The sequence below is a fragment of the Schistocerca gregaria genome, chromosome X (assembly GCF_023897955.1).
Source record: "Schistocerca gregaria isolate iqSchGreg1 chromosome X, iqSchGreg1.2, whole genome shotgun sequence".
NCBI classification, from domain to species: Eukaryota; Metazoa; Arthropoda; class Insecta; order Orthoptera; family Acrididae; genus Schistocerca; species Schistocerca gregaria.
Window position 1 is genome coordinate 719,306,556 of NC_064931.1, and position 54,761 is coordinate 719,361,316.

The 54,761-nt window shown below is 41.3% G+C and overlaps 1 non-coding gene across 1 annotated transcript; it reads right to left on the bottom strand.

Annotated features, from left to right (window-relative positions):
• Positions 1–27,394: 27,394 nt before the first annotated feature.
• On the bottom strand, positions 27,395–27,469 carry Trnat-ugu (transfer RNA threonine (anticodon UGU)). The gene has a single exon. It is a non-coding gene; the product is annotated as a tRNA-Thr (tRNA).
• Between the last annotated feature and the right edge of the window lie 27,292 nt (positions 27,470–54,761).

Genomic DNA, 54,761 nt, shown 5'->3' on the forward strand with positions numbered 1-54,761 from the left:
CGGCAGCAGTTGAGGCACTGGCTGTGACAGTGTTGGAACCAGGTTCCCACTGTGGCCCCTGACAGCTGAAGGGGCACCCACAGTAGAGGAGACAGTTGTGAAAATGTGGACACTGGCAGTAGAGAAGTAGGAGACAGCCGGGCAGATGGGAGGACATGAGGGTGGTGGAGGCACACCGGGTGCGCAGCCAACCACATGAGGCCATAGCTGGTCGATGTGTCATGACGGCCTCCCCTCAGCCATGAAGACGATGGAGAGGCATCGGCCATGGGTAATCTCGATTACCACTAGCACCCATTTTAGCCGGCGGCTAAACTCGTGAGCCCAAACAGTTATGCCAAGCCGGAAGGACTGTGATGCTAGTGCCAGCAGATGGCCAGGTGTCGGCCGAAGCAGATGTAACAGTGTCCACAGCTGACGACTGTGCAACAAGTCTGCCAGTCTCCTATTGCCAACAGGAGTGAACTACAAGATCTAAGGAACCAGTCGAGAGTTATTTCTGGTGACACATCCTAAACATATTTTTTCATCCGAGTCTTAAATGTTCATACTTGTCGTTCTGCTTCCCCCTTCAATTGAAGGTGGAAAGGAGGAGCTGTGACATGCTGAACACCACTTTTTTGACCAAAGTCTTCTTATTCCTGGGATACGAACTGGAGACTGTTGTCAGTAAGTAATGTAAATGGAAGACCTTCCCTTGCAAAAATTTTTGACAAAGTGGAAATTGTTGCCTACACAGAACCAGACAGACAACACATGACATATGGAAACTTAGAATAATCTTCAGGTACAGGAAGCCAATAGACATTCAAAAACATTCCTGCAAAATCTACCTGAATTTGTTCATAAGGCTGCTGTGGGTCTGACCATTATGACAAAGAAGCGCAGGGAGCTGCCTGATGTGCGGCACACTGTCGGTAGAATGCAACAACTCACGCTATTTCCCTATCAATGTCTGGCCAAAAAAACATGTCTGCATGCTAATACTTTTGTACATGACATACCCCAGTGGTTCACATGTAATAAATGCATAACCTCATGCCAAATGGCGAACGGGACTACAACCCAAGGAGCGGTGCTGTTTGTAGCTAACAGCAGCACTCTGTGCCAAACAGAAAGATGATTTTTGAGTGCAAAACTGCAAAATAATTTCTCAAAAGATGAGAAGCATGGCATGAGCAGCTGTGTTGCACAAAATAAACAACTTTATTTAAAACAGGATCCATGACTACTGCAGCTGCAATTTTAGTACTAGTAATAGAAAAGACATTAACAACATTTTGTGCTTCCACATCCAAACGAAAACATAGTTATTTCTCTTTATCAAACCCTAGATCTGGACCAACTAGCAAATACGATAAGGCATCAGCATTTACCTGTGCATCACAGGCCGAAAATGTACTTCATAATTGTACTCTGACAGGAAAAGAACCCACAGCTGTAAGCAATGTGCAGCTTTGTCTGGCAAGGACACTGAAAGGTTAAAAAAAAGACACACCAGTGGTTTGTGGTCTGTGATCAAGCAAAATTTAGACCTTTATAGAAAAGCATAAAATTTTATTAGAGCATAGATAATTACCAAAACTTCTTTCTCTATCTGAGAATAATACTGTTACACTGCATTTAAGGATTTTGAGGCATATGCAATAGGACGTTCAGAACCATCCACATACTAATGAGGAAAGATGGTGCTGAGACCAAACTGATGTGTGACTGCCACTAACACAAGTTGCTAGCCCAGCTGAAAGTGACCAAACAAGGGGCCAACGGCAGTTTAGATTTCAAATACTTGAATGGTCAGTCACAAGCTAAGGACCAGTTGAAAAGAACATTTTTGTATAATAATGAATGGAGTGGTTGTGCCACAGTGGCAGCATGTGATATGAATTTGTGGTAGTATGCAATTTTGCCTAATAATGCCTGTAATTCCTTGACAGATGTGGGGTGTGGCAACAGCATCAACATGCTGGAGCAGTGCTGTAATGCCAACACACGACACTCCAAACTCCAAGTAAATAATGGATGGTTGAAAAAACTGTGTCATGTTCAAATTTTGTTTTAACCTTACAGATTGTAAAAAAATAAAAACAAAGTGCAAGAACGTTCTGCAGATGTTCCTCTGTAGAGGCACTAGGCTCTACTATATCATCTAAATAGTTGATGCAGCCTGGAACTGATGCAATAAGTTGCTCTGAAAAATGCTGAAAAATAGCTGGTTTGCTTACCCCACCAAAAAGCAAATGCTGCTGCTGATAAAGCCCAAATTGTGTATTGATAACTAGGAGGTGTTTACACCTTTCGCTGAGTGGCAACTGCAAATATATCTCTGCCAAGTTGATTTTTGAATAATAATGACCCCTGATAATAGTGTTTGCAGCTCATCAGTGTGTGGCAAAGGATAGGTATCAATGATTGACTGTGCATTAATAGATTTTTTTTAATCACCCCAGATGTGTAATTTACCGACACGTTTTTGACTAGAACCAGTGGTGCTGACAACCCACTGGAAGAAATTGGTTGAATAACATCAAGGCATTGAAGTTGATCTGATTCTGCCTTTGGTTGATCACCAAAAGTTACCAGTACCTGTGTGCCTGGAAAAAACAGCGGCAGGCAGACTGTTTCACTGTAATATGAGGCTGAAGTACTGTTGCATGACCCAGTCCTGGAGAAAATGAGGAGGAAAATTTGAGTCAGAGAGTATCTAACTGTTGACATGGAGTTTGATCAGAAGCCAAATACACTTCTTCATCAATGGAGAATCCAAACAGTTTAAAAGTGTCCAAACCAGACAGATTTTCAGTGTAAGCATCGCCCACAACTAGGAATGTTAATGAACGAACCACAGCTATGTAAGTCACAGATGCAGAAGACTGTTCAAGAATGGGAATCTGTTTGTTATAACCCACGAGCCTATGTGACACTGGAGTCAGAGAGGGAAAACCGAAATCCACATAAGTCAACTAATTCACCAATGCTACTCCTGCACCCATGTCCACCTCCATTCTCAGTGATTTGTTAAATGCATGCACTTCAGTGTATAACTTGCTTTGAGACACAGTCACTGCTGACACTCTGTTCACATCCACATTCATTTCATCCTCAGTCAGGTTTTGGAAAGGAGCTACATACAGTAGCAATGTGTCCTTTCGTAGGGCACCTATTAGACATTGCCCAGCACTTGAGGCACACAGTCTGTTTGTGTTGAATGAAGCAGTATGGACATGAAGGCAGCAGAGCATGAGGCTGTCACTGTTTTGTTGTGGACAGTTGTTGTCACGAATGTCGATTACCTATACAATGCTGAGACATCTGCTGGACTGCTGCAATAGCATCTCTGTCCCCTCGCAAACTGACTGAAAGCTGGGAGGGATGAGAGGAGCTATCTTCTGAAACTTCAGACTAGGCTTCTATCTACCTACAGCCCACAAAACTTCAAATGACTGAGTTATGTACAATACATCTGTAAGTGTACGATTTTCACTCAGTAGAGTTCAGTCTCAAACTTCCCTATCAGGAGCAAAATCTATGATTTCATCATGAACCATCTGATCGGCATAAGAGTCCTTATGAACATTTGTCACCAAACTATGATGACGGCTAAGTCCATGTAGTTCTGCTGTCCGTGTCCTATATGACTGTTTTGGCAGCAGTAAAACTCCACATGAACAGCAACAAGATCTAAATCTACGTTACTACTCTGCTATTCACAATAAAGTGCCTGGCAGAGGGTTCAGTGCACCACCTTCATGCTGTCTCTCTACCGTTCCACTCTTGAACGGCACACGAGAAAAACGAGCACTTAAATTTTTCTGTGTGAGCCCTGATTTCTCTTATTTTATAGTGATGATCATATCTTCCTATGTAGGTGGGTGCCAACGGAATGTTTTTCCAATTGGAGGAGAAAACTGGTGATTGAAATTTCATGAGAATGTCCCGTCACAACAAAAAATGTCTTTGTTTTAATGATTGCCACTGCAATCGACCTATCATGTCTGTGACACTATCTCCCCTATTTTGCAATAATACAAAATGAGCTGCCCTTCTTTGTCCTTTTTCAATGTCATCCATCAGTCCCACTTGATGCGGATCCCACACTGCACAGCAATACTCCAGAATAGGGTATAAGCAGTCTGTTTAGTAGACCTGTTGCATCTTCTAAGTGTTCTGCCAATGAATCACAATCTTTGGTTTGCTCTACCCACAATATTATCTATGTGATCGTTCCAATTTAGGTTATTTGTAATTGTCATCCCTAAGTATTTAGTTGAATTTACAGTCTTCAGATTTGTGTGACTTATCACGTAATCGAAATTTAGCTGATTTCTTTTAGTACTCATGTGAATAACTTCACACTTTTCCTTATTAAGGGTCAATTGCCACTTTTTGCACCATACAGATGTCTTATCTAATTCATTTTGCAAGTAATTTTGATCATCTGATGACTTTCCAAGATGGTAAATGAGAGCATCATCTGCAAACAATCTAAGACGGCTACTCACATTGTCCCCTATGTCATTAATATAGATGAGGAACAATAGAGGGCCTATAACACTTCCTTGGGGAACGCTGGATATTACTTCTGTTTTACTCAATGACTTTCCATCTATTACTACAAACTGTGACCTTTCTGACAGGAAATACGAATCCAGTCCCAGTAGGCACGCAGTTTGGTTTGAAGATGTTTGTGAGGAATGGCGTTGAAAGCCTTCTGGAAGTCTAAAACTATGGAATCAATTTGACATCCCCTGTCGGTAGCACTTATTACTTCATGAGTATAAATAGCTAGTTGTGTTTCACAAGAACAATATTTTCTGAAACCGTGCTGACTAAGTGTCAATAAATTGTTTTCTTCGAGGTACTCCATAATGTTCGAATACAGTATATGTTCCAAAACCCTACTGCAAATCGACATTAGTGATATAGGCCTGTAATTCGGCAGATTACTTATACTTCCCTTTTTGGGTATTGGTGTGACTTGAGCAATTTTCCGCTCTTTAGGTACGGATATTTCTGTGAGCAAGTGGTTATATATAATTGCTAAATATGGAGCTATTTTATCAGCATACTCTGTGAGGAACCTGACTGGTATACAATCTGGACCAGAGGCCTTGCCTGTATTAAGTGATTTAAGCAGCTTCGTTACACCGAGGATTTCTCCTATGTTTCTCATCTTGGCAGTGGTTGTTGATTTCTAATTCAGGAATATTTACTTCGTCTTCTTCGGTAAAGGTGTTCTGGAAAACCGTGTTTAATAACTCTGCTTTAGTAGCACTGTCATCTGTGACTTCACCATTGTTATCATACAGTGAAGGTATTGATTGCATCTTACCACTGGTGTGCTTTATGTACAATCAGAATCTCTTTGGGTTTTCTGCCATATTTCAAGACAGAATTTCGTTGTGGAAATTATTAAAAGCATCTCACATTGAAGTACATGCCGTATTTCAAACTTCTGTAAGACTTTGCCAATCTTGAGGATTTTGCATTCTTTTAAATTTGGCATGCTTTTTTTGTTGCTTCGGCAACAACAATCTGATGTGTTTTGTGTACCATGGGGGGTCAGTACCATCACTTATTAATTTATGCTTCATGTGGGCACATGAACTAATGGTTCAAAATAATTTTCTAAGAAAACATTCAGTACAATTTTGGATGACGTTTTATGACTGCCCCCGGCTTTAAACGTATAATTTTTCCAGCATATTGAGGGTAGATTAAATTCACCACCGGCTATAATTGTATGAGTGGGGTACGTATTTGAAATGAGACTCAAGTTTTGTTTTAACTGTTCAGCAACTATATCTTATGAGTCGGGGCACCTTTTAAATTCGTCCTCTATGATATCTGTTAGCACTTTCATGACATTGCATTTTACATCTTCCACATCCGCAAAATGCTTTCGTCTCAAGTTTCTTTTCATCCTAGGGAATAGGAAGAAGTCCGAGGGTGCTAAATCGGGCAAATAGGGTGCACGTGTCAAGGTAGTCATCTTCATTGATGCCAAAAACTGGTGAACACTGAGAGCCATGGGCGCAGGAGCGTTGTTGTGTTGCAGGAACCACACACCAGAATTCCACAAAGCCGGACATTTTCATGACAAACTTCTCCGAAGCCATTTCATAACCTTCAAATAGAATTGTTGGTTTACTGTCTGGTTTTCAGGGACAAATTCAGAGTGTATGATCCCTTTGATGTCAAAAAAAAAAAAAAAAAAACAGATCAACATCGTATTCAATTTCACTTGTCGAGCTTTTTTTTGGTCGAGGTGAGCCAGGTGACTTCCATTGTGATGACTGTTGTTTACTTTCTGGATTGTATCCATAGCACCATGACTCATCACCTGTAATGATTTTGTTGAAAAAATGTGGATCATCTTTGAACGCGTCCTTCATTTTGAGACACGCTTGAACGCGATGATCCCTTTGATCTCTGGTAAGAAGCTTCAGCACAAATTTTGCTGCCACTCTTAGCATCCCCAAATCGATGATCAAGATGCAATGAATTGACCTCCAGGACAACCTGGACAAGTTCTCGAGTTGGTGAATTGTCCTGCATTGATCTTCACTGATGAGATCGAGGTTTTTGTCAATGTTGTCTTTGCTTCTAGCAGTTGAAGGTCGGCCAGAACGGGGCTGATCTTCAACAGCCATTTGTCCCTTTTTAAAACAAGGAAACCATTCATATACCTGCGTTTTACTAAGCGCTTGGTCTTTGTAGGCTGTCTGAATCATTGCAACAGTTTCTGCTGCATTCTTGCCAAGCAAGAAACAAAACTTCACTGCCGCACGTTGTTCGTAAGAACTATCCATTTCCTTGTGTCACATCTGCACTGTATGCACACTCAAAGAACTGCCAAAGAAACCACACTTCTCACTGTTGGGTGACGCCGCGTGGCAGAATGACTCAGCAGAGCTCCAACTACAGCCCTCTGGTGGCGCAACCTGCTACTACAAGTACACGATGTGCAGCATTATGATTCTGGTTACTTTTGGGTCACCCCTCGTATATATAATATATAAAAAAATATATAAAAAAAGAACCAGAGCTGGGAAATGCTGAGAAAATGTATGTTTCACAGAATATCAGTGTAGGCTCTGAAAAACAAAAGAGCATCAAAGTGTGTAGTGATTGCCAGGAACTGAACTCAAGTCGCCCTAACCGCCGTCTGCTTCACGTCTGCTGTGCAGCGAGCTACCTTAATTTAAGTATTATCTGTATTTTTCTTACTTGTCACTTCTTCTTCTGCGTGTTTTTGCTTTTAGGAAGCTTTAATAGTAGAGTGCTATTAAGTGTTCCATAGATCTCGTGTGTGTTTCGAATACAGTCAGAGAGTCCCTTTAGTCAGCCATAGTGCTCGTAGTGCTAGTGTTTGTTTTCAATACCGTCCAGAGACAGGTAGTGCTATTTTCCTTGTTTCTACAAGAAGTGGTTAGCAATCACAGTTTAGTCAATAATCAACCGCCTTTAGTAAATTAGCAGTCTAGTTAAAAGCTGATTAACACTCTATAGTAAATTGATTTCTTAGGATGGCTAGGATGTGTGGCTGCTGTGTACGGACGCAGGAGGAGCTGGCCACTCTTCGCGAACAGCTGAGCGTGTTGATGGCCGCGGTCAGCCGTCTTCAGGCTGCTGCCTCGGAGTGTAGCGGCAGTGGGGAGTCTGGTGCGTCGCATGGTGCACCCCAGGTGTTAGATGCTTCACCCACTGTCCCTGCTGTCGAGACATCTTCGCGGGTACCGGGCGCGGTTGGGCCACCCTCTCCCCAAGGGGAGTGGCGGGTTCAGCGGCGTTCGCGGCGCACGAGGCGGAGGGTCAATGTGGAGGCTGGCCGTGTGGCATCGCCCGCTCTGCCTGTGAGTGGACATGTGGCTGCTCCTTCAGCAAGGTCCGAGCAGGCACACGGGGGGAGGGGTTTATTAGTTATTGGGAGCTCCAACGTTAGGCGGGTGATGGAGCCCCTTAGGGAAATAGCGGAAAGGTCGGGGAAGAAGGCCAGTGTTCACTCTGTCTGCTTGCCGGGGGGTCTCATCCGAGATGTGGAGGAGGCCCTACCGGCGGCGATAGAGAGCACTGGGTGCACCCGACTGCAAATTGTTGCTCATGTCGGCACCAATGACTCTTGCCGTCTGGGTTCAGAGGTCATCCTCAGTTCGTACAGGCGGTTGGCGGAGTTGGTGAAGGTGGAAAGCCTCGCTCGCGGGGTGGAATCAGAGCTAACTATTTGTAGTATCGTTCCGAGAACCGATCGCGGTCCTCTGGTTTGGAGCCGAGTGGAAGGCTTAAACCAGAGGCTCAGACGATTCTGCGGAGAGCTGGGGTGCAAATTTCTCGACCTCCGCTATCGGGTGGAGAAATGTAGGGTCCCCCTGAATAGGTCAGGCGTGCACTACACGCCGGAAGCGGCTACGAGGGTAGCGGAGTACGTGTGGAGTGCACATGGGGTTTTTTTAGGTTAGAGAATTCCCTCCCTAGGCCCGACAAGACGCCTCCTGAGACGCGGCAAGGCAGGAGTAGGCAAAATGCAACAAGGAATAACAATATTAATGTGCTAATAGTAAACTGCAGAAGCGTCTATAGAAAGGTCCCAGAACTGCTCTCATTAATAAACGGTCACAACGCCCATATAGTACTAGGAACAGAAAGTTGGCTGAAACCAGACGTAAACAGTAATGAAATCCTAAACTCTGATTGGAATGTATACCGCAGAGATAGGCTGGACAGTGAAGGGGGAGGCGTGTTTATAGCGATAAGAAGTGCAATAGTATCGAAGGAAATTGACGGAGATTCGAATTGTGAAATGATTTGGGTGAAGGTCACGGTTAAAGCAGGCTCAGACATGGTAATTGGATGTCTCTATAGGCCCCCGGGCTCAGCAGCTGTTGTGGCTCAGCACCTGAAGAATAATTTGGAAAATATTTCGAGTAGATTTCCCCACAATGTTATAGTTCTGGGTGGAGATTTTAATTTGCCGGATATAGACTGGGAGACTCAAACGTTCATAACGGGTGGCAGGGACAAAGAATCCAGTGAAATATTTTTAAGTGCTTTATCTGAAAACTACCTTGAGCAGTTAAACAGAAAACCGACTCGTGGCGATAATATATTAGACCTTCTGGTGACAAACAGACCCGAACTATTTGAATCAGTTAATGCAGAACAGGGAATCAGCGATCATAAAGCGGTTACTGCGTCGATGATTTCAGCCGTAAATAGAAATATTAAAAAAGGTAGGAAGATTTTTCTGTTTAGCAAAAGTGACAAAAAGCAGATTACAGAGTACCTGACGGCTCAACACAAAAGTTTTGTCTCAAGTGCAGATAGTGTTGAGGATCAGTGGACAAAGTTCAAAACCATGGTACAATATGCGTTAGATGAGTATGTGCCAAGCAAGATCGTAAGAGATGGAAAAGAGCCACCGTGGTACAGCAACCGAGTTAGAAAACTGCTGCGGAAGCAAAGGGAACTTCACAGCAAACATAAACATAGCCAAAGCCTTGCAGACAAACAAAAATTACGCGAAGAGAAATGTAGGGTGAGGAGGGCTATGCGAGAGGCTTTCAATGAATTCGAAAGTAACGTTCTATGTACTGACTTGGCAGAAAATCCTAAGAAATTTTGGTCCTATGTCAAAGCGGTAGGTGGATCAAAACAAAATGTCCAGACACTCTGTGACCAAAATGGTACTGAAACAGAGGATGACAGACTAAAGGCCGAATTACTAAATGTCTTCTTCCAAAGCTGTTTCACAGAGGAAGACTGCACTGTGCTTCCTTCTCTAGATTGTCGCACAGTTGACAAAATGGTAGATATCGAAGTAGACGACAGAGGGATAGAGAAACAATTAAAATCGCTCAAAAGAGGAAAGGCCGCTGGTCCTGATGGGATACCAGTTCGATTTTACACAGAGTACGTGAAGGAACTTGCCCCCCTTCTTGCAGCGGTGTACCGTAGGTCTCTAGAAGAGCGAAGCGTTCCAAAGGATTGGAAAAGGGCACAGGTCATCCCCGTTCTCAAGAAGGGACGTCGAACAGATGTGCAGAACTATAGACCTATATCTCTAACGTCGATCAGTTGTAGAATTTTGGAACACGTATTATGTTCGAGTATAATGTCTTTTCTGGAGACTAGAAATCTACTCTGTAGGAATCAGCATGGGTTTCGAAAAAGACGATCGTGTGAAACCCAGCTCGCGCTATTCGTCCACGAGACTCAGAGGGCCTTAGACACGGGTTCACAGGTAGATGCCGTGTTTCTTGACTTCCGCAAGGCGTTTGACACAGTTCCCCATAGTCGTTTAATGAACAAAGTAAGAGCATACGGACTATCAGATCAATTGTGTGATTGGATTGAGGAGTTCCTAGATAACAGAACGCAGCACGTCATTCTCAATGGAGAGAAGTCTTCCGAAGTAAGAGTGATTTCAGGTGTGCCGCAGGGGAGTGTCATAGGACCGTTGCTATTCACAATATACATAAATGACCTGGTGGATGACATCGGAAGTTCACTGAGGCTTTTTGCAGATGATGCTGTGGTGTATCGAGAGGTTGCAACAATGGAAAATTGTACTGAAATGCAGGAGGATCTGCAGCGAATTGACGCATGGTGCACGGAATGGCAATTGAATCTCAATGTAGCGAAGTGTAATGTGATGCGAATACATAGAAAGATAGGTCCCTTATCATTTAGCTACAAAATAGCAGGTCAGCAACTGGAAGCAGTTAATTCCATAAATTATCTGGGAGTACGCATTAGGAGTGATTTAAAATGGAATGATCATATAAAGTTGATCGTCGGTAAAGCAGATGCCAGACTGAGATTCATTGGAAGAATCCTAAGGAAATGCAATCCGACAACAAAGGAAGTAGGTTACAGTACGCTTGTTCGCCCAATGCTTGAATACTGCTCAGCAGTGTGGGATCCGCACCAGGTAGGGTTGATAGAAGAGATAGAGAAGATCCAACGGAGAGCAGCGCGCTTCGTTACAGGATCATTTAGTAATTGCGAAAGCGTTACGGAGATGATAGATAAACTCCAGTGGAAGACTCTGCAGGAGAGACGCTCAGTAGCTCGGTACGGGCTTTTGTTGAAGTTTCGAGAACATACCTTCACCGAAGAGTCAAGCAGTATATTGCTCCCTCCTACGTATATCTCGCGAAGAGACCATGAGGATAAAATCAGAGAGATTAGAGCCCACACAGAAGCATACCGACAATCCTTCTTTCCACGTACAATACGAGACTGGAATAGAAGGGAGAACCGATAGAGGTACTCAGGGTACCCTCCGCCACACACCGTCAGGTGGCTTGCGGAGTACGGATGTAGATGTAGATGTAGATAAATAGCAGCACATGACCAACAATAGTTCACAATCTGGTTGGAGGCCAGGTGGCGAGTACACATAACAGCAAAACTTGTAACGGATGAAGAAGACAGCTGAGCCATTAACTGAAATATTTTGCATCAAATAGAAAGAACAACTCAGCAGAACAGCCAGAAGCACACCATTATTACAGTGGATAAGCCTGGGGACAAATGTAGTCTAGAACATTTGGTTTGACCATTACATCTTCTCGATGAGGAGTAGGATATAAATCAGTAATTGACTGCAGATAGATAGTTGACCAAAAAGTGCCCCAACTGGGAAACACCAGTAGGTTTCTGAATGATAACTTTAGCTATAGATTCCAACATGAAGAGTGCTGGATGAGTTTGGCATAATGTAGGAGTCAAAATTCTTTCTGTGTGATGTGGATGTTATAACCTATTGCTGGTGAGAAAATGCTTGCCAGTTGACATAAGGCTTGGAATGAGGTGGAGTTGGTGTGATATTAGCATACCTAATTGTGAAAACAAATGCAGCGATCGTAAATATATATATAGATACAGGTTAATTAAGTACCAAAAACAAAGGTTAGTTAGTTATTCACATTTTGTTTGATTCAATAATAAATTGTCTTTAAAATGTAATAGGCTGATTTGCACAGCTAATTAAAGTGCTGCCAGCAGTGGCAAATATCACAAAAATCATTGAATTTGTGATTTATGAGGGACACTGATATACATTTGTCAATCTGAAATTGAGTTGGCAGCTTTTAATATGTGATGTATTAAAAAAAACATAAGTCAAGTAAGATTTCCTTAAACTTGCTGAGATGACACATTGTCAATTTACGTCAGACTAATGCCTGTTGTTGTGAACATACAACAATATCTTCTACTTATGTAACTGGTTTTCATTTGAATTAACATTATACTTAATCTAAATTTAAACTGGCTAACAGAAGACAAAAAGTATTCTGTAAGGAATGATCAGCCTTCAGGAAAGTAACAAAGGGTAATTTGAAGCAGAGAAACTCATAGAGACATTCACTCTCTTATGAATGGCATCTGTGAGGCATATGAACAAGTAGTTGGACACTGTAATTCCCGTGTACCTGTTTCAAAACCTTATGTCTCCAGGTAGTATTGTATGTACAATGGCTGGCCACTTTTTTCTTTCAGGAGGTGAAATTCCAAGTCCCATTGAAGGACAATGGATGACAGAGATATTTGGCCATCTGAATGTAAATACAGGGTGTACCATAAAGACTCATCTGATTTAGCACACCTATATTTCTGAAACTAATAAACATATACAAAGAATTTTGTTTTTTGATGAAAAGGAAACTCAAAAAGATGCAGCTCTCCATGCTACTCTATCCTGTGCAAGCTTCTTCATCTCCCAGTACCTACTGCAACCTACATACTTTTGAATCTGCTTGGTATATTCACCTTTTGGTCTCCCTCTACGATTTTTACCCTCCACGCTGCCCTCCAATACTAAATTGGTGATCCCTTGATGCCTCAGAATATGTCCTACCAACTGATCCCTTCTTCTAGTCAAGTTGTGCCACAAACTTCTCTTCTCCCCAGTCCTGTTCAATACCTCCTCATTAGTTATGTGATCTACCCATCTAATCTTCAGCATTCTTCTGTAGCACCACATTTCGAAAGCTTCTATTCTCTTCTTGTCTAAACTATTTATCATCCATGATTCACTTTGCATACATGGCTACACTCCATACAAATACTTTCAAAAACGACTTCCTAACACTTAAATCAATACTAGATGTTAACAAAATTTCTCTTCTTCAGAAACGCTTTCCTTCCCATTGCCAGTCTACATTTTATATCCTCTCTACTTCGACCATCATCAGTTATTTTGCTCCCCAAATAGCAAAACTCCTTTACTACTTTAAGTGTCTCATTTCCTAACCTAATACCCTCAACATCACCCGACTTAATTCGACTACATTCCATTATCCTCACTTTGCTTTTGTTGATGTTCATCTTATATCCTCCCTTCAAGACACCATCCATTCCGTTCAACTGCTCTTTCAACTCCTTTGCTGTCTCTGACAGAATTACAATGTCATCGGGGAACCTCAAAGTTTTTATTTCTTCTCCCTGGATTTTAATACCTACTTTGAATTTTTCTTTTGTTTCCTTCACTGCTTGCTCAATATACAGATTGAATAGCATCGGGGAGAGGCTACAACTCTCACTCCCTTCCCAACCACTGCTTCTCTTTCATGTCCCTCAACTCTTATAACTGCCATTTGGTTTCCATACAAATTATAAATAGCCTTTCGCTCCCTATATTTTACCCCTGCCACCTTCAGAATTTGAAAGAGAGTATTCCAGTCAACATTGTCAAAAGCTTTCTCTAACTCTACCAATGCTAGAAACATAGGTTTGCCTTTCCTTAATCTAGCTTCTAAGATAAGCCGTAGGGTCAGTATTGCTTCACGTGTTCCAATATTTCTATGGAATCCAAAGTGATCTTCCCCAATGTCAGCTTCTACTAGTTTTTCCATTCATCTGTAGAGAATTCGTGTTAGTATTTTGCAGCTGTGACTTATTAAACTGATAGTTGGGTAATTTTCACATCTGTCAACACCTGCTTTCTTTGGGATTGGGATTATTATATTCTTCTTGAAGTCTGAGGGTATTTTGCTTGTCACATACATCTTGCTCACCAGATGGTAGAGTTTTGTCAGGACTGGCTTTCAGTAGTTCTAATGGAATGTTGTCTACTCCCGGGGCCTTGTTTCGACTCAGGTCTTTCAGTGCTTTGTCGAACTCTTCACGCAGTATCATATCTCCAATTTCATCTTCATCTACATCCTCTTCCATTTCCATAATATTGTCCTCAAGTACATCGCCCTTGTATAGACCCTCTGTATACTCCTTCCACCTTTCTGCTTTCCCTTCTTTGCCTAGAACTGGGTTTCCATCTGAGCACTGGATATTCTTACAAGTGGTTCTCTTTTCTCCAAAGGTCTCTTTAATTTTCCTGTAGGCAGTATCTATCTTACCCCTAGTGAGATAAGCCTCCACATCCTTACATTTATCCTCTAGCCATCCCTGCTTAGCCGTTTTGCACTTCCTGTCGATCTCATTTTTGAGTCATTTGTATTCCTTTTTGCCTGCTTCATTTACTGCATTTTTATATTTTCTCCTTTTATCAATTAAATTCAATATTTCTTCTGTTACACAAGGATTTCTACTAGCCCTCGTCTTTTTACCTACTTGATCCTCTGCTGCCTTCACTACTTCATCCCTTAAAGCTACCCATTCTTCTTCTACTGTATTTCTTTCCCCCAACCCTGCCATTTGTTCCCTTACGCTCTCCCTGAAATTCTGTATAACCTCTGGTTTAGTCAGTTTATCCACGTCCCATCTCCTTAAATTCCCAGCTTTTTGCAGTTTCTTCAGTTTGAATCTACAGTTTGTAACCAATAGATTGTAGTCAGAGTCCACATCTGCCCCTGGAAATGTCTTACAATTTAAAACCTGGTTCTTAAATCTCTGTCTTACCATTATATAATCTATCTGATACCTTTTAGTATCTCCAGGGTTCTTCCATGTATAAAACCTATTTTCATGATTCTTCAACCAAGTTTTAGCTATGATTAAGTTTTGCTCTGCACAAAATTCTACCAGGCGGCTTCCTCTTTCATTTCTTACCCCCAGTCCATATTCACCTACTACATTTCCTTCTGTCCCTTTTCCTACTACCGTATTCCAGTCACCCATGACTATTAAATTTTCATCTTCCTTCACTATCTGAATAATTTCTTTTATTTCATCATACATTTCTTCAATTTCTTCGTCATCTGCAGAGATAGTTGGCATATAAACTTCTACTAATGTAGTAGGTGTGGGCTTCGTGTCTATCTTGGCCACAATAACGTGTTCACTATGCTGTTTGTAGTAGCTTACCCCCATTCCTATTTTTTTTATTCATTATTAAACCTACTCCTGCATTACTCCTATTTGACTTTGTATTTATAACCCTGTATTCGCCTGACCAAAAGTCTTGTTCCCCCTGCCACTGAACTTCACTAATTCCCACTATATCTAACTTTAATCTATCTGTTTCCCTTTTTTAAATTTTCTAACCTACCTGCCCGATTAAGGGATCAGACATTCCACACTCCGATCCATAGAACGCCAGTTTTCTTCTCCTGATAACGACATCCTCTTGAGTAGTCGCTGCCCGGAGATCCGAATGGGGGACTGTTTTACCTCCGGAATATTTTACCCAAGAGGACGCCATCATCATTAACCATACAGTAAAGCTGCATGCCCTCGGGAAAAATTACGGCTGTAGTTTCCCCTTGCTTTCAACCGTTCGCAGGACCAGCACAGCAAAGCCGTTTTGGTTAGTGTTACAAGGCCAGATCAGTCAATCATCCAGACTGTTTCCCCTGCAACTACTGAAAAGGCTGCTGCCCCTCTTCAGGAACCACGCGTTTGTCTGGCCTCTCAACAGATACCCCTCCGTTGTGGTTGCACCTACGGTACGGCTATCTGTATCGCTGAGGCATGCAAGCCTCCCCACCAGTGGCAAGGTCCATGGTTCACAGGGGGGGGGGGGGGAGGAAGGGGGGGGTGACCTTTTCATAAGTGTTCAATATGCCCTCCTTGAGATGCATGTCATATGTCAATGCAATATTCGAATTGTTCCAACACTGCAGTGATCATGTCTTGAGTTACAGCTTCCGTAGCTGCTGTTATGTGATGTCTCAGTTCATTCATTGTTGTTGGTAACAGAGGCACATAAACAAAGTCTTTTATAAACCCCCACAAGAAATAATCACATACAGTCAGGTCCAATGAACTTGAAGGCCAGTAATGTAAGGCTGAATCATTTGGTCCAGTGTGACTGATCCATCGTTCAGGAATCCTTTGATTTAAAAATTCCCGCACTTCCAGATGCCAGTGTGCCAGTGCCCCATCCTTTTGGGGCATGTTGAGCTGTTGAGCTGCATGGTGAACAGATTTCTGCAGACTCTTTGTGAAACTATGGTGGATGCGTTTGACGTCTGTGTCACACTCGAAAACGGCCTGGCAATTTGCCATTACACAAACAACTTGTTTCTCAGATTTGTTCATGCCATCATCTAATGCTCTGTGCTGTAGGAGGATCCACACCATACCTAATACGAAAGTCATGCTGAATAGCTATTCTGACACGCAGTGTGCAGAATGTAGAACACAAAACGCTTTCTGTTGTCCCGACACCACTTTTACTAGAACTGAAGTGAGCGCACACAGCTCTACGTAGTGGGAACAAAAAAACTCACAAGGTTGCTCTTTCCAAGAGTACATTGTTCATGCACATATCTCAAATAACGTAATAGTTATAATTTTTTTTAAATTGGGTGATTCTTTTTGATACATCATGTACTGGCCAGCCACTGCCTCCTTGTAATTCAACTGCTATCTCTGTTTAATGTTCTTTTATTTATAGCCAAACTAAAAAATAATTATTTCAGTTCTGTTTCAAAATTGATGTTCTTGTGTATCAGCTTTATAATTAATCAGGAAGTCAGGTGCTTAGTTTGTAACCTCTGGGTGCCAATCATATTTAACACTTAAATAGTGGATGCCATCACATGCAGGGCAAAAGTTGCCAAATTTAAGAGTACAAGTGTTATTTTAATTACAAAATATAAATATAATTTTAATTTCAAGTTATAAATATGCGTACCCAGAAATGTTGAACATTGTTTTGCATATTAACTTTCTCAAATGCTTTTCCATAACTGCCCTAGTCATTTTCTCTCAGTCATGTGCAGAACTATATGAATGTTTTTAAAGTGATAATGCATTTACAGAAAACCAACTGATAATGTTAGTCAACATTGTATTTATCATTATACATGATGGGTTTAATTAAAATGCTTTTATTGCCAGCAAAGGGTGTCCAGCAAACCTAGGAATCTTGAAAACCTGAAAAAAGCTGGGAATTTACCAAATCAGGGTATTTAATCTATATTGTTATCTTTATGTGAATGATAACAGCCAAACAGTTGCAGATTAAAGATTTGTTGAAATCCTTGACCACAGATTCGCTAAATCTAAATATACCATCATCAGAAGAAAAAAATACACCTGAACAGGAAGACACCTTCATTAGCAAAAAATTTAGCAACATAACTGAGACAGAAAAAAACACTGATAGCTTTAAGTAACCATGAAAATTACCAAAGTATTACAAGTGCAAAAACATTTAGTCACTTACTAAAATCAGATCCTGCAGTGAAGTTGCATAAAACAATCATGCCAAAGGCATCATCTGTAGTTAAAAGTAAAATATCACCTCCATCTGTACAGCATAATTATAAAGAGACAGTCAATGCAAACACGGCATACTATCAGTACTTAGCCTGTGAACTAGCGTAAAGAGGGTGTGGGAGCACTAGGGCAGACAATTTCACCGAGAAACAGCACTTGTGGCATGGATGAGACACTCGCACCCACTGAAACACTGGGTTACATACTCATGCACATCAAAATTTTAAAGGTTGTGCTAATTTAAACCCTCTGTCTTAATAAATAAAACATATCAGAACCATTTAAAACACTTACAAACAATAGTAAATCTGAACACCAATTTGCCTGTGTCCTAGTGCCAAGCAGGTGAAACTTGCACTAAGGAACATATCCCATGAGAGAGGATACTTGTGTTATGCACGACAATCTCGTGCAAATTAAAGGCTAGGATACATACTAGTGAAAACAAACAAAATGTTGTAAATCAAAACTGTCTGTCATCTTGAATAAAAAGCATAACAGAATCATTTAAACCACACAACACATTGAAAACCGTGAACAACAATCATCAAAAACGCATAAAATCCCAACAAGACAGGAAAGGAGCATCTTACCAGCATGAACAGACAAGAAAACTAGCCTCTAGTTAGCCAAGACTATATTATGTTGGAGCAAGAAGGGGGTTGAAACTATCCAAAAAATTTTTGTTTCTAAGCTACACCTGTTCGTTAAGAATAAACCCATCTTTTCGAGACAGATGCTTGAAAATTTCTAATTCCTCAAACAGGTCCAGTTTGTAACCCTTACTCAGTTTGTGTATCAATTCTACGTCATCCAGTTTACATAGTGTATGTTGTAAGAGCAATAGATGTTCAGCAAACGTGAAATTGTACACATTTTCCCCATTTTTACCTAGCATGTGTTCATTATATCTTACTTTAATGAGTCTACCTGTCTGTCCAACACAATAGTTGGGGCAGTTGTTACAAGTAATTTTGTAAACTCCAGATTTAATGCCAAGTTCTACCCGTGCCCCAATAGTACAATACAAACTACACTCCTGGAAATGGAAAAAAGAACACTTTGACAACGGTGTGTCAGACCCACCATACTTGCTCCGGACACTGCGAGAGGGCTGTACAAGCAATGATCACACGTACGGCACAGCGAACACACCAGGATCCGCGGTGTTGGCCGTCGAATGGCGCTAGCTGCGCATCATTTGTGCACCCCCGCCGTCAGTGTCAGCCAGTTTGCCGTGGCATACGGAGCTCCATCGCAATCTTTAACACTGGTAGCATGCCGCGACAGCGTGGACGTGAACCGTATGTGCAGTTGAAGGACTTTGAGCGAGGGCGTATAGTGGGCATGCGGGAGGCCGGGTGGACGTACCGCCGAATTGCTCAACACGTGGGGCGTGAGGTCTCCCCAGTACATCGATGTTGTCGCCAGTGGTCGGCGGAAGGTGCACGTGCCCGCCGACCTGGGACCGGACCGCAGCGACGCACGGATGCAGGCCAAGACCGTAGGATCCTACGCAGTGCCGTAGGGTACCGCACCGCCACTTCCCAGCAAATTAGGGACACTGTTGCTCCTGGGGTATCGGCGAGGACCATTCGCAACCGTCTCCATGAAGCTGGGCTACGGTCCCGCACACCGTTAGGCCATCTTCCGCTCACGCCCCAACATCTTGCAGCCCGCCTCCAGTGGTGTCGCGACATTCGTGAATGGAGGGACGAATGGAGACGTGTCGTCTTCAGCGATGAGAGTCGCTTCTGCCTTGGTGCCAATGATGGTCGTATGCGTGTTTGGCGCCGTGCAGGTGAGCGCCACAATCAGGACTGCATACGACCGAGGCACACAGGGCCAACACCCGGCACCATGATGTGGGGAGCGATCTCCTACACTGGCCGTACACCTCTGGTGATCGTCGAGGGGACACTGAATAGTGCACGGTACATCCAAACCGTCATCGAACCCATCGTTCTACCATTCCTAGACCGGCAAGGGAACTTGCTGTTCCAACAGGACAATGCACGTCCGCATGTATCCTGTGCCACCCAACGTGCTCTAGAAGGTGTAAGTCAACTATCCTGGCCGGCAAGATCTCCGGATCTGTCCCCCATTGAGCATGTTTGGGACAGGATGAAGCGTTGTCTCACGCGGTCTGCATGACCCGCACGAACGCTGGTCCAACTGAGGCGCCAGGTGGAAATGGCATGGCAAGCCGTTCCACAGGACTACATCCAGCATCTCTACGATCGTCTCCATGAGAGAATAGCAGCCTGCATTGCTGCGAAAGGTGGATATACACTGTACTAGTGCCGACATTGTGCATGCTCTGTTGCCTGTGTGTATGTGCCTGTGGTTCTGTCAGTGTGATCATGTGTTGTATCTGACCCCAGGAATGTGTCAATAAAGTTTCCCCTTCCTGGGACAATGAATTCACGGTGTTCTTATTTCAATTTCCAGGAGTGTAGACCTGTGTTTTTTCTTCTGTCTCAATTATGTTGCTAGGTTTTTTGCTAATGAAGGTGTCTTCCTATTCAGGTGTATTTTTGCTTCTGATGAAGGTATATTTAGATATAGCAAAACCATGGTCAAGGATTTCAATAAATCTTTATTCTGTAACTGTTTGGCTGTTACCATTTACTGTGAAGATTTTCAACAGTTGCTGCTTCAGCCATGTTTAAAATTTTGCTATGTTCTTATATTGTCAGTTTAAACTATATGAGATATTTCAAAAAATATTCGAATATTCAAAGGAAGTCAGCCATCAGCTTTTGTTGTTGAATCATCAGGAGACTATCAAGTAGCATATTTAGTGTTTCTTTTGTGTTCTCAGTTTAATTCTTAAATTCTCTCCATATTTTAGTGTGCTTGCAAAGTTTAATTAATTGCATAGTCTTGCATTTGAGAAGTACAGTAACGTGTTTTACTCATGGTAACATGTACATTTACTCAGTCTGTAGTGCAGCAGTCATTTGTTTTTTTGAAGTTGGATGGCCAGTAACTGTTGAACCACAGGTCAGTCAGCTGCCACTCTCTATTTGTGAAGCACCAGGAGACTAGTGAATCACATATTAAACTTTTTCCATTTGTTTTTAATTCTCAAGTTAGTACTGGTGGGATGAATAGGGAGTGTATGTGTGCTGTGTGCAGACACACGAGGGGCCAGCTGTGATCTGCGAACAGCTGAAGACTCTTAAAACCAGCGTCACCCATCAGCAGGCTGCTGTCTCAGGGTGTGGCAGCAGTGGAGAAACAGTCATGTCACATGGGACACATCAGGTGTCACTTGTTTCGCCCACAGGTGAGGCACTTTCCAGTATACCCATTGCAGGGAATCTGCACTCACTGCAGGATGAGTGGCAAGTTATAATGCAATCATACAACTTGAGGCAGAGTGTCAACGTGAAGGCTGGTCATCTGGCCTCGCCCATTCATGCTGTGCATGGACAGGTGGCCACTCCTTGAGCATGGTCAGAGCAGCCACATGGGAAGAGGTGTTTACTAGTTATCAGGAACTCCAATATTAGGCATGTTATGGAGCCCCTTAGGGAAATAGCATTGGATTCTGGAAAGAATTCCAATGTGCACTCGGTCTGTCTGATGTGGGGGGGCTCATCCTAGATGTGGATGAGGCCCTGCCTGCGGCTATTGAGTATGCAGGTAATAGTAGTCTACAAGTTGTTGCTCATATTGGGACCTATGGCACCTGTAAATTGGGTTCTGAGAACATCCTCAGTTCCTTTGGATGGCTGGTGAAGTGGTGAAGACTGCTGGCCTTGCTCGTGGGATGCAAGCAGAACTCAGAATTTGCAGCATCATACCCCGGGTCGAAAGGGGTCCTTTGGTTTGGAGCCAAGTGGGGAGCCTCAATCAGAGGCTCTGTCAGTTCTGTGACAATCATGGCTGCATATTTTGTAGGTTACAGAGTTGTAGGACTCTCCTTAATAAGTGAGGGCTGCACTGCACAAAGGAAGCAGCTGGCTTGCTAGTGGAATACTTGTGGAGAGCACCTGGGCATTTCTTAATATTAGGAGGTAGTTTTAGTTCCTCTAATAAATGCTCGTACACAGAGAATGAAACCAGATCACATACAAGGCAGAGACACTTCAATTTGTGAAAATTTTAACAGTAAATTTTGAAGTATTTGTAACAAAGTTTCTGAATTTACTGTTGTATAAGAAATTTCTCACTCTCATCAGAACAGAGCTGGCTGAAACCTCAAGTAGAAAGTTCCAAAGGATTTAGCAAGTCATGGAATGTATATCAGAAAGACAAATTAGACACCATATGAGGGAAAGTGTTCATAGCAGTTGACAAAAATATTAAGGTCAATTTGAGTGTGACAGTGAAGTTACCTGGAGATGTATAAAAGGTATAAGTGAAATCGAGTTAACTGTTAGATGTTTTCACCAGCCACCTGATTCTGCTGTGACAGTTTTAGAGTCATTCAAGGAGAGTATATGGTCAGTAGTGTGGAACTACCCAGATCATGCCATATTAGTTGGAGGCAGCTGTAACCTACCGTGTATAGACTGGGATGTCTATGGATTCACAGCAGGTGGTATGGATGTCAGTCTTGGGAAGTACTCTTGAAGACATTATCTGAAAATTGCCTTGAAAACCTAAGTAGACAACCCCCACACAGTGGAAATATTTCAGACCTTGTAGCTACAAACAGGCCTGACCATGTCTATACTGCACTTCAGTATAAACACCAAGAAATCCAGGAGAATGTTTATGCTTGAGAAAGCAGGTAAGCAGTTGTTAGCATCTCACTTAGGTACTGAATAGACATCATTAAACTCCAGTATGACAGATTTAGAGGGATTATGGGCAAAGTTTAAACTGATAGTAAATTGCACTCTGGAGACATATGTGCAAATTAAGTGGATGAAGGATGGAAAGGATGCTCCATGACCTAATAATCAGATTCATAAAATGCTGAGGAAACCAAGATTGTTTGCACTCTTGGTTTAAAAAAGAGCGCATGAGTGTTGACAGGCAAAAGTTAGTAGAAATTTATGTGTCCGTAAGAAGATCAATGTATGTAGAATACAACAACTTCCACCATCATACCTTAGCAAAACATCTTGTCAAGAAACTAAGAAAATGCTGGTCATGCCTAAAATCACTAAGTGGGTCAAATGATTCTGTCCAGTAACTCATCAACTAGTGTACAATAGCAACAGAAGACAGCAAAAGGAAAGCTGAAGTTTTAAATGTCACATTTAAGAAGTCATTCATGTGGGAGCATCCTACAAACCCACCATTGTTTGACTGGCATACAGAGCCCCACATAGAGAACATATAAATTGGCATCCATGGTGCAGAGAAACAACTGAAAGAGTTGAAAACAAATAAGTTGCCAGATACAGATGGAATCCCAATACAGTTTTACAAAGAGCACTCTGCAGCATTTGCCCCTTACTTAGCCTACATTTATCACAAATCTCTCGCCCATTAAAAACTCCTAAGTGACTGGAAAAAGTGTACGGGACTCCTGTATATAAGAAAGATAAAAGAACTGACCCACATAATTACAGACAAATGCCCTTAACATCAGTTAGCTGCAGAATTCTTAAACACATTCTGAGTTCCAATGTAATAAATATCCTTGAGGCAGAAAAGCTTCTGTCCCCAAATCATCACAGATTTAGAAAGAATTGCTCATGTGAAACTCAGCTTATCCTTTTCTCACATGATATCTTATAAACCATGGATGGAGTACAATGGACAGATCCCATATTCCTTGATTTTCAGAAAACATTTGACATGGTTCCCCACTGCAGGCTACTGATGAAGGTACAAGCATATGGACTAGGATCCCAGATATGTGAGTGTCTTGAAGACTTCATAAGTGATAGACATCAGTATGTTGTCCTCGATGGTGAGCGTTCTTCAGAAGCAAGGGTATTGTCAGTAATGTCCCAGGGAAGTGTGACAGGACTACTTTTATTCCATACACAGGTAATAGTCCTGATGGGCAACTGTGAGCAGCAAATGAATCAGGAAAGGAAATGATTAGTACTGGTACAAGGGACTCTTCATCATGCACCACATTGAAGGTTGCAGAGTATGTATGTAGATGTATGTGGTATACTAATACTACCCATTGGTGATACAATGTGTACACAAAGATTTGTAACTGTTTTATACCCATCGAGCTGTTGCATGAGGCTGTGATCCGAGGAAGCTGACTAATGCCGCCACTTGAGAGGTGGGGAGAGAGGGCAAAATTTATTATTTCCAAGTCAGGCACAAAGTACTGTTCAACTACTGTTGTAGAAATAAGACATGCAAATAATAAATTTTGTAAAAGTACTTCACTAAGATTTTCATGTTCAGTTTAGTAAAATATCTGAAATTAAATTAAACATCTTGTAATGCTTATTATAACAATGTAAATGAAATAGAAAGAAACTTCCACATGGGAAAAATATATTAAAAACAAAGATTCCAAGACTTACCTAGAGGGAAAGCGCCGGCAGACAGGCACATGAACAAAACACACAAACACACACACAGAATTACGAGCTTTCACAACTGGCAGTTGCTTCGTCAGGAAAGAGGGAAGGAGAGGGAAAAATGAAAGGATGTGGGTTTTAAGGGAGAGGGTAAGGAGTCATTCCAATCCCGGGAGCGGAAAGACTTCCCTTAGGGGAAAAAACGGACAGGTGTACACTCACACACACACACACACACACACACACACACACACACACACACACACATATCCATCCGTGCGGATGGATATGTGTGTGTGTGTGTGTGTGTGTGTGTGTGTGTGTGTGTGTGTGTGTGTGTGTGTGTGTGTGTGTGTGTGCACACCTGTCCTCTTTTCCCCCTAAGGGAAGTCTTTCCGCTCCCGGGATTGGAATGACTCCTTACCCTCTCCCTTAAAACCCACATCCTTTCATTTTTCCCTCTCCTTCCCTCTTTCTGGACGAAGCAACTGCCAGTTGCGAAAGCTCGTAATTCTGTGTGTGTGTTTGTGTGTTTTGTTCATGTGCCTGTCTGCCGGTGCTTTCCCGCTTGGTAAGTCTTGGAATCTTTGTTTTTAATTTATTATAACAATGGTTAGATCAAATAAAATTGTTGTTGGTGTCAGTTGAAAACAGGACATCATAGTTACAAAGGTTACTGACTTGTACTAAACAGATGTATAGCACTTCTTGACAGCACAGACTAACATAATATTATGAATGATGAAGCTAGAATGCTTGCTTGGTAATTTTGCTGAACGGAGTGGTAATAATCTTGGACATCACCAGATATCAGATACACTGAGATGCACAGATGAACTGAAGTTATATGTCAAATACATAACTGTCTGCCTCTGAACGTTGTGTATGTAACACATATCTTCAGTCCATCTATGCAACTTGATGTACCTGATATCTGATGATGGGTTGTTCCAAAATGCATAATATTAAAGTCATTCATTTACCAGTTTATAACATTTTACTAAGTGATATATTCACTTATGCAGTACTGTTCTAATTATTTATTATAATGTCTCATTTTGCAGCATTAATATAGTTATCTGTATTAGGTAATTATTCACCCCACTCAACCTGCCTGTTTTCATTTTCTTCCATTCACAGCACTACGTGACATTCACAACAATATTTCTCACTTCACCCTGTGTCAACAGACTTTTAATTGGGAATGGGCCAGGAGTAGCTTCTTCAGTCATTGAAATTTAGCTGGTGCCATATACTGTTGGACTGTGTTGCTTGGCAGTAGTAATAGATCCCTGACAATGTGATTGGCCATAATTCCAAGCAGCATGAAGTACAGAGGCTAAGGGACAGAGAAAACCACTCTCATTCTAATGTGTTGTTGTATTCCAAGGACATAAATCAGAAAGAATCTGTAGCTGCACAGACCATAAAATTAAAGAATTGGTAATTGCAGTTGGTAACACTGTATAACCAACAACAAATGGAAAAAAAGTAACAGAACAAAATTAAAGTGTGTCTTCAAACAAATTCATGACAGTAGTTCATTCAAATTAGTTTTTTTTTTCTTTTGTGGGTGCTGAAATCTCAAAAATGTCAAAAGCACATGCAAGTGTGACCAGTATCAAAAGTCATATAAGCTTTTATTTCCATGCGTTGAACTTGATCCCAAAAACATTGTGGTGGCATCGACCATGAGGATCAATTATGCTCAACATATCGACTGCAGCAACTATGAAATGTTTTAATCACTAGCGGAAAATTATAATCTTTGTTCATCAGTTGCCATTTGTCTCTTCAGTAGTGTGCATTGCAATAACACATTTTATATTTTCTCCGTATATAACAGTGGGTATAAGGTGTGGAATTCTTCACCAAGGTGTCTGTAAATCCTTATACGCAACCCTGGCTACCCACGATTCCTGTACTGGTGACCCCAGATTTCAGTTCATTCCCAATGTTCTTAAATGGACAATGGATACCAGTGATCAGCAGGGGCTTTTTGGACCTTCCATTTGGCTTGACTGTGTCCTCCATGGACTCCACAGTGCAACACACAATTTAGACATATCAAAGCAGGAAGTGTGAACAAAAATGAATTTTTCCACTTTCCTATGAATAGACTCGAAACTCTTGCACCGCAGGGCACCATTCACAACACATTACAAAGGATCTGATCAACTCACCTCAGATCAACTGGATCTGATGCACATAAATGATGACCCCACCCTCCCGCAGGACTCCAGTATTAACATGCAACACCACTTGTTAGACCCTCCACCAAGACTTATGCTAGCAAGTCTGGTTCTCAGGTGACAAATCCATTTCTACCCATGGGTGGATATTGGCCAGCTGAGGCACGCCAAAACATTTATGGTATCCCTACTGCATTTGGATGATCAATATGGTTCCACATGCCGCTACCCTTATATGTAATCAATCAGTGCCCAGCAGACATCTTTCCTACAACACTTCAGCAGTGCAACATACACCTCTAAAACTGCCTCCATTCTTGGTAGACTAAACCCATACCTGGTTTGTCACCACTGATTCATTGTTCACCACACACAATTCATTTGATGGTACATTGAAGTACTCAACTTTACTGTGTCGCTTAGGTGAATATACTGCAACAGTCAATGACATCCTACTGTCGTCAATTAAATATAACAATTTAGAGGCAGCCAAATCATCTTTGCTTTTAGGGCTATGCAAGACCCCAAGACAAAAAGTACTTCAAGCTAGCCATGCGGTACAATTAAATTGATGATTGCCATCACAGTCATGGTGTGGCGCCTTTTATGGTTCATGGTAGATCCCTCATTAGTGCTCGATATTCCCTCATTAGTGCTTGACATTACGCTGTGGGCCACATGTTGAAGCCAACTGCCACATGAAATCCAAGCTGTATTAACATGCAGTGAGGCACTCCCACTGGAATATAAATTACAGTTGACAGATTACATACATGGTTTGCATAACGGCTGGCCTCACTATCCGGCAGCCACTGGCATTACATACTGCGTGCAGCCATAGTGCACACAGAGGTGGCAGATGGCAACTGAATGACACTGACCCATCCCGAGGCTCCCCAACATGCCAACTGGGAACAGTGATGGTTGTCTTGCCCCCCTCCTCTACCCCCTCCTGCCCACCTGCCCAACAGACCACTAGCAAATACTACTGGATGTACCTGCTGACACCTGATGCCAACACAGTGTGTCCTCAACCCTGGCTATGAAATGATAATTAATTGGACACCATAGCTGCAAACAGGCGTTGATGTACTTCATTAGGGACATGTTGAAAATGTGTGCCCCGACCGGGACTCGAACCCGGGATCTCCTGCTTACATGGCAGACGCTCTATACATCTGAGCCACCGAGGGCACAGAGGATAGCGCGACTGCAATGACTTATCCCTTGCACGCTCCCCGTGAGACCCACATTCCCAACATGTCCACACCACTACATTTGTAGTGCGCCTAAGAGATGTTTGCCCATCATACTCATTACTCGTGGCAGATTAATCTACCAAGTCCCGTACGAGTTCGGGCAGAGTGTGTGCGTTTGCACAAGAAGGTCAATGGCCGGGAAGCCATATTTTAACTATACATGACGTTAGTATATGTTCCCGAAAGAACAGTTACCGTAGATGACCATGGAGCTTTGCTGGAAATGAAATGATAATTAAATGGACACTCTAGCTGCAAACAGGCATTGATGTACTTCATGTAGTGGTGTGGACATGTTGAGAATGTGACCTTCACTAGGCATCAGAAGCCATGGCATCACCCAAGTTCACCACACATCATACCTACTGAACCAAACCAGTCTCAGCCACACAGGAACAGGATCCAAAATCAGTACAATTATGAATACCAGCCCGCCCCCTCATGCCCCTGCCTCCGCATCTACAACACAAACAGCAAACGGAACTGAATCACAACTTACGGAACTGTGAGTCACAACATTGACCTTGGCAGCAGCCAAAACTTAACGTGGACAGTGCTATACATCAGTGTGAATGAACCACTGATTGGGGCTGATTTTCTATGACAATTCTACTGATGCCTGTGTTTACGGGAAGGCGTGCAACTCTGCAGATAAGATGTCACCATCAAGGACACGATTGGATGACCAGCAACACAAGCTACATGACAACATGAGGACACATACCTTTCATCAGTATGCAGGCTACAACCATTACAATCCTCCACTGAGAATAAATTGATAACAACAGATCAACGGTACATCGACACTGAGAAAGAATGTCTCCCACTACAAGAGGAAAATTCATTCCTTCAGGTATTACTGCACGAGTTTCAAAATCAGCTACCAGACATAAAACTGCAACTTAGGTCCCTTCAAACTTCACCTATTGCCACCATGGAACAACTATCAACTCAGAACACACACCCAGTCGATGCATGGTATACAGTGGAGGATCCCCATACCAGAGAGCAGAAGTTGACCACCAGCCCTGGTGACATGACAAACACCGCCACCTCGACAAATTACTGACTCAGAGATTACTTACCTTGGACTCCATGGGCACTAAAGGCAACATGCACATCCACTACCACTGCAAGAAAGGAGTGGAATGTTGCATTTATCATCTTGAGTCTGTGAATGTCACCCCTCGCCATCGGCATAATACCTCCCTTCGGCAAACACTATAAATGAGCAGTTTACTGCCAGAGAAACAAGAGACAGTGCAATCAGTGTTTGAGCAACACATGACAACAACAGCCATGTTTCCTTTCCCTCCTCACCCCCCCCCCCCCCCCAAGTACCTCCCAACATCCCTCCCCGATGGCATTATTGATGTCACAGTATGGAGAATCGGAAAAACCGAGACACCCTCCCAATCGCAAAGCATGCTGCCTCCTCCCTGGCAAATTTCAAACTGGCAAAGTCACAATAGATGAGTTGCTTAACAAGGGCATTATCTGCCCTTCAAATAGCCCTTGGGCTTCACCAATACATGTGACCTACAGAAAGTACATTCCAAATATGAAGGGATTACAGGTTGCTCAACACTTGGACAATTGCTGACCGCTACCTAGTACCTAACATCCAGGACTTTGCCGAATAATTATCAAGCACAAAGATCTTCAGTATCATAGACTTCTGAAAGGCATACATACAAATACCAATGGTGAAACTTCCTGGCAGATTAAAACTGTGTGCCAGACTGAGACTCGAACGTGGGACCTTTGCCTTTCGTGGGCAAGTGCACTTGCCCGTGAAAGGCAAAGGTCCCGCGTTTGAGTCTCAGTGTTAATCTGCCAGGAAGTTTCATATCAGTGCACAATCTGCTGCACAGTGAAAATCTCATTCTGGAAATACCAGTGGTGACTGAAGACACTGCTAAAACTGTCATTATCACCCCCTTTGAGTTATTTGAATATCTTTTCATGTGATTCAGATTAAAAACATGCCTCAAATATGGCAGAGATTCATCAACTCATCTTATGCAAATTCCCATTCTGTTTTCCATGTCTGAATGATACACTGATATTTTCAGCTATGCCCAAAGGCATGAATACCGCATCTGACAGGTTTTCCATATCTTGGAGAATATAGGCATTATTATCATCACCAAGAAATGACGCTTACTTCAGCAGAGCTTAAGATTCCTTGAGCATTCCATTTCATGAATAGGGATTGGGACAATGGAAGAGAGGATGGAGTTCATGCAACTTATTCCCAGGCCCACTACCAACAAGGAGCTATGCAGATTCCTAGGGATGGTTGATTTCTACTAGTGCCACATCCCCCTCACCAACATCCTTTCTGGAAACAACACCGAAGACAACTGAACTGTTCCATTGTTGGAATAAATATCAAGCTTTAAAGGCAATCAGACAGTCACTACAGAAGACTGTGACCGTGGACCATCCCTCACCACAGGTCCACTTGTCAGTCACTGCCAACGATAGTGACACTGCCATCAGGGCTGCCGTACAGTAAACCGTTAATTATGCGCACCAACACTGAAATTTTTTCTCATGCAAATTAAAGGGACCCCAAGGTTGTAGTCCACATATGAGTGTGAACTGCTCATGCTCTATGAGGCAGTAAAGTATTTCAGGGAGGACTTCTCTATAAACACCGCCCCTGGTATATGCCATTCACAAACCTAGTCTGGATGTATCATCCTGCCACTTCCAGCACCTTGATCTTGTAGCACAGTAGTCAACAGTCATCCAACACAATTGAGGGAAAATGTGGTGGTGGACTATATGTCCTGTAATCATGCCATCAGCCCATTAATCAACTATGAGGACCTAGAAAATGTACAAGAACAAGATGATCATTTATGTGAACCCTCAAATGACTCCAATATAAGCATACAGCTTGAACAAATAAGGTTACCCAACTCTCCACAAAACTATGATGTGACACATCACAGGGATGGCCATGCCTATGGATCTCCATGCCATTTAGGAAATCAAGTTTTGACAGCTCCCACAACCTGTCACACCCAGGAGTTTGCCCAACCATCAGACTCATTACAGAATGTTTTGTATTTCCAGGATTTAAATAAGACTATGGGAAATGGGTGAGGACCTGTGCCCCATGCCAGCATAGGAAGACCAGATGCATTTCCCCACAAGGCACCTTCACTGTACCGAAAGGATGTTTCCAGCATGTTTACCTAGACCTAGTTGGCCCCTTACATGAGTCCAAAGGTTACAAATACATTTTATCAGCCATCAAGTGCACAACCCATTGAGTTGAAGCAATTCCTTTACATGACATAGTAGCCCAATCACTTTCATTAGCACCTGGATTTCCCATGCCGATTGTCGTTAGTTAGTTAGTTGGTTGAATGTTCCATTGATCAACCACACGGTATGGAAGCCGTTATGATCTGGAACATGTCAAGTGCACAAGAAATGTACATATGAAACAAGATTTTTTAATATATGTATGTCTTCTGACTTCTGTTGATGTGTTATATTTATTGAAGGAATGGTAGTTTTTGCAGCAGGAAATTGAATGTACTGTGTTTTTTCAAATTTTAGAGCAAGCCCATTTGTGAAAACCAATTAATGACTTTTCCAAATACCTTATTTGTATCATTTTCAATTGGAGTTTCTTGTACTGGATTAATAATGATGCTTGTATCGTCAGCAAACAGTGTCAGTTCAGCTTCTTGTTTCAGATAAGAAAATAGGTTGTTCACATATATCAAGAACAGAAGGGGACCCATGATTGAACCCTGTGAAACACCTAATGTAATTTCACCCCAGTTAGATGAAGTGGCAAAATTATTCAAATCACTTGACCCATATAAAGAAACTTTTTGTTTCCTGTTCTGTAGGTATGACTTAAACTACTCATATACTATTCCATTTATGCCATAGAATTGTAATTTCAGTAACGAAATGTCATGGTTCACAGAATCAAATGCTTTGGACAAGCAACAGAAAATTCCTATTGGTGACATTTTACTATTTAAAGACTCTATTATGTGGACAGTGAAACTGTATTTTGCTGTCTCAGTGGAATAGCATTTTTGAAATCCAAACTGTGGTTTACTAAGTATCCCATTTCTGCTGAGTTTGCTAAACACTCTTGGGTGCATTATTTTCTCGAAGATTTTTGAAAATGCTGTAAGCGAGGATACTAACTCATAATTGTTGACATCTGAGGTGTCCCCCTTTTTGTAGAGAGGGCTGACAATGACATATTTTAACCTGTCTGGGAAAATACCTTGAGTTAGTGATGTATTATGTATGAAGGGCTTATTTAAATAGTGGTACAAGTCCATTTTTGTTCATATTGAGATACAGAGTCCAAAAGTTAAATGAGCATTGAAAAATCTGCAGTTGAGATACCAGAAATATTCAAGCATATGGCTTCTTGCTAGAGATGAACCTTTCTTTCTGTTTGTTTAATTTCAGAAGCATTATAGACAGAAGATTGGAGGTAATGGACTTGTACCACTATTGAAATAAGCCCTTATATGTGACTCAGAACATCAGCTGTAATTGCTCCACATTGTTTTAATATCTTATTTAAGATATCATCTACTCCAACAGAACATTTATTTTTCAAAGATTTAATAATTTTACTTATTTCACAAGAGGTAGTTAGGTGAAACATAATCTGACAAAAATTTTTCAAAACTGACTCTTCCATGTACTGCCTGGCTTTTTCTTTTGAACTATTCTCACCAATATTTGCTTCTACATTTAAGAAATGGTTGTTAAATACATGAGCTACTTGTGTACTGTTGGTTAGGATGGTCTCATTCTCTTTAATAGTAATACTGTATCTGTCATAGCTGACAAGGGCCAGCAGTATAGTAATAGTAATACTGCATCTGTCACAGCTGACCAGGGCCAGCAGTATGAATCACTCATCTTTTCTGAGCAATACAAACTATGCAGCATGCATGCAATGATTTCATACAATGGCTTACCGTCTACAGAACAACAGGTTAGTGGAAAGATGGCATCAGACATTGAAGGCCACTTGAATGTTCTACAATACCCAATGGACAGACACTGTACCCTGGGCTCTGCTAGGCACGCGGGCAGCATACAAAGACAACCTGAAGTCATCATTTGAGCAGGTGTTATACGGCAAATATTTCACCCTCCCAGCAGAGTCTCTCTTACCTTCCCCACGAATGATGCCTGCAGGACTACCTTTGTTGGTACCGAACTTCCAGTGCCTCATTAACAAAACTCTTACATCCCCACCTCATGCTCATGCATTATGACCCATCTTCATCCCCAAGAGGCTAAGCAATGTCTCCTATGTAATGCTACACAACACAGTCTGAGCTGCACTCCAGCAACTGTGTGCCACCCTATACAAAGTACTTTTATGGAGGGAACAAACATTCTCAATACTAGTGAAAGACAAACTCTTAATAGTATCTGTCCACCAGCTCAAACATGCTTGGGTGCTAACAGCAGAGAAGGAGGAAGACCTTTCAATCCGTCTCATCTCAACCTCTCCCACCCCCAACCCTTCTGATATTGATCTTCATGCCAATATGACAGCTTTGTCATCAGGACTGGTGTTGCATCTACACATCAGAAATATAACCAACAGCAACTCTGCCTGCTCTCACTATGGCATCATTTCTATGGGGCTATGTGCAGGAGTGAACCATTGTCCCTACCCACTATGCAGTTTCCTGCATAGGAAGAGGGGGAAGTGGGTCACTGTGGAGGCATTGATCATCAGGATTAACTCTTCTCAACACACTGACTGCAGCAACTATGAACATGCTTCATCTGCACCAAAATCATGATCTTTGTTCATCAGTTCCTGCTTTCCTCTTGGGTAATGTGCATCACAGTAACTCATTTTTTACCCACTCAGTGCATAACAGTGGCAATAAAGTGTGGAATTAGTTGCCAAGTTGTCTGTGCATCATTCTTCTCAACCATGGCTACCCAGTATTCCCACAAACAGTACAAATGCTATTTGTACTTGGTGCAAGAAAGTGATCAACATTTCCAGCATGATGAAAAATGCTTCAGAAAGTCACAAAATGGTTCAAATGTCTCTGAGCACTATGGGACTTAACCTCTGAGGTCATCAGTCCCCTAGAACTTAGAACTACTTAAACCTAACTAACCTAAGGACACCACACACATCCATGCCCAAGACAGGACTCGAACCTGCAATCGTAGCATCAGAAAGTCACACCAAGAGCATAAAGCACCGGATTTTCAGTGCAATTTTGCAAAAGTTGCTGCCACTAGATGCATTCATGCAATGTTCCAAATCTCTAACAACAAATTTTGATACAATCAATCATATACCACTACAGGGTATTTTTATGAGTAACTTTAAGGAAGGAAATGGGAATTTCTTCTCAATTTTGAGAAAATTTTATTATAAACAATTTTTAGCCTGAAGTATAATTTATTAATTTGTAAATGTGTATTATTTACTAGCTGATACAGATCATTTATCATTTTTAATATGAATTGTAATATCAAACAAGGCAATATATTCAGAGCCACATAATGTTCAAATGAAATGCTCTACAGTTCAGTCCTGTTTACTATGAAATGATGTTACATGAGCTCAATTTTTATGGTGTTCTTGCACCATCAGGAGTCATTAGTCAATTCACAGCTCAGTGCGCTGTATAGCATTATTTCCAGATAGTCAAATCATGCAACTAGATAATGCAACTGCAAAAATCAAAGCTTTGTTACAGAGGTGTGCCATACATGAGATGTAAAGTTACTGACCTCATTGATGAATGTGAAATTGTGAAATGATTGTACTCAAATTCACCAAGAAGAGACGTCAGTGCTAGCGCAATGATATTCATTGAACTAACTGTTGCCTGTATATGTGTGCCATGTCAGTGCTCTTGGCTCTGTTGTTGTTCCAACATAGTGATTTGGGAAGATGGAAAAAATCGAGATTCGAGCAGTGATTAAGTACTTCGTAAAGAAAGGTATGAAAGCAAAGGACATTGATGCCAGTTTCCAGAATATACTGGGGGACTCTACTCCTTCGTATTCAATTATTGCTAAGTGGGCAAATGAATTTGATTTATTTATTTATTTATTTATTTATTCAGCAGCCATTTGATGTAATACATTTGATACATGTTGTATCTTTACATATAGGCATTGTCATGTTTTACATTGAAGTTGAGAATACATTACAATTTCACATATACATCTTCAAATTGATACTATTATAAAAAGTGATAATGATACATGTTAAAATCCCATAGGTTAATAATCATAATAGTCTACAATTATACAAGTTTATAATCATACATTATTTATTCATACTTTTGCTGTAGTCGAAATATCCCTTTATTGAATGAAAAGGGTTTACTTATACAGCTTCAAATTAACAATATTATAAAAAGTTAATAATAACACATGTTAAAATCACCTAAGTTAGTAATCATGATAGTCTACAATTATACAAGTTTATTATCATACCTTATTTATTCATACTTTTGCTGTAATCAAAGTATTCCTGTATAGTATAGAATGGGTTTTCTGTCAGTATTGGTTTAATACCTTTTTTAAATTCATTTATGCTCTCTGCTTTTGTGATGACATTTGGTAGACAGTTATAGAGGCGCATTCCTATGTATGTAGTCCCTTTCTCATATCGGCTGGTCCGATGCTGAATTGCCCTTAGTTTCCAGCAATTCCGGGTTTCATATTGGTGTACCTGTTCGTTCGTTTGGTAGAGATTAATGTGTTTTTTAGTGAGTATTAGAATTCTGTAGATGTAGACATTTACTACCGTTAGGATATTTAGTTCTTTAAATTTTGGTTTGCAAGTGGCTCGCCACTTTTGTCTTGTCATTATGCGGATTGCCTTTTTTTGTATAATAAGGATCTTTTTCATATTTGATGCACTCCCCCAAAGCTCAATTCCATAGGACATAATGGAATAGAATTGTGCAAAGTAATATTTTATCAGAGTTTCCATATTAACAATTTCACTTGGCTTCCTAATTGCAAAACAAACCGAGTTAAGCTTATGACATACAGCATTGATGTGCTCTGACCAAGACAGTTTGTCATCTATGTAGAGACCTAAAAATTTCGCACTTGTTACTTTTTCAAGACTGTTGTCATTGATTTTTAATCCTATCAAATTTTGTTTGGGTCTGTTATTTTTGAAACAGATAAAATTAGTTTTCTTGTAATTTGGTACTAATCTGTTGTTGCAGAACCAAGTATCAAGATAACAAAGAATCCCTTCAGTATTTAGAGCACATTCTTCTAAGTTTGCACCCTTTATCACAATATTGGTATCATCAGCATAGAGGATGGCCTTATTTTGGATGCCACTGGGGAGATCATTTACATAAATCAAAAAGAGTAGTGGCCCAAGCACGCTTCCTTGTGGTACACCATGTGTAATTTTCTGTGTGTCAGAGTAAAATGTATTTCCTTTTTCATCAGATATTTCCACTTTCTGATATCTATTTGTCAAATATGAACTCAATAAGTCAAGTGCCGTGCCTCTGATCCCATAGAATTCTAATTTCTGCAGAAGCAATTCATGATTTACTAGGTCAAATGCTTTGGATAGGTCACAGAATATCCCTATTGTAGTTTCTTCCCTGTCAAAAGCATCTAGCACATAGTCAATAAGTTCCTTTGTAGCAGTAGTGGTGGACTTGTTTTTCTGGTAACTGTGTTGACTTCTGGATAATATTTTGTATGTTGTGAAGAACTTCATCAACCTGTTGTGCAGAATACGTTCAAAAATTTTTGCTATTATTGGTAAAATACTCACAGGCCTGTAGTTTTCTGGTTCTTTCGCATCACCCTTTTTATATAGTGGTATTAATCTTGCTATTTTCAGGCTTTCTGGAAACACCCCCTCTGCCATTGATTCGTTGAATAATTTAGCAAGTGGCTTAGCTATAAAGGTAGAAGACAGTTTCACCAGCATATTTGAGATCCCGTAAACATCCTGTGTCTTAGTGTTTTTCAGGTTGTTTATGACTCTAATTACTTCTGTTTCACTCGTAGGAAACAGGTAGATTGAATTACTTAATGATTGATTATTCAGCTTTAACCCATTTAAAGCATTATTTGCTGAAGTTCTGATATTGTCTGTCATATGCTTGCAGATATTTACAAAGTAGTTATTAAAGACATTTGCTATGGCATCTGGGCTTTTTATTAAGGTGTTATTCCATCTAATTTCTTTGGGACAGTCCTTTTTAGTCCTTCTATGACCTGTTTCTTCATTTAAGATTTGCCATGCTGTCCTAGCCTTATTTTCTGAAAGGCTGATGGCCTTCTCAATAGCCTTTTTCTTGGCACATTTTATGACTTTTTGATATATTTTTTTGTACCTATCATAATACATCTTAAGATTTGAACCCTCTGTTTTGTACTTAACTAATCCATGCAGCTCTTTGAGCCTACTACTGGATACCATAATGCCCCTGCTTATCCAGTTATTTTGTTTTGTTTTACTAAAGACACATTTGTTTTTGTAGGGGAAAGCCTCATTGATGTATTCACAGTACTTTGTTATAAAAATACTAGCATTGTTTTCATTGCTTTTATCTAGTAGTTCAGTCCAACCTTCCTTGGCCAGATTGGTGGTAAACTTATTTATGTTTTCTTTGTGTATTGGCTGGTACTTAATATTATACTTTCTGTCCTTTAGGTTTTGATTTATGGTAATTATTTGTTCAGTATGGTCAGATAAATTGTTTTCAGCAATGTTTACAGTATAATTCTCTGATTGAATATTTGTGACAATGTAGTCAATTGAAGTGGCACTGTTAGCAGAGACTCTAGTCGGATCTTTGATTGTGTTGTGCATGTTGAAAGATGTGAATATTGATTGGAGTTCTTGTTTATGTTTAGAATCCTTGAGGTAATCAATGTTGAAGTCCCCGCAAAGTATTAGTTTGCATTTAGACTTAATAACCTTGCTTAATACTTTATCTAAGCTATTGAAAAATGTGATTAATTTACTGTCAGGTGACCTATAAACATTAATGATTACATATCGTAGATCAGAAAGCACAATTTCAATGGCAGAGCATTCAAATTCTTTTTCAATACTTAACTTACATAAATCTGCTCTACTTTTTACCACATCCAGTAGCCCATTTTGCACATAAATGCAGCTACCTCCATTTTTATGGGTTGTCCTACTGAAATATGAAGCTACTGTATAGTTTTCTAGATTGAAAAGAGGTATTTCCTGTTCCTTAAACCAGTGTTCGGTAACACATATGATAGATGGGTTGTTCACAGTTCTTAATAATGCCTCTACATGTAACAGTTTATTTCTAAGTGACTGAATATTTTGATGTGTGATTATTAGTTTTACGGAAGGACTGATTTTGCCATGCTTGTCCATAAAAAATCATTGCTTCGGTTACTCACTTTCCTCCTCCTGCTGGACTCACGTGTTGCAGATGACACTTTCTTGCCAGCTGGTGTTGTCGAGTCCACAGTTGCTGTTGTTTTAGTTGAGGGGGGTGGTGGTGGTGGCATTGCTTGTAGTATCAAGGATTCCACTTCTGTCAGTACTAGAGGTGATGAAGGATCTGCCTGATGACTGGTTGCTGTTGCTGTTAGTTTTGTCCCTGATGCTGGTTCTACTGCTGCTTCTTTTGTTGAATTTAAATTTGGTTGGGAGAGCTTAGATTATGATCTGCACAGTGGTCAGCCAGAATGTGTCAATACTCCAGAAATCATTGCAAAAGTGCACAATATGGTCATGGAGGACCGCTGATTGAAAGTGCGTGAAATTGCTCATGCTTGCCAAATGCATCTGAAATCATATATCACATTTTAACTGAAGAATTAGAAATGAAAAAATATCTGAAAGATGGGTGCTGAGACTCATGATGCTGGATCAAAAACGCATGAGAATGGACATATCGTAGCAATGTTTGGCCCATTTCAGTAGGAAAAAAAAAACAAGATTTTTTGCTCCAGTTGAATCTTGGGTGCACTACTACACCCCAGAGACGAAACAATAGTCAGAGCAGTGGAAAAATGCTGATTCTTTGCCATCAAAGAAAGCAAAGACAATTCCTTTGGTGGGAAAGGTCATGGCATCAGTGTTCTGGGATGTGAAGGGGATTCTGTTTGCAGATTACCTCCCCACCAGACAAACAATTACTGAAGAATTCTATTCTAACCTCTTGGACAAATTGCAACAAAAGATACGCGAAAAAAGGCCAAGGTTAGCAAGGATAAAGTCATCTTCCATCAAGACAATGCACAACCATGCACATCTCCATTGCCATGACAAAGTTACACTAACTAAAGTATGAATTGTTGTCAAACCCACCTTATTCACCTGATATGGCTCCATCAGACTTCCATCTCTTCCCAAAACTGAAAACACTGGACTCGCATTCGGGAAGACGACAGTTCAATCCTGAGCCCGGCCATCCTGTTTTAGGTTTTCCGTGATTTCCCTAAATCTCTTCAGGCAAATGCCGGGATGGTTCCTTTGAAAAGCGCACAGCTGGCTACCTTATCCATCCTTCTGTAATCCGATGCGACCGACTACCTTGCAGTTTGGTCTCCTCCCGAAACAACCCAACCCAACCAAAACTGAAAATTTTTCTTGGTGGACAAAGATTCATTTTAAACGAAGAATTGATAGCCTAAGGTGACAACTATTTTGCAGGCCTGGAGGAAACTCATTTTTGAGATGGGACCAAGACACTGGATCAAGTGCATTAATCTACAAGGAGACTACATTGAAAAATAAAAAAAAAGTTTCAGTGATGTAAGTACGTTTTTTCTATTCCGTTCCGAGAACTTTTCAAACCACCCTCTTAGCATGAATATGGTTTCTTGAGGGCCCAGATGGATTTAGATGTACAATTCTGGGACCATGATAAATCATTAATAGAGACATGTTACTTTTATTCTATTTTTCTGGAAAAATCCTTTGATGGTCTACAACTGCTACAAATTTGTACCTACGTTTTGCACGTGTTATTTTCAAAACACGCATATTCAAAGCTAACTGGAAAATTGTCATATTTGAGAGCGCTTTATTATTTATATCATGATTCACCTGCATGGAGATTACAGTACACTGAGATAACTGGATCTTCATCCTTTTCTACATCATTTTAAGAAGAAAAAAGTTCAAAAATGCCAATACATCTGAAAAAGCTGTGGAAATTCTCAGAAATATTCAAACTTATGTTACTGATATAAAGAACCCAACCATTCCTCAGTCATTAAGTTTCAGAATTGTTTCTGAAGCCCCCAACAACAAATTGCTAGCTCCAAAACTGACATTCCTCAGTTCAACAGCATATTTTATGGAACCATTTTTACTGGATTTTTAGAGCAATATCTCAATGGCTCCATTTCTATATGATGAACTACATAATCTTATGAACATTTCAATCCAGCAGGTTGTGAAACTAGATGTCATAAAAAGCAAAAACTTAACTAACCTTTAATGAAAATTGACTTGAAGGATGTAATGAGCCTGACTGCAGCAATACTTCTCAATCTGGATTTTGCTACAAGAAGTGCACTAGAAAAATTAAGACTGTATTTGAAGAAGAAATATTGTGCACTAAAAAAATTAAGAATGTATCTGAAGAAGAAATACTGTTGCTAAAGGAAATCACATGAACATGGATTATTGGCACACTATAAAAGTTACAAGAAAGATCACCCTTCAAATAGAACTTAATATGTACAATTTCCTGTTTTAATGCAGAAGTTACATTAAATTATGAAGTAGCTCAAAGAATATTGACAGTATGTCTTGAAGTTATGGTATCAAATGGAAGAATGTCATGTTCGAGGGCAAATCATGTTAAATTTAAATTTTTGGAGATTTGCACAGAAAAAACAACTGAAGGCAAGGTGAAATCTTACAAGAGATGTGAAGATAATGTCTATAAATTCTAGATTCATATGGTCAAAGCCATGCCAAAATTTCCAAGATATTGTGTGAATTTTTGTAATAATCTCATATAGAAATGCTTCTATTGAGTGAAGCTTTTTATAATAATAATAATACTTTATTCAGTATTGCATGAGTCACTGCATATGTACAAAATCAGGTTACAATTATTGATACATAACTCAATAATACATTCTTCTGAATATGTCATTGATTAATAAAATTATTAGATTAGAGATAAAATGTTTGCTTAACACTATTTACAATTGTTTTGAAAGCAGTTCTTATTTTGCATGTAATTATGATATTCTTCTAATGTGTAAATGGGATTTTGTAACACGAATGTCTTTAGCTGAAATTTAAGCTTCATTTTGGAAAGGGCTGTAATTGTACTGGGAAGTGCATTCGCTAATTTTAAATGTGCATACTGTGGATCTTTTTCATAGAGTGCTGTTCTGTAGATGCTGATGTAAAATTTTTCTTTGTTTCTGGCATTGTGCTGATGCAAATCAGAACAAATGTTGGGTCGCAGTCTTTTAACAAGCAATATAGCTTTTAGAATGTGCATGTTTACTACAGTTAACACACTAGTTTTTGGAAACAAGCTATGACATAATTCCTTATATTTTGCTCCAAAGATGATTCTTATAACTCTTTTTTGAAGCAGCAATAGCTTATTTAGATTTGCTTTGGGTGTTGCTCCTCAAATTTCTATTCCATAATTAATATGAGAAGAAAATAAAGTATGATGTGCAATCTTTAGGACAATATGATCTTTCCAGAACTTGCTAATCATATTGACTGCAAATATATTCTTAGACAACTTACATGCTAGAATGTCATCACGTGTGACCCAAAGATTGCTTTGAATTGTTAACCTGAGTAATTTTATGCTAAACACTTTTTTTTACTAATTCATTGCTGATGTATAGTTTAATTTCATCATTAAAAACTATTGTTGTTGAACTTCATTAGACATGTTTTACTGGTGCTTACATTGAAATGGCTTTCATTAAAGTACTGAACAATTTCATTTCTCACATTATTACAATGGGTCTCTAGTTAAGTAAATGATTTCTTTTTACACATGATGGTGTATCACCCAGATACACAACTGTTTTGAAACTTTGAGCATGATATTTTATGTCATTTACATAAATCGGAAACAAAAGAGGACTCAATATTGAGCCCCGAGGCACTCCATATTTTATATTAGTGATTTTTGATTTGTGAACACCACTTTCAGTTTTAAGCAGTACAAACAGTTTTCAATTATGTTCATTATTTATTAGGTCATGAGCAGTACCTCAGTGCTCTGCACCTTATCTAATAGGATGGTAGCAATCACACAGTTGAAAGCTTTCTCAATACCAAAGTAAATACTTGCAACATGTTGCTTGTTTTCAATGCTATTTATTACCTCTTCAGTTAACTGAGCAGCTGCTGTGCTAGTTGATTTGCATTTTAAAAATAAATTTTGATTTTCAAACATCAGCTTGAGCTTGTTGAGAAATGTTGTAATTTTATTGTATATGACTTTTTAAATTGTTTGGAAAAAGACAGGAAGTATCGAGACTGAGGTGTAGTTTTCAATTTTGTATTTGTCACCATTTTAAAGACTGATGTTACCTGGAATATTTTTAGTCTGTCTGGGAAGGTGCCTGATTCTATTATATTATTTACTGCTACGGACAGAGGTGCAGAGAAATTTTGTCTACACACTTCTAATACATTAATACTGAGGTCACCATGATCTGCCGACACAATGTTCATTATTTCTTTGCAGTTTGTGGAGAATAGATATATGCTATGCTCAGATGGATTTCCTTCATAATTATACTGCAAGTTATTATATTTGCCATTGATAGCTTCACCTACTGAAGAAAAATATTCATTAAAATATTTGCAATTTCAAGTGGTATTTTATGACCTTCCCACTATAGTCAATAGTAAAGTCCATACAGGATTTGTCTTGGTCTGTTCTACAACTGTTTATCACTTGTCATACATGAGTAGTAACATTGTGTGCAACTTGAGGCTTGTTTGTAATATAGTTGCTCCTGGTCCATATTAATAAATATTTATAGTATTCTTGATAAATTTGGAAGGCCTCCTTTAGCTTGCAATTTTCTCTTTTGTTCAACGTTGCTCTATGAAGTAATTTTAATTTTTCCCTTGCTTCAATGACATCATTATTTATCCAGACACTTTTGTATGCATTTTTGTTTGTTTAACTTTTGTGACTACAACTGAGCTTGTGGCATCAAAACAGTAGTAGAATCAGTAGCAAAGCTATCATAGCAAAAGCTATCATTCCCAAACCATGGTATGTGTGCTAACATGCAATTCAGTCTGTTGATATTATCATTATACATAATTCTTTTGCTCACATATAACTTCTTTTTAGTGACATAGGGCATCTCATTTACCTCCAACTGAAATTTGCACTGGATGGTGATCAGAGATAGCTAGTTTTAGAGCAGATGTATTAGAGGAAAAATAGATCATGTTTGTTATTATGTTATCACTGTAGCTTCGCTCATGACATGCTTATTTCAGAGATCACATGTCCATATAGTTCGCAAGCCTACTTATAGAGGCCACCTGGGCTGCCCCCCAGGCATGCTCTGGTGGGCCACCAGGGAAAGAGTTTTATTTGAGCAATTTCAAATGTATGCTTGGCCTATTTTGTAAACTGTATTACTGTTGTCCAGTCAATGTGTTGAGTGCTATGCATAACATGTACTTCATTGTACTGCTCTATAAAGTACTATTTTCTATAAATAGTGTTTGTTCTTGCAGTAGCAAAATTGGCAACAAGTGAGGGTTGCCTTTTCTTTGTGTGTCAGTGTCAGTGCTCAGTCATATGACAAACATCTTGATGGAAGAAATACTCCAATGTGTCATTACCCAGCAGCAAGCTTTTGCAGAACAACAGCAGGCTGTCACCACTGCTCTCAACCAACTGGCATCTGTGTGTTTGCGACAGGTCACTCTCCCATCAATGCAACCATTGCTGTTTCCAGCATATGATGAATTGGCTGAAGGCTGGGATTGCTATGAGACATAGTTATGCCAACATTTCCAAGTTTTTCACATAAGTGATGCAAACTGGTTTAGGGCTTTCCTGGCTTTCGCCATGCATTTATCAGTTGTTGTGATAACTTGTGTCTTTGCAGACCCAGTCATTTGGTCAAATGTGCAAGCTTCTCTCAACCTATTACCGTGACAGAACACACATCACTGCAATGCATGTAGAATTTTACTGTTATCAGAATGCCCAAACCAATCTTACAAAGCCTTGGCTCCAGAATTACATGGTTTGAGCTGTTGTAGTAAATATGTCACTGGTACCCATCATGAGTCCTACACTGTTCACATGGTTCATGATGTTTTTGTTTGTGTCCTGGACAGGGAAGTCCACAAAAAACATATCAATGTGAGAATCCGATGCATATCGGTGTGGTCAATATACACTCCTGGAAATTGAAATAAGAACACCGTGAATTCATTGTCCCAGGAAGGGGAAACTTTATTGACACATTCCTGGGGTCAAATACATCACATGATCACACTGACAGAACCACAGGCACATAGACACAGGCAACAGAGAATGCACAATGTCGGCACTAGTACAGTGTATATCCACCTTTCGCAGCAATGCAGGCTCAATGGGGGACAGATCCCGAGATCTTGCTGGCCAGGGTAGTTGACTTACACCTTCTAGAGCATGTTGGGTGGCACGGGATACATGCGGACGTGCATTGTCCTGTTGGAACAGCAAGTTGCCTTGCCGGTCTAGGAATGGTAGAACGATGGGTTTGATGACAGTTTGGATGTACCGTGCACTATTCAGTGTCCCCTCGACGATCACCAGAGGTGTACGGCCAGTGTAGGAGATCGCTCCCCACACCATGATGCCGGGTGTTGGCCCTGTGTGCCTCGGTCGTATGCAGTCCTGATTGTGGCACTCACTTGCACGGCGCCAAACACGCATACGACCATCATTGGCACCAAGGCAGAAGCGACTCTCATCGCTGAAGACGACACGTCTCCATTCGTCCCTCCATTCACGCCTGTCGCGACACCACTGGAGGCAGGCTGCACGATGTTGGGGCATGAGCGGAAGACGGCCTAACGGTGTGTGGGACCGTAGCCTAGCTTCATGGAGACGGTTGCGAATGGTCCTCGCCGATACCCCAGGAGCAACAGTGTCCCTAATTTGCTGGGAAGTGGTGGTGCGGTCCCCTACGGCACTGCGTAGGATCCTAAGGTCTTGGCGTGCATCCGTGCGTCGCTGCGGTCCGGTCCCAGATCGACGGGCACGTGCACCTTCCGCCGACCACTGGTGACAACATCGATGTACTGTGGAGACCTCACGCCCCACGTGTTGAGCAATTCGGCGGTACGTCCACCCGGCCTCCCGCATGCTCACTATACGCCCTCGCTCAAAGTCCATCAATTGCACATACGGTTCACGTCCATGCTGTCGCGGCATGCTACCAGTGTTAAAGACTGCGATGGAGCTTCGTATGCCATGGCAAACTGGCTGACACTGACGGCGGTGGTGCACAAATGCTGCGCAGCTAGCGCCATTTGACGGCCAACACCGTGGTTCCTGGTGTGTCCACTGTGCCGTGCGTGTGATCATTGCTTGTACAGCCCTCTCCCAGTGTCCGGAGCAAGTATGGTGGGTCTGACACACCGGTGTCAATGTGTTCTTTTTTCCATTTCCAGGAGTGTAGTACAGTCATTTAAAGTGTCACGGGCTGCAGGTGATCAGATTGCTGCATGGGCAGATGTATCAGAAGTTGCTCAGTCAACGCCTGTTAAGCACACTGAAAGTGTTGAGGATGATGGGGAAGCCATTGTAGCAATACAACCTTTGACTCAGCATCACATGGGGCAGTGTTGATTACAGCCACAGCATCAAGAGGCCACATCAGTGGCCACATGCCTCCCTTACGTCTTTCCCATACTGCTTTGTCCAACATGAGCATGCTACATGACCTAAGTGTTGGGCTGTTTGCAACAATTGTCAAAAGAAGGGCCACATTAAATCAATGTGTAACTCCTCTCCAAACATGACGGACACAATAGTATGGGTGGACATAAGCTGCATCTCTACAATGACTGTCTCCCCTAACAAACTGTTTATTGACTTGTATGTGTTTAATAAACTGCTAAAAATGCAAGTGGAGTCAGGAGCTACAGTGTCTTTAGTAAACACATAAATGTATGTGGACTTGGGCTCCCTTCTCCTCACACTGATTTTACAGAAGTTGGTTAGCTACAATAAACAGAATATTTTGATCCTAGGTCAGTTCTCCAGTCCCATCTCTGAAAAATCTATTGTTTGCCCTCTCACATTCCTTGTTATGGATCATTCCCTTACCACAGACCAGTTTGGATTGGATGTGTTTAATGCTTTTGATTTCTCCATTGCCAGTGAGGTAAATTTAATGTCAGATCAAGTTCCATATCAGCAACTGGGGTCCCTCTGCTCTAAGTTTTCATCTCTGTTTTCCCTTGGGCTTGGTTGTGCTCATGGTTTTCAGGCCCACATTACCATGAAAGACTATGTCCGCTCTCATTTTTTTCGGGTACAGGAGGTGAGTGTCGTATTATGCAGCTTTGTTAAGGCCAAATTAGACAGTTTGACATCACTCAGTGTCATTCAACCTATCTGTTCCAGTGAATGTGCTACACCACTGGTCATCATTAAGTAGCTGATGGGTAAGCTTTCCCTCTGTGGCAATTTCAGCATCATGATTAATGCACAGTCCATGATAGATACATACCCTTCACCCCACCCTGAACAGTTGCTCACAAAATTATCAGGCGGCCACTACTTTTCCAAGAGTGATTTTTTGGAAGCATACCTCCAGCTCCTCTTGGATGAGCCCACTAGGTGTCTTGTCATTGCCAATAAGCCTTTCAACCTACACCAATATCAAAGCTTGCCTCTTGGCATCACTGGCACGCCCACAATTTTTCAGCATTTTTTAGCCTTTTGTGCCTAGCTGCATCAATTACCTCAATGATATTGTAGCTTTGGGTTCTTCCACCGAGGACCACATTAGCAATCTATGATCATTGGTTTCTGGTTTGCAATGTGCAAGTCTCAAGTGCACTCTTGCCAACTCTCAGTTTTTTCAGTTGTCAGTTGAGTACCTAGTTTTTGAGGTTTCTTGCACAGGGCCCAAACCATTCCATAACCATGTTGGCACAATTGTGGCTTTTCCGTGGTCAAACTCCATTACAGAATTGTCGACATTTCTAGGTAAAGTGGCATACATCCATAAGTTTTAGCTTGACGCATCCACTGTAGCTCAACCCCTGCATGTACTTTTGCATAAAAATGTGCTTCTTTTCTGGTCCCCAGCTCATGACCAGGTGTTCCTTTTGCTTAAGTCTAAGCTTATAAGCTTCAATCTGCCACCTGTCTGGCCACTTTTCAATCGGGTCAGCATCTCATGTTCACTACAGATGCCTCACTGCACGATCTTGGTGTGGTGTTGATGCACAAATATATAAAAGGTTCTGACTGTCCCGTTGGTTACGCTTCTAAGACTTTAACCTCCACTCAGCAGCAGTATTCTCAGATTGAAATGGAGGCTTTAGCGACTGTGTTCTGCCTCAAGAAATTTCACGTCTTCTTGTATGGTTTTAAGTTCCCTTTAATCATGGATCACAAGCCATTGGTTGCTCTTGTTAACCCTTTAGCTTCCATGCCAGACAAGGCAGTGCATCATTTGCAGTGGTGGGCTCTCTTCCTCTCCAATTATCTTTATCAGATCCATTACCTGCTGATGGTGCAACAAGCCAATGCTGATGCCTTATCTCACCTTCCAATTGGGATGGACCTGACATTTTATCAGACTGAGTTGCTTTGTTTCTATATAGTTGCTGAGAACCAGAATGTGGTCAATGGTTTTCTCTTCATTAGTGCCATGATAGCATCTGCCGTAACCATGGATCCTGTACTTAGTTGGGTCCTCTGTTTAGTGCAGCACGGTTAGAAGGAAAACCCCCCAGCACATGCCTTGGATCTCTTGCATAATTACTTCTCCCCTCAGCACTGCCTTTCTGTGTTTGATGGGGTTCTTTTGTTAACTAGAGAGGATGCTGCTCTCTGGGTTATGATTCCCACTTCCTTACTCCATAATGTACTGCGGTTTCTGCATGTCAGTCATTGGGGGACTTCTCGCACTAAAGCCAGGCATAGATGGAGACATTACATGGCTTTTTGCTGCTTACACTCACTGTGTTCAGCAACAGCTTACCTTGTGGGCATCTTTCTCTCCCTGGTCAATGCCACAGCAGCTGTGGAAGCATCTAAAATCAATTTTGATGGACCCATCCTAAATGAGCATTGGCTTATTGTAGTGGACACTTAGTCCTAGTTTCCCTACATGGCGTGTTGTCTATCGACATCCGCAGCCACCACTATTTCAGCCCTGTCTAAGGTTTTTACAATTGAGGGCATCAGTATACCATGGTGCAGATAATGGCCCCCAGTTTGTTTCTTGCAAATTTGCATCGTTTTGTCAGGCTAGTGGTGTTTGCCATCTCATAGCTACCCCATTTCATCCTCTAAAATCTAATGGCAAGGCTGAATGCATGGTATGGAATTTTAAAATCCAAATGCAGAAATATGTATCTGGCAGGTCCCCTGAAGTTGCTTTAGACCAATTTTTAAAGTCTGCACCAATTGACTCATATGGGGAACAAGAGCCTGGTGGAGATGCTAATGGTCATGAGCCATGGACCCCCTTTCACCTACAGCATCTGATGCTGCGTCGCTGGCTCCGCAATGATTCCTGCTGAGTTCATCTGCCTGGGCTCATGGTTTTAGCTGCTGGCCTGACGGCGTACCTCCTGTCATCGAGCATCACTGGCGGCAGTGCCTGTGTGTTGGCGACACTCCTGATGGGCAGATGTCACGTCACTTCGACCAGCTATGGCGGCGCACACCGAGCTCTGTTCTGGAGAGCCCACCAGCTCCCCCAACCCCACTGCCACCAATGCCTGTTCCTGTATTGCAGATGACCGATTTGCGCCACAGTGAGGTTGCTGCCTCCACTCCCACTGCTCGACCGCTGTCGCCAGTGCAGCCCCCATTGCACCTTATGCTGCAGCCGCCACCATCTCCATTGCTGGGTTGTGTGCGCCCATCGCCTCTGATCCCCCTGCTGAAACTTCCGGCACTGACCACTGACCTTGATGAGGATGTTGCTATGGAGGCACCATCTCCAGTCCTGCCCTACGGCCTCTCACAAGAGAGAGGACGACACGCCAGCCAGCCCCATCACTTGTGCCCCGACTTGCCTATGACTGCATGCCACATGCTGCAGCAGCCACCATCATCGGGCAATAAAATGGACATCAGCACCATCATTGGTGTTTTCTGTGACTCATAATCTCAGTGTCTTGTGAGATCTATGCTTTTTCAGTGCCATGCATTTTTTTCTATACCGTGTATTTCTCTGTGCCTACTGTTTTTATGTATGTATGTGGCTTTCCCTCACTCTAGAAAGGAGGAGTCATGTACCTTCACTCATGATGTTCATGATTTCTGAGATCTCGTGTCCATACAGTTCTCAGGCCTGCTTGTGGTGTCACTGGGATTGGACCCCTGGAATGCTCTGGTCAGCCACCAAAGAAAGAGTATTATTTAAGTGATTGCAAACGAGTGCTCAACCCATTCTGTAACCTGCATTACTGTTGTCCAGTCATTTTGTTCAGAGCTACACACAACCTGTACTTCATTGTATTTTACATGTTGCTCTATAAAGTACTCTCTAAAAAACTCTGATTGGAATGTATACCGCAGAGATAGGCTGGACAGTGAAGGGGGAGGCGTGTTTATAGCGATAAGAAGTGCAATAGTATCGAAAGAAATTGACGGAGATTCGAATTGTGAAATGATTTGGGTGAAGGTCACGGTTAAAGCAGGCTCAGACATGGTAATTGGATGTCTCTATAGGCCCCCGGGCTCAGCAGCTGTTGTGGCTCAGCACCTGAAGAATAATTTGGAAAATATTTCGAGTAGATTTCCCCACCATGTTATAGTTCTGGGTGGAGATTTTAATTTGCCGGATATAGACTGGGAGACTCAAACGTTCATAACGGGTGGCAGGGACAAAGAATCCAGTGAAATATTTTTAAGTGCTTTATCTGAAAACTACCTTGAGCAGTTAAACAGAAAACCGACTCGTGGCGATAATATATTAGACCTTCTGGTGACAAACAGACCCGAACTATTTGAATCAGTTAATGCAGAACAGGGAATCAGCGATCATAAAGCGGTTACTGCGTCGATGATTTCAGCCGTAAATAGAAATATTAAAAAAGGTAGGAAGATTTTTCTGTTTAGCAAAAGTGACAAAAAGCAGATTACAGAGTACCTGACGGCTCAACACAAAAGTTTTGTCTCAAGTGCAGATAGTGTTGAGGATCAGTGGACAAAGTTCAAAACCATGGTACAATATGCGTTAGATGAGTATGTGCCAAGCAAGATCGTAAGAGATGGAAAAGAGCCACCGTGGTACAACAACCGAGTTAGAAAACTGCTGCGGAAGCAAAGGGAACTTCACAGCAAACATAAACATAGCCAAAGCCTTGCAGACAAACAAAAATTACGTGAAGCGAAATGTAGTGTGAGGAGGGCTATGCGAGAGGCTTTCAATGAATTCGAAAGTAACGTTTTATGTACTGACTTGGCAGAAAATCCTAAGAAATTTTGGTCCTATGTCAAAGCGGTAGGTGGATCAAAACAAAATGTCCAGACACTCTGTGACCAAAATGGTACTGAAACAGAGGATGACAGACTAAAGGCCGAATTACTAAATGTCTTCTTCAAAAGCTGTTTCACAGAGGAAGACTGCACTGTGCTTCCTTCTCTAGATTGTCGCACAGTTGACAAAATGGTAGATATCGAAGTAGACGACAGAGGGATAGAGAAACAATTAAAATCGCTCAAAAGAGGAAAGGCCGCTGGTCCTGATGGGATACCAGTTCGATTTTACACAGAGTACGCGAAGGAACTTGCCCCCCTTCTTGCAGCGGTGTACCGTAGGTCTCTAGAAGAGCGAAGCGTTCCAAAGGATTGGAAAAGGGCACAGGTCATCCCCGTTCTCAAGAAGGGACGTCGAACAGATGTGCAGAGCTATAGACCTATATCTCTAACGTCGATCAGTTGTAGAATTTTGGAACACGTATTATGTTCGAGTATAATGTCTTTTCTGGAGACTAGAAATCTACTCTGTAGGAATCAGCATGGGTTTCGAAAAAGACGATCGTGTGAAACCCAGCTCGCGCTATTCGTCCACGAGACTCAGAGGGCCTTAGACACGGGTTCACAGGTAGATGCCGTGTTTCTTGACTTCCGCAAGGCGTTTGACACAGTTCCACATAGTCGTTTAATGAACAAAGTAAGAGCATACGGACTATCAGATCAATTGTGTGATTGGATTGAGGAGTTCCTAGATAACAGAACGCAGCACGTCATTCTCAATGGAGAGAAGTCTTCCGAAGTAAGAGTGATTTCAGGTGTGCCGCAGGGGAGTGTCATAGGACCGTTGCTATTCACAATATACATAAATGACCTGGTGGATGACATCGGAAGTTCACTGAGGCTTTTTGCGGATGATGCTGTGGTGTATCGAGAGGTTGCAACAATGGAAAATTGTACTGAAATGCAGGAGGATCTGCAGCGAATTGACGCATGGTGCACGGAATGGCAATTGAATCTCAATGTAGCGAAGTGTAATGTGATGCGAATACATAGAAAGATAGGTCCCTTATCATTTAGCTACAAAATAGCAGGTCAGCAACTGGAAGCAGTTAATTCCATAAATTATCTGGGAGTACGCATTAGGAGTGATTTAAAATGGAATGATCATATAAAGTTGATCGTCGGTAAAGCAGATGCCAGACTGAGATTCATTGGAAGAATCCTAAGGAAATGCAATCCGACAACAAAGGAAGTAGGTTACAGTACGCTTGTTCGCCCAATGCTTGAATACTGCTCAGCAGTGTGGGATCCGCACCAGGTAGGGTTGATAGAAGAGATAGAGAAGATCCAACGGAGAGCAGCGCGCTTCGTTACAGGATCATTTAGTAATTGCGAAAGCGTTACGGAGATGATAGATAAACTCCAGTGGAAGACTCTGCAGGAGAGACGCTCAGTAGCTCGGTACGGGCTTTTGTTGAAGTTTCTAGAACATACCTTCACCGAAGAGTCAAGCAGTATATTGCTCCCTCCTACGTATATCTCGCGAAGAGACCATGAGGATAAAATCAGAGAGATTAGAGCCCACACAGAGGCATACCGACAATCCTTCTTTCCACGTACAATACGAGACTGGAATAGAAGGGAGAACCGATAGAGGTACTCAGGGTACCCTCCGCCACACACCGTCAGGTGGCTTGCGGAGTACGGATGTAGATGTAGATGTAGATGTAGATAAACTGCATTTGTTCTTGCTATAGCATTATCCAGGCATGCTTTGCTGTTGCCCGTTTCTCTTGTTGAATCATGAATAAGTGGTGTCAAACTGAATTTACATCATTGGTTAATAAGTTCATATTTATATGCCCTGTTATTATAATATTTACATTGTGATTTAACCCAGAAAATGTACTGTCTATATACACACACCAAAAAAAGTTTTGCATCACCCCAGTTCCCAGAACTCCTGAAGACAGACATTGACTGTGGATATTGTATCACAAACACAGTTCCTTTGACTGTTCAGATGTCACTAAACCCACCCAAAGATGTAAACAGCTATGCACAAGCAGTGCCTATTAGACAGAGATGGTCCAACAGCTTGATCAGTTCCAGGAAGGAGGTACACGGCTCTCATTGTCTGTAGATCAACCACAGTTCGATCATGTCCACATTGTTACTTAGTGCCAGGAGGGACTCTCAACAAGGGAAGTGTACAGGCATCTTGGAGTGAACCAAAGCAATGTTGTTTGGACATGGAGCAGATGCAGAGAGACAGTAACTGTTGATGACATGCCTTGCTCAGGCTGCCCACAGGCTACTACTGGAGTGGATAACAGCTACTTATAGATTATGGCTCAGAGGAACCCTGACAGCAACTAGACCATGTTGACTAATGCTTTTTGTGCAGCCACAGGATATCATGTATGACTCAAACTGTGCGCAATAGGCTGCATGATGCACAACTTCATTCCCGACGTCCATGGTGAGGTCCATCTTTGCAAACATGACACCATGCTGCGCGGTACATATGGGCCCAACAACATGCTGAATGGACCGCTCTGGATTGGCATCATGTTCTCTTCACAGATGAGTGTCCATATGCCTTCAACCAGACAATCATCAGAGACATGTTTGGAGGCAACCTGGTCAGGCTGACTGCCTTAGACAGACTGTCCAGTGAGTGCAGGAAGGTGGAAGTGCACTGCTGTTTTTGGGTGGCATTATGTGGGGCCAACTTACACCTCTGATGGTCATGGAAGGCGCTGTAATGGCTGTACGATGCATGAATACCATCCTCCGACTGACAGTGCAACCATATTGGCAGCATATTGGCAAGGGATTTGTCTTCATGGATGACAATTTGCACCCCCATTTTGCACATCTTGTGAATGACTTCCTTCAGGATAACGATATCACATACTAGAGTGGCCAGCATGTTCTCCAGACAGGAACCCTATCGAACATGCCTGGGATAGATTGTAAAGGGCTGTTTATGGATGATGTGACCCTCCAATCACTCTGAGGGGTCTATGCCGAATTGATGTTGAGGAGTGAGACAATCTGAACCAACAGTGCCTTGATGAACTTGTGGATAGTATGCCATGACAAATACAGGCATGCATCAATGCAAGAGGATGTGAAACGTGGTATTAAAGGTACTGGTGTGTACAGCAATCTGGACCACCACCTCTGAAAGTCTCGCTGTATGGTGATACAACTGAAAACGATGTTTATGCTGATCTCTATTTCAATTTTCTGTACAGCTCCCAGAACTCTCGCAACTGAAGTGCTGCAAAACTTTGTTTGGTGTGTGTGTATCAGTGAGTCAGATAGATTTTTGAGAAAGGTGTCTACACATGCCCCAGGTGGCCTGTACACACAAATAATTGTTATATTTTCTCTGCCCATTTTAGATTTGTTGCTCCAAATTCTGTGACTCCTTCTATGCACAATGCACTTATGTCAATAACACTGAAATTACTTGTTTTTGCAGTGAAGTTTGCTACACCACCCCCGGTCATGTTTTTCCTACTAAAGGCAGAATAAAATTTCATGGAGAGTGGTTGACTAACACTAATTAGGTCTTCATTGTACCAGTGTTCATTTATGAGGTAGTTCTTCTTATTGTACTTTGCTTCCAGCTTTACGGATTTCTATTAAATCACAATTTTCTCCATTCAATCTTAACATTTGAAATGTGTTTTCAATCCAACATAAGTTTCTGGCTTGTCGTCTTAATACCATGATTGAGACTTTCATTCGTTTTTTTCTATTTTTCGTGCAATGTCTTAGGGTATGGTTAAATATTTGCTCCTTTGTCTATGTCTGTTTAATATTCATTTGCCAAGATGCCAAATTCTTTCATCATTTACTCTGGTATACCTATCTACATTGGCATGATTACTCTGCAATTCACACTCAAGTGTTTGGCCAAGGGCTCATAGAACCACTGTCAAACCATTTCTCAATTATTTCACTCTCAAATAGCACATGGGAAAAAATGAACACAGAAATCTTTTTGTGCAAGCTCTGATTTCTCTTAATTGATTATGATAATCCTTTCTTGCTATGCAGGTGGCAGTCAACAAAGTATTTTGACATTTGGAGGAGAAAGTTGGTGATTGAAATTTTATTAAAAGATCTTGCTGTGATGAACAACATCTTTGCTTTAATGATTGCCACCCCAAATCACTTACCACATCCATGAAACTCTCTCCCCTATTTTGTTATAACACAAAATAAGCTGCCATTCATTGAACTTTTTGAGAGTCCTGCATCAATCCTATCTGGTAATGGTCTCATCGTGTTTAGCAGTAGCCCAGAAGAGGATGAACAAGTGTAGCGTAGGCAGTCTCTTTAGTAAATTTGTTGCAGCTTCTAAGTGTTGCATCAATGAAATACATTCTTTGGTTTGCCTTCCATATTCTTAAATAAATTTTTCAATCTACATTTCTAACACTCAGGCTAGTGAGTCTTCCCATCTAGGTAAAAAACTAGAAAGAAATAAGACTTCTAGAAACAGGCATGCAACAAGAGAATATAAATGAA